The following is a 64,794-nucleotide window of genomic DNA, read 5'->3' as shown; positions in this document are numbered from 1 at the left end:
AGACCAACCAAAAACAGCAATTGCTGGATCAGGGGCAAGGATACAAGAATAAGCCTCAGAATAGAATCTGAAAATTTCGCTCCAAAACTCATAAAGTTTTGGGCATGACCAGAAAAGATGTCCCAAGGATCCCTCTGCAGATTCACATTTGTTACAGTTAGAGGAGATGGAGGGGTAGAATTTGTTAAGCTTAACCCGAGAATAATGAAGCCGATGTACTACTTTATATTGGATAAGTTGGTGTCTTGAGTTAATAGAGCATTTATTTATGACCTTGATAGACTTTTTCCAATCCTCATAGGTAATTTGAATACCTAAATCCTTTTCCCAGGAATCTTTCAAATACAGGGTAGATATGTCTAATCACCAATAAAAACATCCATAAAATGAGAAATCAAATTAGAGGCATCAGGGGAGGCAGAGAGTAATTTATATATATCATGTTCATCTGCTAATAGTTCAAAGTGGGAGATAGATGTACGAACATAGTTTCTCAGCTGTAGATATCTAAAAAAAATGTGATGGTGAAAGATCAAATTTCTGTTTCAGCTGAGGGAATGTGGCAAATTTACCATCCATGTACAAGTTTCTGACAGTGACCATTCCTTTACTGGACCAAATCGAAAATGTGGAGTCAATGAGTGCTGGCTTAAAGGCGTGGTTATAAGCAATAGGGGTGGACAATGAGGTTGATGGCAACTTAAATGCCTTCCGGACCTGACACCATATTTTGAGAGAGCTGCTTACTATAAAGTTTGTGTTGACCACTTTTATGGATGGTACAGGCGCCGCAAAAAGCAGGGAGGAAAGAGAGTAATTTGTAACACTTTGTTCGATGGCGAGCCAAGAAGGAATGTCATCTGAAGACCCCGTTGGATAAGATTTTTTCCAATATGATAAGGCTCTGCAGTTTGCAGCCCAGTAATAATACTGGAAGTTTGGCAGGCCCAGTCCACCCTGCGACCTTGGTTTACATACATGTAGTTTAGAGATACGGTGCGCTTTAAAGCCCCACACAAATGGTAACACGATTGAATCCAGAGTTTGAAAAAAATTTTTGGGCAAAAAGATTGGCAGGTTTTGGAAAAGATATAGAAATCTTGGCAATATCACCATCTTGATTGCATTCACGCGCCCTACCATAGACAGCGGAAAGGTCCTCCAACTTTCTATATTAAGCTTTAAGCTCTCTAACATAACTAAATAATTTAATTTATAGATATCCTTTGCATTTTTCGGAATGGTGACCCCCAAGTATTTCAAACTATCTGCTGCAATTTTAAAAGGTAGGTTATGTATAAAGCTTGGGTCAGTCTTGTTAGTCACGAGCATGAGTTCACTCTTTTGCCAATTTACAGAGTAACCAGAGAAATTTCCAAATGTCTTCAGTAAATCTAATAGGGGTGGGATGGATTGTTCTGGATCGAGTAGGTAGAGAATAACATCGTCGGCGTAGAGAGATATGTGATGGTCTAATTGGCCTATCTTGGGTGAAAAAATAAGTGGGTTATTTCTAATTGTCACATTTATGAACTTTTGTCTCCTTATTTGGTCCTCTTCCTTTTCTTGTTTTAGTTTATTGATTGATCCTCACCTGTCTCCTGTTTCCTCATTACCTTCTGTGTGCTTAAATACCCGTTCTGTTCAGTTCCTCCTCGTCCGTGATTGTTATTGTCGATGTTTAGCGTTGTTAATGTGTCAAAGCTATATCTGTATGTTAATGCTAAATGTAATCTTGTATATTGTCTGTATTCTCCGTCGTCTTCAGTAAACTCCTTATTTGTTCCAGATCCTCGTCCTTCCTTTTGTTTTACGTTTAGCACTACCTCAACCTGTAACAGAATCACGGACCAAACAGTATAGTTTATTTTTTAGCGGCGTTTTTTCTTTCATTTATTTTTTGCCTTTTTTTTTTCTCCTCTCCCGGAATGGCCATCCCAGCAGTCCATCTCCTGTGCCTGGAGCAACTGGACCATTCGCTGGAGGACCACACCAGGGACTTTTTAGATCTGGCGTGCCTTACTAACTTCCCCGACCGCTCGCTCTCTAACTTTTTCTACACCGGCCTGAGCGAGCGGAGTAAGGCACGCCTACCAGCGAATGGTCCCCGAGAGGTTTTCGCCGCTTTTGTGGAGTGGGTGCTGGAGAAAAATGGATCGTCATGGACCATCTGCACCGCCGAGGACGATATCTCCAGCCCCACTCCTGACCCAGAGACCAGCCAGCCACCATCTCGACACACGGAGCCAGAGCCCACCGCAGCCGCAGAGCCCGAGCCATCCTCTGACAGGAAGCAGGATCTCGTTTTCTGTTTCTCCACTGGTTCCGCCCAGCCCTGAATTTTCTGTTTCTCCGCTGGTTCCACCCAGCCCTGAATTTTCTGTTTCTCCGCTGGTTCCGCCCAGCTATGAATTTTCTGTCTCTCCGCTGGTTCCGCCCAGCTATGAATTTTCTGTCTCTCCGCTGGTTCCGTCCAGCTCTGAATTTTCTGTCTCTCCGCTGGTTCCGCCCAGCTCTGAATTTCCTGTGTCTCCGCTGGTTCCGCCCAGCTCTGAATTTCCTGTGTCTCCGCTGGTTCCGCCCAGCTCTGAATCTTCTGTGTCTCCGCTGGTTCCGCCCAGCTCTGAATCTTCTGTGTCTCCGCTGGTTCCGCCCAGCCCTGAATTTTCTGTTTCTCCGCTGGTTCCGCCCAGCTATGAATTTTCTGTCTCTCCGCTGGTTCCGCCCAGCTATGAATTTTCTGTCTCTCCGCTGGTTCCGTCCAGCTCTGAATTTTCTGTCTCTCCGCTGGTTCCGCCCAGCTCTGAATTTCCTGTGTCTCCGCTGGTTCCGCCCAGCTCTGAATTTCCTGTGTCTCCGCTGGTTCCGCCCAGCTCTGAATCTTCTGTGTCTCCGCTGGTTCCGCCCAGCGCTGAATCTTCTGTGTCTCCGCTGGTTCCACCCAGCTCTGAATCTTCTGTGTCTCCTGTATTCCCTCCCAGCCTCCCTCTCCCACCTCCTCCTAGACCTGCCAGCCCCTCTGCTCCACTTCCGCTGGTTCCATCCAGCCCTGATCCTCCTGTGTTTCCTCCCATCCTTCCTCTCTCTCCTCCTCCTAGACCAGCCAGTTCCTCGTCATCCCTGCTGGTGCCAGTCAGTCCCGCAGCTCACCCTCAGTCCGCGCCATCTGGGCACGATGGTTCGCCGCTGGACTGCCAGTCTCCAGCTCCGCCTTGGCATGTTAAGGCCCTGCCTCCGCCTCCAGCCTCCGAGCCCTGGACTCCTCCTCGGTCCTTCGACCCAGCGGCTCCGCCTTTGCTCTTAGCCCCCTCGTCTCCACCGTGGCCTGTCATCCCACCTGCTCCACCGGGCTCCCTCGTCCCTCCGGCTCCACCTTGGTCAGTCGTCGACCATCCGCCGCCTCGGGACTCCACTCCTCTGGTTCCACCTCGTCACTCCATCCCTCTGGCTCTGTCAGGCTCCTCCTTCCCTCTGGTTCCACCGTCATCCTCCGTCACTCCGGCTCCACAGCGGTCTTCCAGGACCCCGCCTCCGACTTGGTCGCCAGAGCCTTCTGCTCCACCTAGGCCCTCCGGATCCTCGACGTCACCCTGGCTCTGCGGCTGTGCTCCTCCATCTTGGGCTCCTCACCCACCGGTGCAGTCTCCTCCTGTCGGCCCCCTGGTGTCGTCGGCCGCTTCTCCACTGTGGCTCCTCCCGCCGTCGACTCCACCGTGGATCTCCGTCCTGGCTGGTCTCTGGTGGACCATCTGGCTCCTTCTGCTCCGGGCTCCTCCCTGGCTCCTCCCTCCATCCACTCCGCCCTGGTCCCTACCTCTATGCTCCCTCATCACCTGCTCCTGGCCTACTCCTCGCCCGGCTCCAGAACCCCCACCCTCCCTCCACTGGTATTTCTCTTGCGGTGCGAGGACGCACCATTTCCGGGAGGGGGCAAACTGTCACATTTATGAACTTTTGTCTCCTTATTTGGTCCTCTTCCTTTTCTTGTTTTAGTTTATTGATTGATCCTCACCTGTCTCCTGTTTCCTCATTACCTTCTGTGTGCTTAAATACCCGTTCTGTTCAGTTCCTCCTCGTCCGTGATTGTTATTGTCGATGTTTAGCGTTGTTAATGTGTCAAAGCTATGTCTGTATGTTAATGCTAAATGTAATCTTGTATATTGTCTGTATTCTCCGTCGTCTTCAGTAAACTCCTTATTTGTTCCAGATCCTCGTCCTTCCTTTTGTTTTACGTTTAGCACTACTTCAACCTGTAACACTAATGGCAGTCGCAAGTGGTTCTATAGCTATGGCAAAAAGCAGGGGTGAGAGTGGGCACCCCTGTCTAGTGCCTCCATGCAATGCGAATTGTGAAGACTTATCAAAATTGGTGAGCACCGAAGCCCTAGGTTTGGCATAAAGCATTTTCACCCAGCAGGAGAACGACTCTCCTAGATCAAATTCCTGGAGCACTGCAATAATATAACTCCATTCAATTTGGTCGAACGCCTTTTCGGCATCCAGAGATAAGATGGTGACATTTGAAGCAGAATCTTTTTAATCGTCTCACATTAAAGAAGGAAAAGCACCCAGGGATGAAACCGGTCTGATCAGGATGAATAATTTTTGCTATACATTTATTTAATCTGTTTGCAAGGATCTTAGTAAAAATTTTCAGATCTGAATTTAGAAGGGCTATGGGACGATATGATGCTGGATCTGTTTCATCTTTTCCTTTTTTAAGAATTAGGGAAATATTTGCGTCGCACATTGACTGTGGAAATTCCTGATCATCAATAGAATGATTAAATAATCTGAGCATCAGAGGAGCAAGTTTTTGAGCATATTTCTTTGCCTACCTTCCTTTGACCTGCGATTCCTCCTTCACCTAATTGCAGGTCGGGAAGGAGCGCAAGTTGTGACACTAGCCTAAAGTGCCCATCTCTGATCCTCAGACCGAGACAGACCAGGACAGCTGTGATGTTCGGCTCAAACCTGGACCTTCATGGAATGAAGGATTTGAAGGCAGCTGAGGACACCTTCATCTCCCTGAACTTCTGGACTACCATCTCGACAGAAGTACCAAAAAGTTCAGAGGGCGAAACCGGAGCATCAAGAAGAAAGCCCTTTTCTTTCTTCCCGATATCTGCCAGGTTCACCCACAAATGTCTCTCCGTTACTACCATAGCCACCATAGACCTGACCATGGTGGAAGCAGCCTGCTTAGTAGCATGGAGAGTGAGAGCTGTGGTGTGGCGCAATGTCTTTGGGATCATTAGAAAATCACAGGCAGGTGACTTTGATCAGGGTTGGAGCTATACTCTGCAGTGCATTGGAGAACTGTCAGTGAAGACGAAGAAGTGGATGACGTATTCTCCCGGGACCTTTTTATACTAGTCGCAACGGAAGTGACATCATGGGCTGTCGCCGGCCAACGTATTGTTGGTGTTTTTCAATGGCTGCATCCAAAAACTTAGGCAGATGACTTGCTGCCTTGCTGTCTAATCAGGCAATGACTTTGTAAGCAGCGTTTTTGCCTGATGGCACCTCATGAAACGGATTTCGGACAGGCTTCTGAGGCGGAGTAATGGTTTAATGATCTACGGCAAAATATAGAGAGCTATGGTGATAACTAAATGGATATTTCATTACTGCAATATTAATTTCTCGCTAGAAATTACATAAAAAGTGGAAAATGTTGTTCAGAAACATACATATACACACAAACTGACCACCGACCGCAAATTGCAGACGCCATCCAGCGAATGGTCCCCGAGAGGTTTTCGCCGCTTTTGTGGAGTGGGTGCTGGAGAAAAATGGATCGTCATGGACCATCTGCACCGCCGAGGACGATATCTCCAGCCCCACTCCTGACCCAGAGACCAGCCAGCCACCATCTCGACACACGGAGCCAGAGCCCACCGCAGCCGCAGAGCCCGAGCCATCCTCTGACAGGAAGCAGGATCTCGTTTTCTGTTTCTCCACTAGTTCCGCCCAGCCCTGAATTTTCTGTTTCTCCGCTGGTTCCGCCCAGCCCTGAATTTTCTGTTTCTCCGCTGGTTCCGCCCAGCTATGAATTTTCTGTCTCTCCGCTAGTTCCGCCCAGCTATGAATTTTCTGTCTCTCCGCTGGTTCCGTCCAGCTCTGAATTTTCTGTCTCTCCGCTGGTTCCGCCCAGCTCTGAATTTCCTGTGTCTCCGCTGGTTCCGCCCAGCTTTGAATTTCCTGTGTCTCCGCTGGTTCCGCCCAGCTCTGAATCTTCTGTGTCTCCGCTGGTTCCGCCCAGCTCTGAATCATCTGTGTCTCCGCTGGTTCCGCCCAGCCCTGAATTTTCTGTTTCTCCGCTGGTTCCGCCCAGCTATGAATTTTCTGTCTCTCCGCTGGTTCCGCCCATCTATGAATTTTCTGTCTCTCCGCTGGTTCCGTCCAGCTCTGAATTTTCTGTCTCTCCGCTGGTTCCTCCCAGCTCTGAATTTCCTGTGTCTCCACTGGTTCCGCCCAGCTCTGAATTTCCTGTGTCTCTGCTGGTTCCGCCCAGCTCTGAATCTTCTGTGTCTCCGCTGGTTCCGCCCAGCGCTGAATCTTCTGTGTCTCCGCTGGTTCCACCCAGCTCTGAATCTTCTGTGTCTCCTGTATTCCCTCCCAGCCTCCCTCTCCCACCTCCTCCTAGACCTGCCAGCCCCTCTGCTCCACTTCCGCTGGTTCCGTCCAGCCCTGATCCTCCTGTGTTTCCTCCCATCCTTCCTCTCTCTCCTCCTCCTAGACCAGCCAGTTCCTCGTCATCCCTGCTGGTGCCAGTCAGTCCCGCAGCTCACCCTCAGTCCGCGCCATCTGGGCACGATGGTTCGCCGCTGGACTGCCAGTCTCCAGCTCCGCCTTGGCATGTTAAGGCCCTGCCTCCGCCTCCAGCCTCCGAGCCCTGGACTCCTCCTCGGTCCTTTGACCCAGCGGCTCCGCCTTTGCTCTTAGCCCCCTCGTCTCCACCGTGGCCTGTCATCCCACCTGCTCCACCAGGCTCCCTCGTCCCTCCGGCTCCACCTTGGTCAGTCGTCGACCATCCGCCGCCTCGGGACTCCACTCCTCTGGTTCCACCTCGTCACTCCATCCCTCCGGCTCTGTCAGGCTCCTCCTTCCCTCTGGTTCCACCGTCATCCTCCGTCACTCCGGCTCCACAGCGGTCTTCCAGGACCCCGGCTCCGACTTGGTCGCCAGAGCCTTCTGCTCCACCTAGGCCCTCCGGATCCTCGACGTCACCCTGGCTCTGCGGCTGTGCTCCTCCATCTTGGGCTCCTCACCCACCGGTGCAGTCTCCTCCTGTCGGCCCCCTGGTGTCGTCGGCCGCTTCTCCACCGTGGCTCCTCCCGCCGTCGACTCCACCGTGGATCTCCGTCCTGGCTGGTCTCTGGTGGACCATCTGGCTCCTTCTGCTCCGGGCTCCTCCCTGGCTCCTCCCTCCATCCACTCCGCCCTGGTCCCTACCTCTATGCTCCCTCATCACCTGCTCCTAGCCTACTCCTCGCCCGCCTCCAGAACCCCCACCCTCCCTCCACTGGTATTCCTCTTGCGGTGCGAGGACGCACCGTTTCCGGGAGGGGGCAAACTGTCACATTTATGAACTTTTGTCTCCTTATTTGGTCCTCTTCCTTTTCTTGTTTTAGTTTATTGATTGATCCTCACCTGTCTCCTGTTTCCTCATTACCTTCTGTGTGCTTAAATACCCGTTCTGTTCAGTTCCTCCTCGTCCGTGATTGTTATTGTCGATGTTTAGCGTTGTTAATGTGTCAAAGCTATGTCTGTATGTTAATGCTAAATGTAATCTTGTATATTGTCTGTATTCTCCGTCGTCTTCAGTAAACTCCTTATTTGTTCCAGATCCTCGTCCTTCCTTTTGTTTTACATTTAGCACTACTTCAACCTGTAACACTAATGGCAGTCGCAAGTGGTTCTATAGCTATGGCAAAAAGCAGGGGTGAGAGTGGGCACCCCTGTCTAGTGCCTCTATGCAATGCGAATTGTGAAGACTTATCAAAATTGGTGAGCACCGAAGCCCTAGGTTTGGCATAAAGCATTTTCACCCAGCAGGAGAACGACTCTCCTAGATCAAATTCCTGGAGCACTGCAATAATATAACTCCATTCAATTTGGTCGAACGCCTTTTCGGCATCCAGAGATAAGATGGCGACATTTGAAGCAGAATCTTTTTAATCGTCTCACATTAAAGAAGGAAAAGCACCCAGGGATGAAACCGGTCTGATCAGGATGAATAATTTTTGCTATACATTTATTTAATCTGTTTGCAAGGATCTTAGTAAAAATTTTCAGATCTGAATTTAGAAGGGCTATGGGACGATATGATGCTGGATCTGTTTCATCTTTTCCTTTTTTAAGAATTAGGGAAATATTTGCGTCGCACATTGACTGTGGAAATTCCTGATCATCAATAGAATGATTAAATAATCTGAGCATCAGAGGAGCAAGTTTTTGAGCATATTTCTTTGCCTACCTTCCTTTGACCTGCGATTCCTCCTTCACCTAATTGCAGGTCGGGAAGGAGCGCAAGTTGTGACACTAGCCTAAAGTGCCCATCTCTGATCCTCAGACCGAGACAGACCAGGACAGCTGTGATGTTCGGCTCAAACCTGGACCTTCGTGGAATGAAGGATTTGAAGGCAGCTGAGGACACCTTCATCTCCCTGAACTTCTGGACTACCATCTCGACAGAAGTACCAAAAAGTTCAGAGGGCGAAACCGGAGCATCAAGAAGAAAGCCCTTTTCTTTCTTCCCGATATCTGCCAGGTTCACCCACAAATGTCTCTCCGTTACTACCATAGCCACCATAGACCTGACCATGGTGGAAGCAGCCTGCTTAGTAGCATGGAGAGTGAGAGCTGTGGTGTGGCGCAATGTCTTTGGGATCATTAGAAAATCACAGGCAGGTGACTTTGATCAGGGTTGGAGCTATACTCTGCAGTGCATTGGAGAACTGTCAGTGAAGACGAAGAAGTGGATGACGTGTTCTCCCGGCACCTTTTTATACTAGTCGCACCGGAAGTGACATCATGGGCTGTCGCCGGCCAACGTGTTGTTGGTGTTTTTCAATGGCTGCATCCAAAAACTTAGGCAGATGACTTGCTGCCTTGCTGTCTAATCAGGCAATGACTTTGTAAGCAGCGTTTTTGCCTGATGGCACCTCATGAAACGGATTTCGGACAGGCTTCTGAGGCGGAGTAATGGTTTAATGATCTACGGCAAAATATAGAGAGCTATGGTGATAACTAAATGGATATTTCATTACTGCAATATTAATTTCTCGCTAGAAATTACATAAAAAGTGGAAAATGTTGTTCAGAAACATACATATACACACAAACTGACCACCGACCGCAAATTGCAGACGCCATCTTTATTTTTTGGCTTAACTGTCACAGAATGGAATGCACAGGATTGTGGGAAATCAAATGCAGCGAAGGATACATCTATGCTGCCTTCAAAAACCGGCCAGATGAAGGCATCTCAGGAGACAATGAAATGAAGCTGACATTGATTTTGGACGTGCCTTGATGCCTTCCTAAAATAAATTTTTTCAGTGTTACATTCATGAGTCCGTCACTAGCATTCTGTGTATTGGCATTAAAGTGCCCCATTATCGGTAATGAAAGGTTCATACTTTGGTTTTGGGAGTACCCAACAACAGATTGACATGCATGCATGGTCAAAAAACACTTTCATTGTCTTAAAATATGCATTTATTTTGTCCTTTTTTGCTCAGTCATTCCCAAATGATTTGCCGATTTCCCAAACCCCTCCTTTGCGTGACGCTAAAATGCGCTGATTGGTCTGATGACCCTGTCTGTCGTGATTGGTCTACTGTTGTTCATGTTTATGTCTCCCTTTCTTCATTCACAAATAATTTATCAGCTGCAACTTATATAACGAAACGATCGGTCATTTTCTTAATAGAAATACATAAAAATTATACACTTTTTGCTCGTCTTTTCCAGTGTAGAGTTAGTTACTCAAAAAATTTAATTAGTTACTAGTTACTTCTGTAAATTTTAATGAGATTACTTTACTAGTTACTGCATTTGAAAAGTAACTTCACTACAAATTACTTTACTTTCCGTTTTTAGGGCCCTATGAAATCCGTTAAATTTTTTCCCAAATTCCATGTTTCCGTTTTAATTTTCTGGATTCCATTTTTTTCTGTTATATTTTTTTTCTCAACTCCTTTTTAATGGTTAAGTTTAATTGTATTAATCAAAAATAACACTTTTTCACAACAATTTATTAAAAGATTAACAAAAATTACATGTTTAGGGCCCTATGAAATGTTTTTTTTTTACAGTACGTCACCATATGTTTTATTGTTACCAAATTCTGTGTTTTCGCATGTCTAATTATTTAAATGCATAAAACAACTATATTTTTTATTTTCTTAAAATCTCTTTCTCTTAAAGGGGCACTTTAATTTACACAGTTTAGGAATAAGTTGTAGAAGTCCACTTCAAGACTACTCTGATATAACTATAATTTATAAGCACTGGTATGTTATATCACAATACTTGAGACTTACCGTATTTTAAAAAAAAAACACTTTATTTTTACTTTTATAAAAAAAAGACTTTATGCTTAAGATGTCTTGTGAAAGTTATTTTTTCCAGGCAGTTGCACAACCATCAGGTTTTAAATCATAATGATACAGTATTTTTTTCCACCCCCATGGAAAAAAAAGTGTTTTGGACTGTTCTTTAAGCTTCCTTAAATTAAATAGCAGAATATTCATAGATTCAGTTTTCTATAGAGTTAAAGTGAATGGTGCCAACAGCTGGTGCACAAACTCCACATCCACTTTCACTGTACAATTCACATAGCCTTGGAATGACATGAGGGTGAATAAATAATATAACAACTGAATGACCAAATGTTATACTTATTTTGAATATTAAAAATCATTGTTACTGGTGTGTCAGATTTGTTTTCATAGCAACAGTAGGTAACACTAAAGTAAGATGTGTCAAATGACAGCTCTCACAAGACTGCTTCACATGCCTGAATTAAAAATGTTGTGGCTTTACAAAATTTTTAGAAATCATGTTCCTTGTTTTGCTTCCCTTTTTCTTCATAAGCGAAGATGTGAAATATGCATTGTATGAAAAAAAAACTACCAATGCATTATATATTTCTAAATTGTATACATTTACTTTTACATTTATTCATTTAGCAGACGCTTTTATCCAAAGCGACATATAAGTGCTATAACAAGTCTCAGTTAGCTTAACACAGTACAAATAGCATGGGCTTTTAAGTAATATAATAAATAAAAACAAAACAGATAGAATAATAAAAGAATAGAGCAATCTAGTGTTAGAGGTCTTTACACACACACTCACACACACACACACACACACACACACACACACACACACACACACACACACACACACACACACACATATACATATATATATATATATATATATATATATTATATATGTGTGTGTGTGTGTGTGTGTGTGTGTGTGTGTGTGTATATAATATATCTACACACACACACACACACACACACACACACATTAACTATTAACTGAGGTCTTAATAATATTTCATAAAAACTCAACATAAAGTTAAAGGCATGACTTTTGTATTATCCAAGTCATAATTAATGATTTTGGTATGCTCATCAATATCTGGTTCAAAAAAATGAATGTGACATTGTAAATTCCCTCGTGGCCTAATTAAGTGTAGTGTAGTTTGTTCAGAGTCATTAAGTGTACTCTGATTCAACAAACACTAGTACAAAAAAAACAAACAAACAAAAATCAATATGGCTGCTCCAGAAGGGGAGTAAAGTCCAAACAACTAAAGGTATTGCAAAAGTGTATCATCCGAAAATGGCCTTCTGGCAACCTGATGAAGGCATGTTTAGGCCAATATGCATTTGGGTTTCTTAATATGTAGCTCTGCAAATAAACGATTTTAAAATACTAAAACTGATGCAAGTGCCTGAATGTGGAATTTTGCCTCTTCTATAGAATAGAGCAATCAAAGTCATGAACAATACATTGTGTGGCTGTAACTACAACATTGTTTGCATAAAACTAAAGCTATTAAAACATATTTGTTATCTGAAATAAAGCTAAAATTAAATCTACATATCGAAAGAAAAACTAATGCAAAATTAGAAACTGATTAAAAAACTAAACTAAAAAACTAAAACAAGCATATGTCAGGAAGCTAAAAAGAGGAAAAAGGGAATCTGAGCTCTGACCACTTACTTTGCATAGCACATATTGATGCTATAACACCTGTAAGCGTGACATATGTTTGCATATTTTTAACTCAATCTTCATCACTGCGGTTAGCACAGCTTGTTACTCTGTCGCTTACAAGCTGGGGCCTTTTTTCACTCTTTATTGAGTAACAAGACCTATTTTCTGCAAGTAATCATTGATTAAAATCGTTATATCAGCAATTTTCATTATCCATTTTTTTGTATGAAGATCTGCATCTTGGACAGAAGTATTTAGTATTTTCTTCAGGTCCAGACCTAAAGAAACCTCATTGCAATTTTAAAAGTTTTGAAGAACATAATTTTTTCATTTGCAAGTAATATGTACTTTTATACCCAAGCTTAATAACTCCTTTAAGAATAAACCCTTTTTAAGTTCTCTGAAACACATTCAGGATAATCTGTTGTAATCTGAAAAGTTCATGCAATTCACAAAAGCTGTTTCTCTATCATACTCCCATTGTCTGATGCATGTGAGAATGAAACTTTTAGAAACCCTCATAATATTAGCACAAAAGCATCAGTAATAAACAGACATTTGGACTTTTGTCAAAAAATAGCACAATCCCCCCTGGTGAGTATCACAGCCACTCACCCCAATCCTCCCTGACACTGTTTCCCAGTACTGGATAATGGACTGTTATTGTTTTTTTTTTTAGCTGAGCCAGGTCAAAGTTATGCAGTAAGTGATAAAGCTAGGTCAAGAATTTAATTAAATATTTTTCCAGTCCAAAATTACTCATTCTTTTGACTAAGGTAAGCAAATGGTGTCAAAAAGGAGTGTACTTTCCCTTCACTGGGAATTTCCAATAAATCAGTTTTCCAGTACCACGCAGGATATTCCCAATGTTTAGAGGGAATGTTAGGATCAGGACATCCTGTGGATTTCACCGATATAGAAAGGGAAATGTGTGAATATGTTCATGTTATGTCATATATTTAAACATACAGGACAATGTTTTGGAGCTACATGAAAACACAGCTAGCAGGAAGCATATCTGCCATTAAATCTCAGTTGCATTTACATTATATAAAGAGCAGAATAGTTGTTCATTTGCATTTAGCAGGCACTTTTTTCCTTACAAACAAGGAACATCACAAGCATTTAATCATAATCATCTGTATTTTCAGCACTGCAATCCTGTTTCAGAAGTAAACTGGAATAAAAGTAAAAGAGAACGTATAGAAGTTTTAAAATATAATAAATTTAAAGGAAATGTGGTTGTTGGTTCCAATAGAATCTCTGAGTGAGACATCACATGCAATATTTTATATGAACAATCTTTGTTACTTCTATGAAAATACATTTTATGTTATGTTTGTTGTCTATTTTTATTGAGGGATTACTATGAACACTGATTAATCATGTATATATTTCATGAGGCTGTAAAAAAAATGAAGGTGTAAATAAAGCAGATTAATAGAGTATGTTTTACAAGGAAATACTATTTCAGTTTCCTTATTCAAAAGATTTAAAATTTATTTCAGTATGTTACTTGCTGTCTCTTTGTTGATTTACTTGCAATTTCTAAGTGAAAATCATTTCTACACCAAATGTTTGGTGATTATCCTAAATGATAAGGTAAAAAACTGATGTTGTTAGTTCACATAGCTTAGTGTTGACATTATACTTATTTAACTTATTTATTTAATCAAATTTAATTAACATTATTTATCTAATTAAATATAAGGTTATAACAGGCACCAATGCGCCATACCATACCTGAGACAATCTCACAATGTCATTTAATTATTTATTTATTCATTTATTTTATTTAAATTTTTACAGTTAATTTTTTTTTTTTTTTTTTTTTTTGGCCGTGAATGTAACAGGGTATAGGCTATATATAGTCCTAAGATCATTTCCATGTTACTTTGTAAGCCGCTGTGATATCAAATAAATTACTCAAAACAAGACCTTCATGTTTATTTCTTGTCTCGTGTCTGTTTATGTTTCTTACTGCTATATAAATAAACGTGTTTTGCCCTCTACAAATTTCTGAAGTAGTCAAAGACAGATGGAGAAGGCTGTACAATATGAACTGTGATGTTGCCAGATATGCTCCGCCCAATTACACGCGCACGCTCTTGAAGCCTATAAAACCAGGTCCGTTATTACCTCACGTCGTTTCATTCATAGTGTTTGAAAGAAGATCGAACTGAAATTCATTTTTTTTTTCATCTTGCGCATCCGATATCACGATCAGATTTTTTTTTACCGTCCTCAGAAGAAATGACAAAAAAGGTCGGAAAGTCAAATATTTTTAAATGGCCTCACAAAAAGAACAATATTCCAGGTAGGAAGAGTTACTGCTTATTATATCTCCTTGTAACATTTTAGATTATGGAACATTAACTATTAAATAGTGACTTATTAGCATGCATATTACTAGCATATTGGCTGTTTATTAGCAATTATAAAGCACATATTAATGCATGACCATATTTTAACTCAATTTCTAAACATATTTCTACTACAGCAACTACTTTACTCACTATCAATAACAGAAAATTAGAAGTTTATTGAGGGAAAAGAATATGTGTTCTGTAATCTAGTAAATACTTTTAGGGTTTTCAGTGTATATATATATATATATATATATATATATATATATATATATATATATATACACACACACACACACACACACAACCACTGACAATGACAATGTTTTTACAATCATGTCATAACTAGGCTATACATGTAAACTCAATGGAAATCATACATTTTTCGATATACATTGCATCATACTGTATTTATAAATGTTTTTTTTTCAAATGGTAAGATCAGACTTTGCTGGCGCACGGTACAAAAAGCATATTTTTTTGTTTCCTCTTCTTTACAGCGGTCCTTACTTTTAAGCAGAATCTAGAAGCACTCCACTTTGTGGACGCAGGGAAACAGCTGATCACCCGAGAAGACCGTCTGTTTGAGTTGAAGCAGGATGGGATTGGATCCAAAATGAAGCTGATGGAGGAAGAGGAAGATTCAGAAGCTAGACTAGCAAAAGACTACGAGGACTGGATGGAGCTGGTGATGCAGACGCTGGAAAACTCCCTCGACCTCCAGAGTCCTGAGAAACAGGAGTTACTGAAAGAAGCAGTCCAAGCCATACTGCAGGAGGAGGAGCAGGACATGCGCTGGGAACGGTTTCAAGAAAAGGAACGGCCACCATGGAGACCAAGGAGGTGTAAACAGAACCACGAGGCTCTGTTGGAGCGACTAGTTCAGAGGAGGATGGAAGAAGCCCAGTTAGATTCAAGTGTTGAGAATGAGATCAAATCTTACTTGCAGCAATCGATCATTTGCAATGCAAAACGACTGAAAGAAGACTTGCTGAAAGTTGTGACATGGGTGAGCAGCTGCTACCCAGAACAGATGAATGTGTGCCAGTTTTATGCCACACTGTACCATAAGACCTTCAGTGCAAGACTGAGAGAAGTCGCAGATTACACATTGTGTGATGAGGACTGCATACTTTTATTGCAGTGGGTGAACCAGGAATACCCCAAGTAAGAGAAGCAAATGATACAATACTGTTTTATCTCATAGTATGTACATGTAATGACCCTGCATGCCTCATGTTCCTGTGAGTGTTATTTTACTCTATGCAAAACAAAATGCTTATTTAATTCTCTGAGAATATGTCCTAAAGCTCATAAGCCTTTTTGCAGTTACATTTAATTAGATTTCTCTTTGAACTACTTTGTTAAAAATTTGAATGGAAACAAATATTGATAATCTGGTTAATAAATTGGTTATTAGATATTAAAACATTTTAAAAGGATAGTTCACCCAAAACATTAATATTCTGTCTTCCTTTATACACCATCATGTCATTCCATGTCTTTATTTTTTTCCATCCATTTAATGAAAGTGAGTGTGGCCTAGTACTGTTTTGTACTCCATTAACTTTCATTGTATGCACAAAAACAGTTGAACATTCTTCAAGATTTCCTCTTTTGTATTGCACAGAAGAAAGTCAGTCAATACAACAGATTTTGAATGCCATGATGGTGTGTAAATGATGACAGCATTGTCATTTTTGGGTGAACTATTGATTCAAATGCTGATTTTTCTTTCCTATGGGTTGTGATACAGTGTTTTAGAGTAATATTTTGTCTTTCTTTGTTTACAGTATTCTGAACAGTGAAAAGATAAAAGATGTGATCGATCACACAAAGCTTGATCCACTGCTTCCTGAAGATATGATTGCACCACTGGAACAGCAGTTTTTGATCACAAAGGAGGTTTGATGCTTTATGACATCTTTACCTAACACATCTCTGTTTTATGTCACTTTAAGCCAAGAAACCATAAGTAAACATGGTAAAGTGAGTTTTCTTTCCATAGTTTGAGAGAAGCAAAATAGTCAAAAATCTCAACATTTTGAAAACACAATGTCTTGCCTTAGCTGTGCTTCCAGAAAAAAGCTTAAGTTTTAATATTCTCACATTATTGTTGAATAGATGGAGTTGAGCACATGCCTTCACAAAATTCTGGACAGAGAAGAAACAGCCTGGAAGGAGGGAGAACTTCCACAACTGAGAGACCAGGTGTACTGCTGTGATCAGGCCATTGATATTATCGAGGTAATTAAAAAGGGGAAAAACAATCCATTCTTTACCTTCATCAAATAATGGATTTCTGAAGGAAACATTTTTTCCCCGCCATTTTTCTTAGTGCTTTCATAAACATGTAGAGTGTGCTCAGAAGGTGCTAGGCAAAGAGGCAAAAGCACAGAGGATCATATGCCAGATGAGACATTTTCTGACAGAGTGAGTAACTCTGATACTTTTTCATTTTATGTTCATTTCCCAAAATGCCATCCTTTTTATCATTATTGATTTAAGTCTGTCCTTCAAAATATTTTGCACAGGTGATTATAATTAATTAATTTCCATCCCACAGTTACAAAACATTTCATGACAAGGTCATGAGGAGAAGGCAGACCAACACTGAGGCCGTTTTGATGGTCAACCTCTCATGCCTCATACAGTGCAGGTGCATATCCCTTTAATTCAGCTAAAATATCACATCATACTTTTAGAATTCTTTTTTTGATTTTTTATTTATTTTTCACAGGGACTATATTACAAAGAATGCACATCTGTTCTCTGAAGATATCAAAACTGATTGTCTCTCGCTATTGGCTACCATGACAAGAAGCAGCCACTGTTACTTTACTTCTGATATGCACAAGGAACTTAAGGTAAACTTTTCAAACTTTTAGAAAATGAATCTCAGCTTCAGCCAATGGGTGTTATTTGACCTAAAATGTGCTTTATGTACTGTACATCTTTTTAATTGATAATATATAATATTTTATTAGTAGTACTTTAATAAAGTATAAACATATACAATTACATTAAAAATATTATTTTATGAATAGGAAGTTCAGAACAGCATTTATTTGTTATAAATATATATATATATATATATTCAAGTTCAAATAGTAAACAGGGGTTTTCTACTATCAAGACACTCGTATTGATTTGTGGCTATAAATAAACCTGACTCTAATCTAGACCAGCACAATAGTTTTTATTGTTTTCAGAAACTCTCATTGGGGTTTGACTTGGCAGTGAATACACTAATGTGAGCAGTTGGCTGCCGTTTCCTAACTCTCCCACTGTATATAAAAAGACACTGTATTAACTTTTATGAACTGCTTGTCTAGTTCATATGAGAGAATCAGATAAACGGTTGCTTGAGCAGATCCAGATCATGACCAGATCCTGCATCTGAGTTTATATGCATTAAAATAAACATGTCAATGCTTGTATTCCTGCAGGACTTGTACAGGAAGGTGGGTTCCAGCAAGTGGCTCAAGGACGGTGAAGGTGTATGTGAAGAGCTGCTGGCAAAGCTGGACAGACATATTCAGAAATGCATCAACTGGGACAAAATGTGTTGCCAGGTATAAAACATACGTCAAACAAATAGATTGATTTGTTGAGTAATTAATTAGTCCATTTCAGATTGATTGATTGATTGATATCGATTGATTTGTTTAATGAATAGGAGCTACTGGGTGGGATGCATAAGGAGTTTCTAACTGAATATGTACGGAAAATGATGAAACAAAAGGTCAAACTTTCAAAGAAAGCACAGCAACAGATGGCAGCATCATTACTCTGCATAAACAGTGAACGCATACATACATACTTCACAGCAGCTGTAAGTACACATATCCTAGTTAAAAGTCATTGTTTTGTACAAATACTGTTTTTGCCCTGCTTTAATATACAAAAATTACACAAATAATGTCTTAGGAAACCAAATTTATGATTAATTTTTATAATAAGACACAAGTCTAATTTTCAAATCCTTATTAATTCATTATCACAGGGATCGAATTTGGATTGGTTGAAAGACATTCTTCCCAATTTAGCGGGACTGCTGAAACTACAGGATCCAGACAGCATAAAGTTAGAGTTGGTAACTCTGATGGATCTTTACCCTGATCTCAGGTATGGTATTTTCTGCTGTGCAAATATTTATGCAAAAAAAAAAAACCACTGCAATTTTCTCATGTTTGTGTTCTTGTTACAGGGAGCGTCATATTTCTGCTTGGCTGAGACTCAAAGGAAATCTTTCTCCATCAGACCTCAAGATGATCCTAAAGACCATCACTTGTAGCCAGAATCAGTTCAGTGAAAAGCAAGATTCACTTCAGTTTAGCAGGAGCTTCTTTTCCACAGTGAGGGTCAAATGAATTTTGCTTGATAATAATGCTTGTGTTCAGTTACCTGCTTTTGTAAAATTGTTTCTGCTCAGGCATTTTGCAGTCATTTTGTATATACTGAAATTCTTTGTAAATAAAATTGGAAATCACCATTTTTACTTTTTGTCAGTTTTTTACTCTCCAGTTTAATGTGGATGATAAAAAATATATAAACCTCAATGAATGTACAATTACTGTGTATTGTTATAAGCATCAAATAATTCCAGTACACACATTTTAATAGTTTCCTTGCCGCTTTGTGTGGTGATTACTGGATTACGAAAGTGCCTGTAACAGACGTCTACAAACAGGATATGGTGTGATAGGTTCAAGATACACTTCGGAAACACACCTGCTGTCACAATACATGTTTAGTTCCTGAAAGACTCTGTTAAGGAAGATTTCCCGACAAGCTGTATCCTCTGCAGGAACACAGGATGTAGTTGTAGTGTTCATGTTTATACCTTCTGCTTCCTCCTTGAAAAATAACTGTCAATCCGCCATACAGACGCTATACAGACGCACAGTGCAAATGTATTTGAAATGTAATGCTGTTGAAAAAAATAATTCATTATAAAACCAAAAACCACTTGTTATACATTTAAAGTTGCTTGTTTTACAGTACCACTGACCCTTGTATGATAAAATAATCATACATAAAAGAAACACTGTGTTCTATTAAATATGAATAAAATAAATTACAACCAAAATAAATATTAATAATACAACAGTATTTTTAAGTTCATAGCTGGAAATTTTGTCACAATTTTGGTATACACTTTATTTCAAGGTTTCCTTGTTACAGTGTAATTATACATGTGTAATGAGTAATATTAATTAACTACATGTACTAACTATGGTTAGGGGAAGGATTAGGGTTACTTGCATGTTATTATGCATAAATTATTGTCAATAAAATAGTAAATACATGTAATGTGTAAAAAAGACACCTTGAAATAAAGTGTTACCCAATGTCGAAATGAATAACTCTATGAAAATTATACTGTCATAGAAAAGATATACCAAAAAGTTAATTAATGTTTCTCAAGTAGTCCAGATTTTCATGTAAAATCAAAATGACATTTGATACAAATAAATATTGTATCTGATGAAAATATAAATATACCTGTATAAACAACTAACATTCATAACCAAATGTTACGAAACAGTCATGCCATTGAATTAAACTTGTAACCAAAATTTGTACAATTCTCGCTGATATTCATATCAAAGACAACAGAAAAGTCCCTTCAGAGGCTGACAGGTGACGAGTCTAGGCTTCAGATCGAGGCTGAACTCTCGGCTCACATCCAGCACTTCCCTCACCTGTCGCTCTGAAAACACACCCTTCCAGCGCAGCAGACCAGGTACATACTGCTCACTGCAAAACATTGAGAAGAAGAATTCACTGCACTGTCTGATGAAAACAACATCACTCTTATAAACATGAATACTCTCATAAATACTACTATAACACATATTTCCAGGCCTGTAATACAAAATATGTACTATATTAAGTGTTATTGGCTAAGTTTACCTCTCCTGAGGGAAATCTCTGAAGAAAGCACAACAAGTAATCTTCAGTGCATCTACATCACCGTGAAGCAAAACTTCACTGAGTCTCTGAAGGAGATGGTTCTGCTGGTCAGCACTGACATTCTGTAATAGAAATACATTGGATACATTGTCTGTGAAAATACTGCATTGCATTGATGTTGTGGCTAATGTTAAATGAGTCATACTCTTGGGAACTGATTGTAGCTGACAAAAGTTCTTTTTAATTCAGTGTCTTAAAGACACTGTATGGATAACTTAGTTGGCACTGCATTATTTTCATAAGCAATGGTATAAAAAAGTTCACCCTACACGTTGTTTTTATTTGTGACTGATGTAAATGGAAACCATGAAGGAACATACTTGAAGGAGCATATTTGTTTTTATGTATGTATGTATAAAACTAAGATTGAAATTAAATTTACTATAATGAAATTTCAATTTAAGAACTTTTAAAGGCCTAAATGCATCAGGAAAATAGGCCTCAAATCTACAGTTTTAAAGATAAATCTTTATCGGGATGTTTGGTTCTATGACAAACCTAACATCCATGGAACCTTTCAAGGTTCTTTATGGTAGAAAAAGATTATTTAGATTGTTTACCCACCCCGCCCACACACAAACACACACACACACACACACACACACACACACAAACACAAAATGCTTCTTTTAAAACTTATTCACTGAAAGGTTCTTTGAGGAGCCTAAAAAGGTTATTCTGGCATCGGTATGATAATCCCATTTTGTAACCTTTATGAGTATAATTCTATTAAATGCGTCAGGTTTTTTTCTTTTTTTTTTTTACCAGTTCAGTGAATTTGTTGTGTAAACTGAGAATGTCCTCGCTTATCCTTTCTCCAACATTTCCCCATCTCCTCTTTAGCCGGCTGAACTTGCTCTTTATCAGGCAATCCAGATACATGCGTGAAACACAGTCATAGGATACATTCACAAAGATCTGTCAGAAAGAAAGTGGGGCAGAGTAGCAGAGAATACGTGAGAAAGGTTATAAAAAGCTACAATTCTGTTCTTGAAGAACTGAATTCAACTGGGTATTTGAGCACAGAACCAACCTGCTGAATCTCTTTTCCCACATCAGTCTGAGGCAGAGATGCACATTGCTTTTGGATTGCCTCTATCAGCCCTTGAATTTGCTCACCTCCTTTTTTAAAATAATGTCTTAAAAAGGCCTATAAATGTACATTTACAAAGACACCACAGTTAATTTCAGGTTTTTATTTTACATCATAGTGTTTTTATTATATATCATGAACAATAAACAACAATTCTTCCATAATTATCACTTTAATCACTCAACGACCTGTTATTGGCTTTGGGTTCTGGAAAACGTTGTTTCTTTCATCTAAGTGCAGCCTTCAACACCAATGATCACTTTATTTTGTCTTGAGCAGTATGTTGGCATTAGGAGTACAATTTTAAACTGGTTTTTGTCCTATCTCAAGGAGAGAATGTTTTCTGTTGAAATTTAAAACTTTACTTCCTCCTCTGCTGCATGTACATGCGGTGTGCTGCAGGGATCCGTTTTAGGTCATTTTGTTTTCCCTCTATCTTCCCTCTATTCTTCCTCTAGCCAATATTTTTCGTAAGCATCAGATTTCGTATCATTGTTATGCAGATGACATACAACATTATCTACCAGTTAATCTGATGAGAATACATCTCTCCAGTCATTACTTGATTGTTTGGGTGAAGTTAAAAGTTGGATGGCGGATAACTTCCTTCAGTTAAATGACTGTTAGACTGAAATGTTAGTTTTTGGGAGTCTAGGTTTTGCCAATATCTTCTCAAAAATATTGGTTGCTATAACACTGTAGGTATTTAGGCAAGAAATTAGGGTTTTATTTTTGACCATGCACTTAAATTTGACAAACAAATAAACTCATTTGTCAAACCAGCATTTTTTTTTTCAGCTTAGGAGTCCAAAGTCAAAAATCCTGCGGCCAGACTTTTAACAAGGACTCGTCAGGGTTTTGCACTGACATTGTTTGTCTTGTGTTTTTCTTTCCTGTGCCTATGTCTTGTTTCAGCACATGGCCTTGTTTTCCTTGTCCATGTGTTTCCTTTAGCCCCTCCTTGTTGTTTCCTCTTTACCCCACCCTCTTGTTAGTCTAGTTGGTCTAATTGTATTCACCTGTCCCTCGTGTATTTTCCTCCCTATTTATAGTGCACCTTTCCCTCTTGTTTTTGCTGGTCCGTGGTCATTCTCACCCCCTCTGTCTCTATCTGTGGATGTGGCAGAATATGTGTATGTGTCTCACTGTCTGGTTGGTCTTGTGCCCTATAGTCCTAGTCCTTATAATTTCATGTTCTTGTCTTGCTCCTTGTTTTAGTAATTTGTTTGTTCTTGCCTTTTGCTTTTATCTGTAATATTTTAGTTTTTCTAGTCTTGATTCTTGGTTTTGTTTATTCTTAGTTGGTTAAATTGGTAATTTCTTATTTTGCTACTTAACCTTTTTATTAGTTCATTGGCTTATATTTTTCCCTTGTCTTGAGTTTTAATTTGTGTTTTTTGGAGCTTTGTCCTGTCTAGTCTTGTGTTTGAGTTCCTGACCTTTCCCTTATGTGTCCTGCCCTGGTTTTACCTGCCTGGCATTTGGTCTGTCTCAGAGTCTGTGGTCAAGTTTCTGAGCTCTGCTCTATGGTGCCTTGTGTGGTCTTCTCTATCAGCCTGGTCTCGCTGCCTCCTCTGTTTGCAAAGTATTCTGCCAGTTGTCTCCTGAAACCTTCCCAGTGGCCTTCCCTAGCTGTTCATGTTTATTGTGTTCATGTTGTGGTATCTTTTGTGCACTTCACTACCTCTTGTCAATAAAACCTTGTTATCTCACTGCAATTGGGTCCTCCTTCCCAGATCCCTGACATTATGGACCAGCCAAATTCAGGACCCAGCAGATGAGCTTGACTACTCCAGATATTTTTGTTTTGTCTAGTGAATTTTTGCCCTGATTTATTAATCATGTCTTGTCAATTTCAGATACCCCTGAGTTTGTTGTGATTGCTGCCAGCACCCCTGGGCTAGTCAAACCAGTCCCAGGCACCTTTGATTTGACCAAGTTTGCTGCAGCTGTCCCCAATCTAGTCAAGTTCGTATCAAATTCTCCTGAACTATGGTCATTTTTTAAATCCGTCGAATCAGTTTCAAACTCCTCTGAGGTTGCATCAGTCATCCTTGCTTCAAGTCTGTTCAAATCATTCCTGAGTGAATTAAAGTTATCCAAGCCAATCCAGCCCCAGAGCTCGCTCCAGTGTCGGCTCCAGCCCCAGAGCTCGCTCCAGTGTCGGCTCCAGCCCCAGAGCTCGCTCCAGTGTCGGCTCCAGCCCCAGAGCTCGCTCCAGTGTCGGCTCCAGCCCCAGAGCTCGCTCCAGTGTCGGCTCCAGCCCCAGAGCTCGCTCCAGTGTCGGCTCCAGCCCCAGAGCTCGCTCCAGTGTCGGCTCCAGCCCCAGAGCTCGCTCCAGTGTCGGCTCCAAGGGTTGTTGGGGATCGTTTCCTGCAGCCCTGGAGGGCAGTTCGTCAGCCCCAGAGGCTGTTCAAGAGTCAGTTCTTGAGCTTCTTCCTGTGGCCCAGGAGGGTTTTTCGGTGGCCCCAAGGGGTCGTCCTTGGTCAGTTTTGGATCCTGGTCTGGAGGTGTCTAGTTCTGTGGCCTTGTCAGAGCCTCGGGTCACAGTCACAAGGGTATTCTTCCAAACCTCCTGGCCTATTTGACTTTGTTACTGGAGTTATACCAGACACTATTCTAGACTTTCATTTCACCCCCTCAGATGTTTATCCTGTCAGTCATGTGTCCAGAGATCCCTCCTGTCATGTCCACAGAAAATGTTCCTGTGTGTCGAGTGTCCAGAGATCACTCCTGCCATGTCCACAGAAAATGTTCCTGTCAGTCATGTGTCAAGTCCCCCAGAGATCACCCCTGTCATGTCCACAGATGTTGTCAAGTCCCCCAGAAGATCACTCCTGTCATGTCCACAGAAAATGTTCCTGTCAGTCGTGTGTCAAGTTCCCCAGAGATCACTCCTGTCATGTCCACAGAAAATGTTCCTGTCAGTCGTGTGTCAAGTCCCCCAGAGATCACTCCTGTCATGTCCACAGATGTTGTCAAGTCCCCCAGAAGATCACTCCTGTCATGTCCACAGAAAATGTTCCTGTCAGTCGTGTGTAAAGTTCTCCAGCGATTACTCCTATCATGTCCATAGATCACACCTTCAGAGGTTGTTCCTACCTACTTTGTCTGTCTGGCCATACAAATGGTTCCTGCCTGTCTTGTCACACCTACAGAGGTTGTTCCCACCAGTTGGGTCATGGCCATAGAGATGGTTCCTGTCTTGTCAAGTCCTCAAGTGTTGTTTTTAACCTGTCATGTCTGGGCCATACAAAGTGTTCCTGCCTGTCCTGTCACTCCTACAAAGGTCGTTCGTGCCAGTTGGGTCATGGCCATAGGTGTTCCTACCTGTCAAGTTATGGCTATATAAAATGTTAGTTTCTGTCCTGTTATGTCCTCGGAGGTAGTCCATGCCAGTTGGGTCATGGCCATCATTGTTATATTGTCAATATATATCACATCTGGGCCATGCAAAGTGTTCATGCCTGTCCTGTCAGACCTACAGTGGTCATTCCTGCCTGTTGGGTCATGGCCTTAGACTGTATTCCTACCAGTCAGGTTATGGTCCTATAAATTGTTCCTGTTCCTGCCAGTTGGGTCATGGCCATGGAGATGCGTCCCCTTTTGTCTTGTCAAGCCCACAGCGGTTGTTCCTGCCAGAAGTTGCGCCCACTGAGATCATACCAGACCAGCTGTCTGCTGCCTTTGACGAGTCCCTCGGAGGATGTTCCTACTAGTTATCAGCAATCTGAGGAGGCTATCCTATACGTTTGTCACGTCCTTGAAGATTGTTCCTGTTTGTCTTGTTAAGCACACTGAGGTTGTTCCTGCTGGAAATTGCACTCACTGAGCTCATACCAGACCAACTATCTGCTGCTTCTGATGAGTCCCTCGGAGGATGTTTCTGCTAGTCATGTTTCACCTGTGGAGGCTGTCCCAAAGTATACTACTCCATGTCATGACCTCTGAAGATGTTCCTGTACGGTCTGCCCAAGCCCAGTGCTAATTGGCTTATATTTTTCCCTTGTCTTGAGTTTTAATTTGTGTTTTTGTGGAGCTTTGTCCTGTCTAGTCTTGTGTTTGAGTTCCTGACCTTTCCCTTATGTGTCCTGCCCTGGTTTTACCTGCCTGGCATTTGGTCTGTCTCAGAGTCTGTGGTCAAGTTTCTGAGCTCTGCTCTATGGTGCCTTGTGTGGTCTTCTCTATCAGCCTGGTCTCGCTGCCTCCTCTGTTTGCAAAGTATTCTGCCAGTTGTCTCCTGAAACCTTCCCAGTGGCCTTCCCTAGCTGTTCATGTTTATTGTGTTCATGTTGTGGTATCTTTTGTGCACTTCACTACGTCTTGTCAATAAAACCTTGTTATCTCACTGCAATTGGGTCCTCCTTCCCAGATCCCTGACATTATTGACCAGCCAAATTCAGGACCCAGCAGATGAGCTTGACTACTCCAGATATTTTTGTTTTGTCTAGTGAATTTTTGCCCTGATTTATTAATCATGTCTTGTCAATTTCAGATACCCCTGAGTTTGCTGTGATTGCTGCCAGCACCCCTGGGCTAGTCAAACCAGTCCCAGGCACCTTTGATTTGACCAAGTTTGCTGCAGCTGTCCCCAATCTAGTCAAGTTCGTATCAAATTCTCCTGAACTATGGTCATTTTTTAAATCCGTCAAATCAGTTTCAAACTCCTCTGAGGTTGCATCAGTCATCCTTGCTTCAAGTCTGTTCAAATCATTCCTGAGTGAATTAAAGTTATCCAAGCCAATCCAGCCCCAGAGCTCGCTCCAGTGTCGGCTCCAACCCCAGAGCTCAGAATCAGAATCAGAATGAGCTTTATTGCCAGGTATGTTCACACATACAAGGAATTTGTTTTCGTGACAGAGCTCCGCAGTGCAACATAACAGCGACAGAACAAAAAACACAATAAGGAATAAAAAATACAAAAAAAATACAAATAGGTGGGTAAGGATTGACAATATACAAATTGACAATGTATGGCAGGTATATTAAAAAGAGCATTTATGTATGTACATGTATATTATGTGGAAAAATTGTAACTGTACGCTAAGTATGTGTGTTTGGATAAATAAGTGTATGTGTATATAAATATAAATATAAGTAGTATAGTGTGTTCCATGTATGTACATGTATATTATGTGCAAAAGATTTACGTGTACGCTAAGTATGTGTGTTGGATAAAAAGTGTAGTGTATATAAATATAAATAGTGTAGTGTGTCCCACAGTTATTATCAGCTGTTCATAAGATGGATTGCCTGAGGGAAGAAACTGTTCCTGTTTCTGGTCGTTCTGGTGCTCAGTGCTCTGTAGCGTCGACCAGATGGCAACAGTTCAAAGAGGGAGTGTGCTGGATGTGAGGGGTCCAGAGTGATTTTAACAGCCCTTTTGCTCACTCTGGATAAGTACAGTTCTTGAATAGATGGGAGGGTTGTACCGATAATTCGCTCAGCAGTCCGGACTACCCTCTGTAGTCTTCTGAGGTCCGATTTAGAAGCTGAGCTGAACCAGACAGTTACTGAAGTGCAGAGGATGGATTCGATGATGGTGGAGTAGAACTGTTTCAGCAGATCCTGTGGCAGGTTAAACTTCCTCAGCTGGCGAAGGAAGTACAACCTCTGCTGGGCCTTTTTCACAATGGAGTCAATGTGAATGTCCCACTTCAGGTCCTGAGAGATAGTGGTGCCCAGGAACCTGAATGACTCCACTGCAGTCACAGTGCTGTTCATGATGGTGAGTGGGGGGAGTGCAGGGGGGTTTCTCCTGAAGTCCACGATCATCTCCACTGTTTTGAGCGTGTTAAGCTCCAGGTTGTTGAGACTGCACCAGATAGCCAGCTCTTTAACCTCCTGTCTGTAAGCAGACTCGTCACCGTCCTGAATGAGGCCGATGAGTGTTTGGTATCATCTGCAAACTTCAGGAGCTTGACAGAGGGGTCCTTAGATGTGCAGTCATTAGTGTACAGGGAGAAGAGCAGTGGGGAGAGAACACAGCCCTGGGGAGCTCCGGTGCTGATTGTACGGGTGCTGGATGTGTATTTTCCCAGCCTCACTAGCTGCTGCCTGTCTGTCAGGAAGCTGTTGATCCACTGACAGACGGAGGTGGGCACGGAGAGCTGAGTTAGTTTGGGCAGGAGGAGGTTTGGGATGATCGTGTTGAAGGCAGAGCTGAAGTCCACAAACAGGATCCTCACATAGGTCCCCGGTCTGTCTAGGTGTTGCAGAACATAATGCAGTCCGATGTTTACTGCATCGTCCACAGACCTGTTTGCTCTGTAGGCAAACTGAAGAGGATCCAGCAAGGGTCCAGTGATGTCCTTCAGGTGGGCCAGCACCAGTTTTTCAAATGACTTCATGACTACAGACGTTAGAGCCACAGGCCTGTAGTCATTTAGTCCTGTAATTTTGGATTTCTTTGGGATGGGGATGATGGTGGAGCGTTTGAAGCATGAAGGGACTTCGCACAGCTCCAGCGATCTGTTGAAGATCTTTGTGAAGATGGGGGCCAGCTGGTCAGCACAGGATTTCAGACAGGCTGGTGTAACACAATCTGGGCCTGGTGCTTTTTTCCTTTTCTGCTTCCTGAAGACCTGGCGCACCGCATCCTCGCTGATCTGTATTGCAGGTGTGGGGGAGAGGGGGGATGCAGGAGGTGTGAATGGTGAGAGCGCTTGATTGGAGAGGTGTTCAGGGTGGGTTGCAGGAGTTGTGAGTGGTGTGAACAGTTGTTTGGAGAGGCATTCAGGGTTGGTTGCAGGAGTTGTGAATGGTGAGAGCGGTTGATTGGAGAGGTGATCAGGATGGGTTGCAGGAGCTGTTAATGGTGTGAACGGTTGTGTGGAGAGGCATTCAGGGTTGGTTGCAGGAGCTGTGAATGGTGTGAACGTTTGTTTGGAGAGGCATTCAGGGTTGGTTGCAGGAGTTGTTATTGGTGTGAACGGTTGTGTGGAGAGGTGTTCAGGGCAGGTGATGGGTGTTCTTTCAAACCTGCAGTAAAACTCGTTCAGATCGTCTGCCAGTCGTTGATTTTCCACAGTGCTGGGGGGTGGTGTCTTGTAATTGGTGATCTTCTTTAGGCTTTTCCACACTGATGCGGAGTCGTTCGAAGTGAACTGAGTCCTTATTTTTTCAGAATAATTCCTCTTTGCCACTTTGATCTCCTTTTCCAGTGTGTATTTAGCCTGTTTATACAAGACATTGTCCCCCTTCACGTAAGCATCTTCTTTGGCCTGACGGAGCTGTCTGAGTTTTGCAGTGAACCACGGTTTGTCATTGTTGTAATTTAGTTGAGTCTTGGTAGGAATACACACATCCTCACAGAAACTGATATATGATGTTACGGTCTCTGTGAGTTCGTCCAGACCGGTGGCAGCAGCTTCAAAAACACTCCAATCAGTGAGGTCAAAACAAGATTGTAAATCCTGCTCTGCTTCATTAGTCCATCTTTTTACAGTCCTTAATACAGGTTTAGCTGATACAGGTTTAGCTTAATACAGGTTCAGCTAGTTTCTGCCTGTAGGTCGGTATAAGATGAACCAGAAGGTGATCAGAATGTCCCAAAGCTGCTCGTAGAACAGAGTGAAATGCATCCTTTATTGTTGTGTAACAGTGATCCAATATATTACTGTCTCTTGTGGGACAAGTAACATGCTGTCTGTATTTTGGCAGTTCACGGGAGAGATTGGCTTTATTAAAGTCCCCAAGAATGATTAAAACAGAGTCTGGGTGTTGTTGTTCTGTCTCTGTGATCTGCTCAGCGAGTTTCTGTAAAGCTGAGCTCACGTGCGCTTGAGGAGGGATGTAAACACTAACCAGAATGAACGAATGAAACTCCCGCGGCGAATAGAACGGCTTGCAGTTAATGAAGAGCGTTTCGAGATTTGAGCAGCACGTCTTCTTTAACACAGTTACATCTGTACACCACCGTTCATTGATGTAAAAGCATGTCCCGCCGCCACGCGATTTCCCCGTTGATTCTGCGTCGCGATCCGCTCTAAACAGCTGAAAGTCCGGCAGATGGAGCGCGCTGTCCGGTATGGTGTCATTCAGCCAAGTTTCCGTGAAACACAGAGCAGCAGAGTGGGAGAAATCTTTATTTGTCCGAGAGAGCAGAAGCAGTTTGTCCGTTTTGTTGGGCAGAGAGCGGAGATTTGCCAGATGGATGCTAGGCAACGGCGTTCGAAATCCGCGTTTTCTGAGTCTCACGAGCGCTCCCGCTCGCTTTCCCCGCCTGCGCGTCCTCTTGAAGCGTGTGATCAGGGCAGCCGCTCCGCCGACAAGAATGTCCAGCAAAACATCAGAATAGTCGAAAACCGGTGAAATATCGGGAGATGTGTGTTGCCGAATATCCAGCAATTCGTCCCTGGTGAAACTGATTGCAGGAATATAACTAAAGACAGGACAAACTAACAAAAACCCAAAAACAACTGCAGAGCACGTCACGGAGGCAGCCATCCTGTATCGGCGCCACTCAGAGTGGTCTGGAGGTGTCTAGTTCTGTGGCCTTGTCAGAGCCTCGGGTCACAGTCACAAGGGTATTCTTCCAAACCTCCTGGCCTATTTGACTTTGTTACTGGAGTTATACCAGACACTATTCTAGACTTTCATTTCACCCCCTCAGATGTTTATCCTGTCAGTCATGGGTCCAGAGATCCCTCCTGTCATGTCCACAGAAAATGTTCCTGTGTGTCGAGTGTCCAGAGATCGCTCCTGCCTAAAACAGAGTCTGGGTGTTGTTGTTCTGTCTCTGTGATCTGCTCAGCGAGTTTCTGTAAAGCTGAGCTCACGTGCGCTTGAGGAGGGATGTAAACACTAACCAGAATGAACGAATGAAACTCCCGCGGCGAATAGAACGGCTTGCAGTTAATGAAGAGCGTTTCGAGATTTGAGCAGCACGTCTTCTTTAACACAGTTACATCTGTACACCACCGTTCATTGATGTAAAAGCATGTCCCGCCGCCGCGCGATTTCCCCGTTGATTCTGCGTCGCGATCCGCTCTAAACAGCTGAAAGTCCGGCAGATGGAGCGCGCTGTCCGGTATGGTGTCATTCAGCCAAGTTTCCGTGAAACACAGAGCAGCAGAGTGGGAGAAATCTTTATTTGTCCGAGAGAGGTGTGTTTCAGAAGCAGTTTGTCCGTTTTGTTGGGCAGAGAGCGGAGATTTGCCAGATGGATGCTAGGCAACGGCGTTCGAAATCCGCGTTTTCTGAGTCTCACGAGCGCTCCCGCTCGCTTTCCCCGCCTGCGCGTCCTCTTGAAGCGTGTGATCAGGGCAGCCGCTCCGCCGACAAGAATGTCCAGCAAAACATCAGAATAGTCGAAAACCGGTGAAATATCGGGAGATGTGTGTTGCCGAATATCCAGCAATTCGTCCCTGGTGAAACTGATTGCAGGAATATAACTAAAGACAGGACAAACTAACAAAAACACAAAAACAACTGCAGAGCACGTCACGGAGCCAGCCATCCTGTATCGGCGCCACTCAGAGTGGTCTGGAGGTGTCTAGTTCTGTGGCCTTGTCAGAGCCTCGGGTCACAGTCACAAGGGTATTCTTCCAAACCTCCTGGCCTATTTGACTTTGTTACTGGAGTTATACCAGACACTATTCTAGACTTTCATTTCACCCCCTCAGATGTTTATCCTGTCAGTCATGGGTCCAGAGATCCCTCCTGTCATGTCCACAGAAAATGTTCCTGTGTGTCGAGTGTCCAGAGATCACTCCTGCCATGTCCACAGAAAATGTTCCTGTCAGTCATGTGTCAAGTCCCCCAGAGATCACCCCTGTCATGTCCACAGATGTTGTCAAGTCCCCCAGAAGATCACTCCTGTCATGTCCACAGAAAATGTTCCTGTCAGTCGTGTGTCAAGTTCCCCAGAGATCACTCCTGTCATGTCCACAGAAAATGTTCCTGTCAGTCGTGTGTCAAGTCCCCCAGAGATCACTCCTGTCATGTCCACAGATGTTGTCAAGTCCCCCAGAAGATCACTCCTGTCATGTCCACAGAAAATGTTCCTGTCAGTCGTGTGTAAAGTTCTCCAGCGATTACTCCTATCATGTCCATAGATCACACCTTCAGAGGTTGTTCCTACCTACTTTGTCTGTCTGGCCATACAAATGGTTCCTGCCTGTCTTGTCACACCTACAGAGGTTGTTCCCACCAGTTGGGTCATGGAAAGATCACTCCTGTCATGTCCACAGAAAATGTTCCTGTCAGTCGTGTGTCAAGTTCCCCAGAGATCACTCCTGTCATGTCCACAGAAAATGTTCCTGTCAGTCGTGTGTCAAGTCCCCCAGAGATCACTCCTGTCATGTCCACAGATGTTGTCAAGTCCCCCAGAAGATCACTCCTGTCATGTCCACAGAAAATGTTCCTGTCAGTCGTGTGTAAAGTTCTCCAGCGATTACTCCTATCATGTCCATAGATCACACCTTCAGAGGTTGTTCCTACCTACTTTGACTGTCTGGCCATACAAATGGTTCCTGCCTGTCTTGTCACACCTACAGAGGTTGTTCCCACCAGTTCCCACTCTGTTTAACCTCTTATGACGCTGACTTTCATCCCACCATCTGAGTTTCTTTCTTGTGCCTATGTCTTGTTTCAGCACATGGCCTTGTTTTCCTTGTCCATGTGCTTCCTTTTAGCCCCTCCTTGTTTCCTCTTTACCCCACCCTCTTGTTAGCCTAGTTGGTCTAATTGTGTTCACCTGTCCCTCGTGTATTTTCCTCCCTATTTATGGTGCACCTTTTCCCTCTTGTTTTTGCTGGTCCTTGGTCATTCTCACCCACTCTGTCTCTATCTGTGGATGTGGCAGAATATGTGTCTGTGTCTCCCTGTCAGGCTGTTCTTGTGCCCTTGTTTTTGTCTAGTCCTTGTAATTTCATGTTCTTGTCTTGCTCATTCTTTTAGTAATTTGTTTGTTTTTGCCTTTTGCTTTTATTTGTAATATTTAGTTTTTCTAGTCTCGATTCTTGGTTTTGTTTATTTTTAATTGGTTAAATTGGTAATTTCTCATTCTGCTACTTAACCTTTTATTAGTTCATTGTTCATTCATTATTTGTGTTTTTGTGGAGCTTTGTCCTCCCATTATCAGATCAACAGGCCTTTTTGGTCATCAAACACTCTGTTGCCGTCTATACCTAGGAAAAGCTTAAAACGTAAGGGGGATAGTGCATTTTCTGTGGCAGCACTACAGTTGTGGAATAACTTGCCTTATTGCTTGAGATTGCCCACTTCTTTTCAGATTTACACATCTTTACTTAAGACATATCTTTTTAAAAGGTCTTTATGGACTGGAGTAACTGCTGTATACAGCTTTATTTTGTGGGTATTTAGTGTTGTGTACTTTTTGTATTTTCTTTTATTCTTTTTGTTTTATTGTTATTAGTTTAATTCTATTTTCTTTCTAGCACTTTGGTCGGCTCTGTCATTATTAAATGTGCTATATAAATTAAACTGAAACTGAACAGTTTAAAAGATATTGTTCATAATAATGGAGTTACTACGTAACAAACCCAACCTTACTACAAAAGGTTACCACCTTATTGTTGAAAATCCTAATAGGCAGGTATGTAAGCAAACAAATATTAACCTCTATTGATGACTGAGACATTCCCTTTTTGGAATTTGGGAAAGTCCCCAACTTTCCTTCTGTACATAAGCTATATATTATGAAATAATGTTACCTGTGCAGCATGTTTTATCATCTTCTGTACAATAGACAGAACGTGATCCTCCATCTCCTCTAACATGTGGATAATGTTTGAGAAGTCATCGTTGTTGTTTATATCTGGATTGTTGAGTTGAGGAGCAAGAAATCTACATCAAAATAAATAAATGCATAAAACTGTTTTTATGACAAAAAGAACCTATGAATCTAATGTAGGATGACTCAGAACATTATGCACAGGAAAATGCCAGTAAAATATACTGTTAACTGACAGGTTTTATAGATGTATAATTATGTTAATCTTTAAAAGTAGAAATCACCTGAGTTGCCTACAGGTGCTGATGAGCCGAAACAGATGCACAGAATTTTTCTTCAGGGGTTGTTGTTTTTCCAGGCGTTTTTTCTCTGCCTGCACATACCTAGAAAAAAAAATAGAATAGAAGAATTGAAGAAAAAGTTTGTATTGTTATTCATAATACTTTGGTATGTTTTTCTAAAGAAAAAAAATGCATAACAATAAATACATTGATAATGTGAAGACTTAAGACACTTACACCTGAACAAAATGATGAAGCTCTTGAAGGCAGAGCGTTTGTACCGCACACATCAGCGTGTGACTAAATTCCTGAAAACTCTGAATAACATAATTCAGACACTGTAAAGACATAACAACATGAAATAAGTGTGCAATACAATACATTTAAACACCTTTAAAAATCCTCTTTTTAAAACCAAGTGTTTTACTCACTTTAGTGACATCTAAGTGAACTCTGATGAACGTTTCTTCATCCATTGACTCTCCATTATGTCTATGTTGCTCATCATAGTCCAGGATGTTCTGAAGAGTCGTGCGGATGTAATTCTGTTACAGTTCAAGCAGGACAGAGTTTTATGTCATTCCTAAGTGTTTTGCTAATTTGGGGTACTCTTTTTAGCCTATTACAATGCATATACATTTAACAAATACAGATGGTGCATATCATGACCTGCAGATTCGGCAGCAGTTTCTCTGTTGCTTTCTGAAACCATCCAGTCAACAGCAGAGGGTCGTGCACTCTGAAGAAATACTGTGAGTCTGAACTGTAACATAAATTAATTTGTCAATAGTTCATGCTTCATTTGTTTATTACATTTACAAAAAATAAAAGACAATCATTTTTATACCTGAAGAAAACATCTTTTCCCCACAGTAGAAGGCAGAAGATCTCGTTTTCAGACAGATCTCTGTTTAGCAGCAGGTCCAGGTTGGTAAAGATTTGGCGGCTGTAACTGTCCTTCAGGTGATCTAGCAGGCCAGCATCTTTCAGTGCAGGTGTTAATCGAAGCACCTCATCATATATCTTGCTATGTGTTCTCTTTTGAAAGTCTTTTAACTTCTCCAACTGAGATCCTTGTGGTCCCTCTGCTGGCAGCATGGGAAAGTGGTTCTCCACAAACTGATCAATTTCCTGAAAGTACTTACAAATCCAACCTTGAGAGAAGTTGTTATTCAGTTTGCTCAATGTTTTCAACACCTCAACTGCAGCGTCAAAGTCCTCAGGGGTTGATTCATCACTCAAAATCTTTCTGAGAGTATGAAGCACTCTCTTGTTATGTGCTTCAACATCTAGAGCAATGAGATCAGGAACTCCGGACTGCTGTGAACTGCATTCAGATGCCTGTTCCCCTGATGAAAGGTTCACTGACAAATAAAAGTGTGCATGACAAAGAAAAGGGAGGTAGAAAATGTACATGCTTCAGTGAACGTGATTTCACAAAGTACAGCATGCTCCTGGATCAACATCCTTGTTGATCCTGGAGCAACATTCCAACCATCCAATCAGAATAGAGATTTAACTTTTCAGGAAATATCTGTTTTAGGCTTACAATCAGGGTAAGGTGCGTCTACACTCTTGTTAATCAGCTATCATTTCCCACTGATTTTAGGAATACATTATTGGTAGGGTTAGGTTTAGGGGTAGGAATTAGGTTATTTATATATTCTTGGACATTAATGTTGATCCAGGATCATCGAAAGATGTTGATCCAGGAACATGTCTTACTTGGCAAAATCATGGCGAGTGCTAAATCCATAGAAATTAAATTTATGCATTAATTTATTCATGCATTCATGTTTTGAGACCATGTAAGTGGAAGTGTTAATTCAATGTCAAATGGTGTAACAAATAAAAAGTAACACATCTTCCTTACACTCTCAGTCATGAATTATTCACTCATGAGTATAGTGTTTTGAAAAATTTTACAAACTGAACCGAAAAGTTAAATAAACAGACAAAAAATGAGTATCACATGACTCTACAGTTAACCACTAAGATGTGATTAATCAAACCATGACACCAAACAAACTGCTGCAAAACATTAAGCAATATGTTTGCATTTGTATACTAGTGGAAAGATGTTGGCTTTTTCGATAAATGCAAAGATGCTTACTTTCTAGAAAAATATCAAGAGAGTGTCTTACCATCTGTCTGCTCTATGTTTTTCATTAATGGTTTGTCTTCATTCCCATTCTTTGTTTTCCGCCTGAACATGCTTGGCATTTTTGTTTCCATAAACTTCATACTTGACTGAAGCAAATAAAAAGCTTGCTTGTCCCACAGAATACACACAAGTAAAGTGAATGCAGTGCAATGTTCAGAGCAGGTACATTTATGGGAGTTATCCCCCATGAATGAATAGTCCAGCCAATGGGGATCCAGCTGGCCGGCTGCTTGGTACTTTCCTCATACCTCATTGATTCCATGGCCTTGGAGCTAAAAGGCTGTCTGAAATCTGTGACATCATGTAAGTGAAAACGAAAGTGAAACCTAGCCCTCTTTGTGTGCCATACAAATATTCACTGTACTGTGTTACAAACTAATATAATCATATTGTACAAAAGACCATGCAAGAAGTTACATCTTATAACAGGGAAAGAGAAAATGAAAGTGAGAAACAGCCCTTAGAAATGCCAGTTGGAGTGGCTTGTGCTTTTATTGAACTGAAACACAAACATAGTAGATCAAGTGGCAGCACTGGTAAAACAGAATCCATCTGTTTCCCGTCAGTGTGAAGTTAAGGCATGCTGACAAACCAGCAGATTACATCGCAGTGCTTTAATGCGGCTTAAACCCTACATAAGTAATAAAGGCTTCTAAATGGTATCAAAACTTTACTCTACTACATACCCTCTGCCTATTTTTTATAAAGTAAACGTAGGGATAACTTTTATGTTAGTATTTAAGATGGACACTTACTGAACTTAAGCAGTTTAGGATTAAATATTTATCCATAGATCTTTTTTTTATTATTATTATTCATCTAAAATATTACACATCAGATTTTTGAGAAATGTTAACCTGTTTATTTTCCAACAATCACTGTATTGCATTATATAGACACATTGGAAGATACAGAATGGCAACTGATATTTAGATAATATACATTTTATGTTAATGTTTCAAAATTGTCCAATTTAAAATAATAATAATAATAATGGACTATTATTTCAAATGTCAGGCTTTACAGGGGTAATTGTTTCCAATTCCACCAGTATTTTCACTTTGATCAGGTCACCAAATATTTGGTGTGAACAGGTGTTAAAAAACAAAGATTTAGGATATAGTAAATAAACATCAGATTTAAATGCTTAAAGACATAAATGGCAAAATGTTAGAACATTCTCCATAACTTACTTTTACTAACTGACCTCAAGCAACTAACTAACTAACCTAACAACAAAATAGTCCCTTCAGAGGATGACGGGTGAGATGTGTAGGATCTGGATTTGAGAAGAAGACTTCACTGCACTGTCTGATGAAAACAACATCACACATTCTATGCTTGCATACTCACACACAATGAAAACGTACTCGGTTACTAACGTAACCTCAGTTCTCTCTAGAAGAGGGAACGAGTACTGCGTCTTACTAAGACGCTACGGGGAAAAGTATCTTTTCACAAAATACTGAAGCAAAAAATTATCCTTAATTTTGAATTATTGTAAAGCGCATTTGCAGCAGCACACAGCCATAGGCGAGACGGCTCGCTCGCTCATTGGCTGCTCTGCGGCAACTGCACAAGCCTATCGAGCGCAGGCTGATGCAACATCAGACCAATGAACGCCGAAACGGGTGTGGCCTAGCCCTATAAAGGGAGCTCGAAAAGGCTGACTCACCTGATTTATTTCATCGCCGAAGCGAACCAGAGTGAATCGTACGCACGGCAGAGAACGCAGTACTCGTTCCCTCTTCTAGAGAGAACCGAGGTTACGTTAGTAACCGAGTACGTTCTCTTACGAGAGTTCTCTCGTACTGCGTCTTAGCTAAGACGCTACGGGAACCCCATGTAAAGCGCCGTGCGCGCAGGGATCACACACCAATAAATCTGGAAGCAACGCCCAGGATTTACAGTGCACAGTCACCAGAGGGACTCACAGAGAGTCCAGGACAGGAGGGGGGAGGGACCCTCCGTCCCATATCTAGCAGCGTCCGTAGACGCGGCAATATGACATCACACAGTCGAGGCAAGGCCTGACCAATGTGGTAATGCGGGTCTTATGCAATACTGCCCATATAACAGTCTGCAGCGCATAACGCTTGCGATCTCAGAGTTCTGATTCGACTATACCGACCGCAGCCGTGCTTGCAGGGCGGGAACCTCCAGGTTATAGAACCTGATAAATGCAGACGGCGAGGCCCAACCTGCCGCCATACATATATACTGCAAGGAGATCCCAGTAGACCACGCCCACGATGAGGCGACGCCTCTTGTGGAGTGTGCTCTGACGCCCAGTGGGCACTGAAGGCCCCTGGAAGCGTAAGCTAATGCTATGGCGTCAACTATCCATCTGGATAGGCTCCTGTCTCGAAACAGCCATTCCTTTGGAACGTCCACTGAACGAGACAAACAGCTGCTCAGTCTGTCTAAAGACAGCGGAGCGAGACACATAAGCTCTCAAAGCCCTAACGGGGCAAAGACGGGGTGTCTCCTGACACCGACAGGGCAGACAGGGCAATAACCTGAGCCCAAAACGGCGTGTTGAGGGATTTCGGCACATAACCATGCCTAGGTTTGAGTATGACCCTTGAGTCATTAGGCCCAAACTCCAAGCACGTCGGCTCACCGAGAGCGCGTGCAGGTCACCCACACGCTTCACTGAAGCGAGAGCCAACAAGAACACTGTCTTGAACGACAGATGCTTGAGGCTAATCGTTCGGATAGGCTCGAAAGGGGAACCTTTCATGGCCTCCAAAAACCGTCGCGAGGCCCCATACAGGGACTGACGGAGGTCTGGGAGGATTCAGCCTCCTAGCTCCTCTAAGGAAGCGGATGACCAAATCATTCCTTCCTATTGACTGACCGAGCGCTGTCTCAGAAAACGCTGCGATAGCCGCCACGTAAACTTTGAGCGTGGAGGGGGCTCTGCCCTTATCCAACAGCTCCCGTAGGAAGGAGAGAACCTCCGTGAAGGGGTGAACATCCCCGAGCTGTGCACAAGCTGGAGAACACCGACCACCGAACTCCGTCGTGTCGACGGAGCTCTACCCTGAGTGATGGTATTTAGCACTCCCACTGAGAGATCAGCGGGTAACCGTTGAGCACCCACACATGGAGGGACCACAACTCCGGTTGAGGGTGCCAAATCGAGCCACTGGCCTGCGAGAGGAGATCCCTCCTCAACGGCACTGGCAGTGTCTGCTAACTGCATCAAATCTGGAAACCATGGTTGGTTTTTCCAAAATGGTGCTACAAGCAGCGTTGAGCATCTCGTTTCCCTCACCCGTTCCATCACCTGCGGAAGGAGGGAGACGGGGGGGAAAGCATAGCGCGGGCAGTGCGGGCAGCACGGCCATCTCCGTGACAGCGCGCTTTCGTTCTTGGAAAAGAACGAGGGGCAGTGAGCGTTTTCGTGGGACGCGTAGAGGTCCACTTCAGCCCTGCCAAATCTCTGCCACAACAGCTGGACTGTCTGCGGGTGTAGAGACCATTCGCCCGTGGGAATGTTGTTTCTGGACAGCCTGTCTGGACCCAGATTCTGTAGCCCAGGCACGTGAACTGCTCTCAGCGAGCGCAAGTTGCGCTGAGCCCAAACCAGGAGGTGTTCTGCCAACCTGTACAGGTTTCGGGACCTGAGACCGCCCTGGCGATTAATGTAGGACACCACAGACGTGTTGTCCGAACGGACTAAGACGTGGTGGCCTTTGATTCGGGGACAAAAGCGCGTCAGCGCGCTCTCCACTGCCAGCATTTCCAGACAGTTGATATGTTGGAGCTTTTCCCGTTCTGACCACAGGCCAAAGGACGGTCTGCCCTCGAGCAGCGCTCCCCATCCCGAAGTGGAGGCGTCTGTCGACACCATCTTCACTTTCGAGGAAGTCCCCAGGCTTACACCTGATTGGTACCAGTCGTTCGCTGTCCAGGGTTTCAGGGCTGTAACACAGCTCTGATTGACCCTGAGACACAGCCGACCGGATATCCACGCTCCGTGCGGTACTCGCGCTCTCAGCCAGAACTGCAGGGGGCACATGTGGAGCAGGCCCCACCGAAGAACTGGAGATGCTGAGGCCATGAGACCTAGCATCTTCTGAAATTCTCTGAGCGAGAAGGTCCGGGTCCAACTTTTGAAATAATACACGGGTCCGGGTCGGTTCGGTGTAGTACATCACAGGTCTCTTTCGGGTTCGGGTACAAATTTTTGGACCCGTGAAGACCTCTATTTTCAGCAACACCATAGAATAATTTGTCCAGCCATTCTCCACAGTAAAGAAGCAGACTTAGGCAATTAAAAACCCAAATCCTACCACTACTTTTATGGATCAGGTGGTAACCCCACAGGAGGGGTATCCTGACCTGTCTCTGTTGTGCCCAGTCCATTTATCAGACTGTTTCTGGATCAGGATACATATCAGGCCAGAGGTTTATCCTGCCCACTGGGAGGGAGGGCTCACTTGAGCAGTGGTGTTGCTGCTTCATTAGCTCTAATGAATGGGACCTCTCTAGCATCTTTGGAGCTGGAGGATGTGCTATTCCGAAAGGCCAATTCACACTGCGCAGACAAATGCCATCAAACACTAGCAAACGAGTTGGCCACTGGATTTAGAATTTTATGAAAAATAAATGTTATATTCACACTGCCCCAACAGACACCAACACCAACAGATGTAGACAGAGGTAACACAATGGTCCAACAAAACCAAACAAACATGTTTCTTGCCGTTGGTCTGTGCAGTGTGAATTGTCCTTAACAAATTTGCCAGATTGGATGGAACCAGTCTCATCCTGATTTCTGAATACTAGTTCTTAACTCAGGTGTCTGGTAGGGGTAGAGCTTGCACACAGCACCTCCCTGTCTCAGGTGGCATATGTGCTCATTGAGACCAATTCAGTTCAGTTCAGTTCAGTTCCTTCTTTAAACCCTGTACTACCTTTCCATCACTTTAGCACTTTATTCACATGGCTTAGTTCGGTGGAGAAACACACTGTTTAAAATCTATTACTTCCTGTATTCCATCTCTCATAATGGGTTTGTGCTCCTTATGTAGCTCCCAAATATGTATCACTCCACTGACTTGTCCTTATGATTCAGTGTCTTCCCTAAACCCAATCTATCACTGGGTTCTGTGTTTGGAAGTCCTTCCCTTATGCGGTGTCCAACACAGAATCTTCTATATGTGATAAATCCTTCAGTAAGTCCATAGGTTGATCTTCACTTTTTACCTCCCTTTTGGGTAGGATGTGATCTCTGTAGTGTGCTTTCCCATGGGGGAACTACCAGGCCTCTCCCTTATTCCTGTTGCTTAACAAGATGATGAAAAAGCTCCGGCTGTGGTGTCCTCTCCCCTTTAGAGGGCTTTTCCGTAATGTTGAAGAATGAAGTCATTCAAGATAAGATAATGTAAAAGTAATGAAAATAAGGTTATGTGCTGTCACGGGGTGAAGAATCACTCAACAAGGTTTCGTGAAAGTAAAGCTCCGGAGGGTGTATTTATTTAAAAGTGCCTGGTGAAGTGAGGTGAGCCGCTTCCTGATGGCTGGTGCTTCCCGTGCAATCCTGTGCTCTTCGGTGCAAATCCAAAACGAAACTGGGTGTCCAGACGTGCTCCAAGGTGAGTGGGCTGTCGATCACTTGCTGCTTTCTGAGGAGAAACGAGAGAAGGATTAGACCAGCGTTTCATTCGGCTCGAGACCGTCTTGTGAGTGCAGCGTGTGCTGCTTAAAAGTGCGCAGGCTGATGGGGAGGTGCTGTAGCTCCGTCTTCTGGGCCGCGGAGAGATGGGGGTTAATGTCCACCACGACGGGTTCAGTGAGGCTTAAGGCTGCCACTTGGTCCCGGGTTCCCACCCACTTCTTCAGGAGGTTAATATGGTACAGCTACTCCGTCTGCCGTCGTCCCGGCTGCCTCAGCCGGTAGGTGACCGGTCCCATCCTCTCCACTATCGTGTAGGGCCCTTTCCAGGAGGCCCGGAACTTGCAGGCGGAGCTGGGGACCAGGACCATGACACGGTCGCCGGCTTGGAACTCACGTGGCTGTGCCCTCCGGTCGTAGTGGCGCTGTTGGGCCTGCTGAGCCTTGGAGATGTGTTCCCGGACTAATGGCATCACTCGGTCGATCCGCTCCCTCATCTGTCGGACGTGCTTGATGACGGTGCGATGAGGGGCAGGCTGCTGCTCCCATGCTTCCCTGGCTATGTCAAGGAGCCCCCGTGGTTGAAGCCCGAACTGGAGCTCGAAGGGGGTGAAACCAGTTGAGGCCTGAGGGACTTCGCGTATCCTGAAGAGGATGTAGGGAATCATGAGGTCCCAATCCCGCTTGTCCTCCGCCGCCACACGTCTGAGCATTTGTTTGAGGGTCTGGTTGAATCTATCTACGAGTCCATCTGTCTGCGGGTGGTAGACCGTGGTCCTCAACTGTTTCACCCGCAGCAGCCTGCAGAGATCCGCCATCAGCCGGGAAATGAATGGAGTTCCCTGGTCAGTCAGGATCCCGGTGGGGAGGCCGACTCGGCTGGCCAGCAGAAACAGCTCCTGGGCGATGGACTTTGCCGTGGCCTTCTGCAGGGGGACTGCTTCTGGGTAGCGGGTGGCATAGTCGCCGATCACCAGGATGTGCTCATGTCCACGGGCAGACTTTGGCAACGGCCCCACTATGTCTATTCCAATCCCCTCTAAGGGCACCTCGATGATAGGCAGCGGGATGAGCGGGCTGGGGGGAGGAGTCCGAGGCGATGTGGCCTGGAAGGTCAGGCAGGTTTGGCAGAAGCCCTTCACTTCAGCCTCCAGGCCCGGCCAGTGGAAACTGCCTTGGATGCGTTGCGTGGTATTGGCTGCCCCGAGGTGACCTGCCATAGGATGGGAATGGGCCAGTTCCAGGACGGTTTCGGTCTTGGACCGGGGTACCACCAATAACTTCTTCTCCTCCCCCCTCCGCTGGGCGACACAGTACAACAGGCCGTTCTTGACGACAAAATGTGGGAGAGGGTGGGGCCGTGGGAGAACGTCATTCCCATCGACGACTCGCACCTGAGTCCAACAGTGCTTGAGTCGGTCGTCCTCCCGCTGTTCCTTGGTAAAAGAGCCCCCTCCAGCGGCCTGTTGGAACACATCATAGAACAGATTAGTGGTTTGGGAGGGGGACTCACCTTCTCTCACGCTGTTGGAGACAAGCAGGGCTGGTCGGCGGCGGGGTCCAGGCGGCCGCTTCGGCCTTAGACGGTTCCCCTTGGGGCTGGCAGGCTGAGTAGAGGCGGTGAGCAGCTTGTCGAAGCCGGGCCAATCCCTCCCGAGCAGTACGGCCACCCGCAGGTCCTTCACCAGGCCTACCTCCACCAGCCAGGTTCCTTGGGGGGACGAGATGACCATTTCACGGGCAGGTACTTGGCGAGTGTCTCCGTGCATGCAGGTAATCGGTAGGAAGCTTTTCTGGCCGCTTCGGGGGGCGCACAACCGTGACTGGATGAGGGTGACTGCACTGCCTGAGTCCAGCAGGGCCCGGAATCGTCTCCCATCCACCGTCACCTCTGCTTCGGGGGCTCCCGCTGGTACATGCTGGTGGACGATGCAGCCTGCAAGCCAGGCTCGCGGGGGTGATGGTGGTTCAGCGCTAGGCATGGGCTCCTCTCACGGTGGGGGAACCATCGGCCTGCTGACCGGTAGCGGGGTGCCTTCGAGCGAGCGTCGCTCCTGGACCACCCTCCGGGTGCATGGCAGCAGCCGGTCCCCGGCCTCACGGTATAGGACAGCATCCGCCAGCTTGATCGCCTCCGCAAGTTCCAGGATGTTGGTCGGGTTCCTCATCCTCATCTCGAGGAGCCCGCGCCACCTACCATCAGGCAAGCTCCTACCTCTGCCCGTTCCCAACTGACCATGATCACACCTAGGAGTGGATTTCATCACAGACCTCCCTTCCTCAAAGGGATGTACTTGTATCCTTGTGGTAGTTGATAGATTCTTTAAATCCTGTTGGCTGATTCCTTTAAAGGGGATACTTACTGCCATGGAAACCGCAGAGCTCATGTTCAACCACATATTCCGGTACTTTGGCACCCCCGAAGACATCGTGTCAGACAGAGGACCTCAGTTCATCTCGCGAGTCTGGAAGGCCTTCTTCTCACTCCTAGGTGTGGCTGTCAGCCTATCATCAGGGTACCATCCGCAGTCTAATGGGCAGACGGAGAGGAAGATCCAAGAGATCGGTTGCTTCCTCCGTACCTTCTGTCATGGCCACCAGGACTCTTGGAACCAGTACCTGGGATGGGCCGAGTAAGCTCAAACCTCCCATGCGCCAGCCATGCACTGGACTCACACCATTCCAGTGCATACTCGGCTACCAACCACCTATATTCCCCTGGTCAGGGGAACCCTCTGACGTACCAGCTGTCTACTACTGGTTCCGATAGAGCAAGAGGGTCTGGGACTCTGCCCACCACCAGCTACAACGGGACCTTCTTAGACACAGGATGACAGCAGACCTCCACCGTTCCGAAGCCCCAGTCTATCAACCAGGACAGAAGGTCTGGCTGTCAACTAGGGACATTCGCCTGCATCTACCGTGCTGTAAGCTGAGTCCCAGGTTCATGGGTCCCACGCAACGACATACTCGACCCTAACCTACTGGAAAGCTTCCACACCACTCATCCCAACAGACCTGCCCCTCGAGGAAGAGGTAGACCACCATGACGTCAGGGTCCTTGGCCCTCAGGAGCGGGCGCTGGAGGGGGGGGTTCTGTCACAGACACGCCAGGCTCCAACACCACCCAATCACAGCGCACTCCCTCACCGGAATACTGATCACACACACCTGCCGCTCATCTGCACACCATCGTCCAACACATAAAAGGCACTCACACACACTTCACCACTGTCCGGTCTTGTTTGCACATAGGACTCTCCTACCTGCTGACCTCAAGGACTCAACATGTTATACTTACCTGTCTCCAAGTTCCCTCCTCTCTCCACCGTGAGTGTGTGTGTCTCCCTTGTCCTCATCTCCATCTCCACTATCACCATTCGGATCTCAACAGAGGTGGGTAGTAACGAGTTACATTTACTTCGTTACATTTACTTTAGTAATTATTTGGGGTAACTAATACTTTTCTGAGTATATTTAAAGATAGATGGGTAATTTATACTCTTACTTGAGTAAATTTTTGGGGAAAAATCTGTACTTTTACTTCGTTACTATGGGCGACGCTCCTCTCGTTACTTTATCTTAATGCAATAAATGTTATAAATGCTTCAGTTTATTCCAAACGCGCCGTCTACTTTTCTCTGGGCAATGAGCAATGCCCATTCGTGAATGATTCATTCTTTTGAGTCAATTCTGTTCAAAGGCGTGATCAAACCAATTGGCAAACGAGTGAATTGGTTCATGAATCAGTTTGAATGAGTCGTTCAGTTCCCTGCTGCACGCGCTGAGCGTCTGAAGTGGTTCACTCGGAGTTGTAACGTTTAAGAACATCAGCAGCGTTGAAAACGTGGCTGGAACTGCACTGAATTGAAAGCAAATCTGCAAAGGCTATTATTTGCTAGTGATGGAGATCCTTATTAGATGAACACCGCGTGTGCTGTCTACTGTTTAACAGGTAATAAGGCTACATTCGATTACAGTACACAATACCTCTGACATTTGTTTGTTGTACGTGTGTGGCTTATAACAGAGGGGAGTCAAGTTGAATGCAGCTTCCAAAAGACAAAAAATAGCCGATTAAGATTTTAATTAATTTTAATACAATAATACCGGTGCGAGTACGTTCAGCAAGTCATATCCTCAGCTGCTAAATTCAGATCTGTGATTGCTTGCTGGCGCTGAGCCAGAGACAGATGCGTTTTTACAGCACTGCGCATTATAACCAATCACACATGATTCTTTTGAGCTTATTAAAGCATTGGCCAATCAGAGGTGTTCCGATGAGTCATCGCTAAAATGCCGGTGCTTCCTTCACTCGCTCGCTGACGGAATACCTCTTTCTGGAGAATTCTCTCGTCAGAAACAACAAAGTGCAGATGTGTGTACGAATCTTTAATTAAGATATTGATTTCACAGTGTTAACAGTTTCAGTGATTTTAATGGGAGTTTCTGAGTGTGATTGAAACCTAGACTGTCAGTGAAAATGATCTTTGATAATGTAAATGTTATTTGCTCTCTTTCTGAACAATGAAAGATTAGTAGCAATATTTATATCACATTAACTTTCAATGTTAAATTCACATTTAATATAAAGTCAGTCGTATTAAAAATATGTTATGGCATGACCCCTATATCTGTTACTTAAGTAAACAGACAGGGTTTTTAGAAAATACGGGATTAGTTTCCACTGTTATGCTGATGATACTCAACTATATATCTCAACGAGACCAGATGAAACTTCTAAATTATCTAAGCTAACAGAGGGGGTAATAATTTAAAAGACTGGATGACCAATAATTTTCTCCTATTAAATTCAGATAAGACAGAGATATTACTTACTGGACCAAAAAACAGTACACAGAATCTCGTAGACTACAGTTTGCAACTAGACGAATCTATTACTTCCTCAACATTCAAAAATCTGGGTGTTATATTAGACAGCAACTTGTCTTTTGAAAACCATATTTCCCATGTTACAAAAACTGCATTCTTCCATCATAGAAACATTGCCAAGCTACGAAACATGTTACTTGTTTCTGATGCAGAAAAGCTAGTTCATGCATTCATGACCTCTAGACTGGACTATTGTAATGCACTGCTTGGTGGTTGTCCTGCATCTTCAATAAACAAGCTACAGGGTGTCCAAAATGCAGCTGTTAGAGTCCTCACCAGGTCAAGAAAATATGATCATATTACACCAATTTTACATTCTCTGCACTGGCTACCTATTAAGTTCCGTATCAGTTACAAATTATTATTACTTACCTATAAGGCCCTAAATGGTTTGGCTCCTGCATACCTATGTAACCCAAGAAGGTCTGGCTGCAGACTTGCACTTGGACTCTCAGACCTGCATTTTCAGACTTGCACTCTCAGACACTTGCACTTCCGCTAGTGACATCACTTGCGGTCTTTATCTTTTATTTTGTTGAATTTTTTATTACGTTTTTTTTTTAATTAACCAACATTTTATAACAGTAGCCAGGTGGTGAAGACAAGAAAAAATAAACTAAATTACAATGTCACTTGCAATCGCTACTTGCACTCTCCGATACCTGTGACGTCTCTTGCAATCAACTCAAATCGTGCGTGTTAGTGGAAGTCTGAGAATGCAAGTCTGAGAGTGCAAGTGCAAGTCTGCAGCCAGACCCTTCTCATGTAACTAGCCTTATACCACGTTACAACCCATCACGCTCCCTAAGGTCACAAAACGCTGGACTTTTGGTAGTTCCTAGGATAGCAAAGTCCACTAAAGGAGGTAGAGCTTTTTCGCATTTGGCTCCCAAACTCTGGAATAGCCTTCCTAATAATGTTCGGGGTTCAGACACACTCTCTCTGTTTAAATTTAGATTAAAAACACATCTCTTTCACCAAGCATTCAAATAATGCATCTCATAATTTGTGACTGCAGTTGTATCTTATGCACATTCTTATTCTTTAGTTTGGGTTAAACGAATTAATTTTACTTTGTTGGAACAGCAGCTACGCTAATGATGTCTCTATTTGTTTCTCTGTTTTGCAATCTCGTGGTAACAAGGATTTACACAAGCTCCAGTCTGGATACAGAACACCTGAGAAGAGATCATGCCAACCCCTCGGAGGACCTCAGATGATACTAACCCTGAAACAACAAACAGAACTAACAAATATTGCTACAAGTGTGACTGCATCATATAGTAATTACTGTTAATAGTGTTCTTCATCTGGTTGACTACGTCTTGTATTAATTTTTCAGAAGATTTCTGTCATATGCACATAAACTGACAGTAACCACTTATAAGCTACTACTAAATATTGTAGAAACTTAATTTTCTGTAAAGTTGCTTTGCAATGATTTGTATCGTAAAAAGCGCTGTACAGATAAACTTGAAATGAATTCAATTGAACTGAAGATAGATAAACCTACTTCTGAACAAAATCATGCAGCTCTCCACTACAGAGTATTTGTACTGGATGCATCAAAGTCAGACCAACCTTCTGAGCATCTAAAATAGCACAGTTCATATCCAAAAATAGCACCTATTTACATGAGAAAATAAAAATAGCTTAGTCTATAGCTAATAGCTAAGTCTAGCTTCACTTTCTCTCTTTACAAGAGTTACCTGAGTGACATCTAAGAATGTTCTGTAGATATGTTGAGATGTCGTTTTGTGACAGTAAAGTGGGGTAGAGATACATGTGTTACACCTCTCATTTTAGGCCCTCTCGTGCATTAAATAAGATGCTCATAAAAAAGTTAGAAATCGAATAATAAGAAATATCAACATTAAGAAATTTTATTCTAATTTAAAAATACTATTTGAATATACATTTAAAATACAATTTTATTTCTGTGACAGCAAAGCTGAATCTTCAGCACTTATAATTTTATTAAGCAGTGTACATTTCAAAGTTAACTTCTTTGTTATATGTACATGCTTAATACATGTACAACAAATGTGCAGTATACCTGAAGAAAACATATTTTCCCCACAGTAGAAGGCAGAAGATCTCTTTTTCAGACAGATCTCTGTTTAGCAGCAGGTCCAGGTTGGTAAAGATTTGGCGGCTGTAACTGTCCTTCAGATGATCTAGCAGCCCAGCATCTTTCAGAGCAGGTGTTAATCGAAGCACCTCATCATATATCTTGCTATGTGTTCTCTTTTGAAAGTCATTTAACTGCTTCACCTGAGCTCTCTCTGCTGGCAGCATGGAAAAGTGGTTCACCACAAACTGATCTGATCTATATCATGAAGGTATGGTGCCATTCTTGAGAGAATTTATTTTCAGCATTGCAGCTGCAGTGAAAGCGTCCTCGAGAATGATTCTGAGAATAGTGAGCTCTTTCTCGCCACTCACTTCAACAGCTAAACCAGATGGCATCACAGGGTCGACTGTGGTTTCCTTTTCTCCTGCTCAAACTACTCAAAAACGCATGTAAATTTCTGTGCATGAATTGCTTTTGAAATGTTCAACTCAAAATACTTTTTATCACTTAATTACTCAATTAACATAATGGTACCACTTTTCAGTAAGGTTCTATGTGTTACCATTAGTTAGCTGCATTAGATAACAACACTAACAAAGATTAATAAATAACGTGACAAATATATTTGCTCATTGTTAGCTCATGTTAGTTAATGCATTAATGATAACAAATATTGTAAAGTGTTACAAAAATAAAAAATTTCCTAAAATAAAATTACCATCGGAGGTCTCTGTATAGTGTGTTTGCATGTCTTTCACCGGAGGATACCACTCATATTTATTCTTGGCTGTTTTTATTTTACTCCAAAATGTAATATCACTTTATTTAATAAGGGCTTTTAGATTTTGAGGCCTGTCTGATTTGGATCTATGAAAATGTAAGCTTTTGTACAGGTGCATTAAATGGTGAAATTTAACTCAACCATGATTGTTTTTGTTCTTCTCTTATGCACAGGATATGACTGTGGTTCATTTGAAGTATCAGAAATAGTTGCAGCAGGTTTAAGAAAAAAGGTTGGGCAGTGTTCCATATTAAATGATAAATGCAACAATTGAGGTAAATCAGAGGTTAGATTTGATTTCCCAGTACTTTTATTCTTAATTATTCTCTATTGGGTTCAGTCACTATTATTATTTTCCATCCATTCATTCTCTATACCTTATCCTCTGCTTTTCACTGTAAGGTCGAATGAGGACTGGAAGCTTTTATTATCACTATTATTATTTTTATTAATATCATAGCAGCATGATTTGGTAAGACACAAAAAAGTCAACATGAAAATGTTATCTGTAAAGAATATAATAGAATCATTCACCAAATACCATATCCAATACATTCAAAAAGGTTCAAAATAAACAGCACAAACAATCACTATGAGATCACACCCTGATCTTAGATTTGGTGGTTTCTGCTGTTTAATTATTCAGGAAAACAAAAATGACTGCTGCACTTTTCTCCTGTCTGTGTTCTTGTTACAGTGAGCATCATATTTCTGCTGGGCTGAGACTCAAGCGAAATCTTTTTCCATCAGACTACATTAGTATCCTGAAGAGTTTCACTTGTAGCCAAAATCAGTTCAGTGAAAATCAAGACTCACTCCAGTTTAGCAGGAGCTTCTTTTCCATAGTGAGGATCATATGAATTTTGCTTTCAAAACATTGCTTATGTGTATTTGCTTGCTTTTTTAGATTTGCTCTGGCTCAGGCCTTTTGCAATCAGTTAGTACATACTGAAATTATTTGTGAAATAAAATTGTAATTTTGTAAAAAAAATAAAATAAAATAAAATAACAATAATAACATATTTCTAAAACAACAAAAATAACTAACTCCTCATAAACCAACTATAACTAAACTAAAACAGGCAGAAAACAAAAGTACAGCTAAATAAGTTAACTCCCTAACTAACATAAACGGGGAAACTCCACTTCAGAACAAATGGCACCCACTTCTCTACAAACCCCACAAAAACAAATGAATCATTAAACTTGTGAACCAAAAAATTAATTACAAAAATCAAACCGACTCCGAAGGTAACACTTCTCCCATTTCTGTCAATCATGCAGTGCAATCAGATAAACAAAGAAAAGAAACTCTTCTTCATGAAGTTCAACACAAATGAGGTAAAAGATACACAAAGCTACCCACTGGTTACAACAAAAAAAAAAACACACACACATTTTTAATTGTCAAAGGAATTAATTCTGCATAGGGCATTGGCAATGATTTTTGTCAATTCTTTTATTGTAGTCTGAGTGACGAATGGAGCTCAAACATATGTTCAGGCAGACCATGGCGTGACAGCCAGCATCAGCTGATGCTCAGTTGATTGTAACGCCTTCCAGTTAAATAAGATATATAAGTTCATTCAAACTCACACTTGCCTTGATCTGTCGTTCACCCTCCAGGCGCATGAAATCATCTATCAGCTAATTGTTTAATCTTGTCAAGTCTCATTTACAGACTTGTATCACTTCTGGATAGAATTTTATATCTGGTAATTGCATTAGGCTTCGGGGGTTTCACACCTCAGTGAGGTTTGCTTGTGGACAGCTCAGAATCTGAACCCTTGAGAGTTAAGTCTGTCACCAAAATAATGTTCAGGAAGTTTTTAAATTCTGGCTGATGGTGTTATTCCCATCAAAGAAAACAGAAAAGTCCCTTCAGAGGCTGACAGGTGACGAGTCTAGGCTTCAGATCGAGGCTGAACTCTCGGCTCACATCCAGCACTTCCCACACCTGTCGCTCTGAAAACACACCCTTCCAGCGCAGCAGACCAGGTACATACTGCTCACTGTAAAACATTGAGAAGAAGAATTCACTGCACTGTCTGATGAAAACAACATCACTCTTATAAACATGAATACTCTCATAAATAACACATATTTCCAGGCCTGTAATACAAAATATGTACTAATTTAAGTGTTATTGGCTAAGTTTACCTCTCCTGAGGGAAATCTCTGAACAAAGCACAACAAGTAATCTTCAGTGCATCTACATCACCGTGAAGCAAAACTTCACTGAGTCTCTGAAGGAGATGGTTCTTCTGGTCAGCACTGACATTCTGTAAAATAAAACAGATACATAATGTTTCTTCACACTTAGAACAAAAAAAAACTGTGCTTTTAAAACTTGTTCACTGAAAGTAGTTCTTCTATGGCATCGGGGTGAACATCCCCTTTTGTAACCATTTTTAAGAGTGTAATAAAATGAAATGTTTTAGAGTTCTTCTTACCAGTTCAGTGAATGTGTTGTGTAAACTGAGAACGTCCTTGCTTATCCTTTCTCCAACATTTCCCCATCTCATCTCTAGCTGGCTGAACTTGCTCTTCATCAGGCAATCCAGATACACGCGTGAAACACAGTCATCAGATACATTCAGAAAGATCTGTCAGAAAGAAAGTGGGGCAGAGGAGCAGTGGATGTGTAAAAAAAAATTTATATATATTTTTTTATTTGAGTTAGACTGTGTATCTGAGCACCAACCTCCTGAATCTCTTTTCCCACATCAGTCTGAGTTAGAGATGCACATTGCTGTTGGATTGCCTCTGTAAGTGCTTGGATTTGCTCACCTCCTTCTTTAAAATGTTTTTTTAAAAGGGCCTAGAAATGTACATTTACAAAGAAACTAGAGTTTTTTTGTATGCTTTTCCTGAATTTGGCCTATTGCAAAAAATGAATGCAACCACAAAATCCTGCCCTCTAGAATGCCTTTCGGTATCATGAACAATAACAACCATTTTTCCATAATTAACACTCCAGGTATTGTTCATTGTTAGTTCATAATGCATTAACTTCATTAAAGTAAACACCTTATTACAAAAGGTTACAACTTCATTGTTGAAAAAATGTTAGGCAGGTATGTAAGCTAACTAATATAAACCTCTATCGATGACTGAGACATTCATTTTTTGGGAATTTGGAAAATCCCTCAACTTTCCTTCTGTACATAAACTATTCATGATGAAATGATGTTACCTCTGCTATGTGTTTCATCATCTTCTGTACAATAGACAGAACGTGATCCTCCATCTCCTTTAACATGTGGATAATGTTTGAGAAGTCTTCATTGTTGTTTATATCTGGATTGTTGAGTTGAGGAGCAAGAAATCTACAAAATAAATAAATGCATAAAACTGTTTTTATGACAAAATGAACCTCAGAACATTATGCACAGGAAAATGCCAGTTAAATATACTGTTAACTGACAGGTTTTATTGATGTATAATTATGTTAATCTTTAAAAATAGAAATCACCTGAGTTGCCTACAGGTGCTGATGAGCCGAAACAGATGCACAGAATTTTTCTTCAGGGGTTGTTGTTTTTCCAGGCGTTTTTTCTCTGCCTGCACATACCTAGAAAAAAAAAATAGAATAGAAGAATTGAAGAAAAAGTTTGTATTATTATTCATAATACTTTGGTATGTTTTTCTAAAGAAAAAAAATGCATAAAAATAAATACATTGATAATGTGAAGACTTAAGACACTTACACCTGAACAAAATGATGAAGCTCTTGAAGGCAGAGCGTTTGTACCGCACACATCAGCGTGTGACTGAATTCCTGAAAACTCTGAATAACATAATTCAGACACTGTAAAGACATAACAACATGAAATAAGTGTGCAATACAATACATTTAAAAACTTTTAAAAATCCTCTTTTTAAAACCAAGTGTTTTACTCACTTTAGTGACATCTAAGTGAACTCTGATGAACGTTTCTTCATCCATTGACTCTCCATTATGTCTATGTTGCTCATCATAGTCCAGGATGTTCTGAAGAGTCGTGCGGATGTAATTCTGTTACAGTTCAAGCAGGACAGAGTTTTATGTCATTCCTAAGTGTTTTGCTAATTTGGGGTACTCTTTTTAGCCTATTACAATGCAAATACATTTAACAAATACAGATGGTGCATATCATGACCTGCAGATTCGGCAGCAGTTTCTCTGTTGCTTTCTGAAACCATCCAGTCAACAGCAGAGGGTCGTGCACTCTGAAGAAATACTGTGAGTCTGAACTGTAACATAAATTAATTTGTCAATAGTTCATGCTTCATTTGTTTATTACATTTACAAAAAATAAAAGACAATCATTTTTATACCTGAAGAAAACATCTTTTCCCCACAGTAGAAGGCAGAAGATCTCTTTTTCAGACAGATCTCTGTTTAGCAGCAGGTCCAGATTGGTAAAGATTTGGCGGCTGTAACTGTCCTTCAGGTGATCTAGCAGCCCAGCATCTTTCAGTGCAGGTGTTAATCGAAGCACCTCATCATATATCTTGCTATGTGTTCTCTTAAGAAAGTCCTTTAACTGCTCCAACTGAGATCCTTGTGGTCCCTCTGCTGGCAGCATGGGAAAGTGGTTCTCCACAAACTGATCAATTTCCTGAAGGTACTTACAAATCCAATCTTGAGAGAAGTTGTTATTCAGTTTGCTCAGTGTTTTCAACACCTCAACTGCAGCGTCAAAGTCCTCAGGGGTTGATTCATCACTCAAAATCTTTCTGAGAGTATGAAGCACTTTCTTGTTATGTGCTTCAACATCTAGAGCAATGAGTTCAGGAACACCGGACTGCTGTGAACTGAATTCAGATGCCTGTTCCCCTGATGAAAGATTCACTGACAAATAAAAGTGTGCATGATTAATGAAAAAAAGGTATGGGTTGCACTTTGATAGATGTGAACGTACACATCTTCAGCATTAAACATTATTTAAAAAAATCTTTAATTATTAATTCATAAATATCATGTTTTGGGAAAATGTAATTTGAATGTATTTTATAATAAATTACTAAACCACTCATGTAATTCATCAAACCATTCCAACAAACAAAATGCTGAAAAACTTTAAACAATATGCTTGCATTTTATAATGATGGAAAGATGTGAGGCTTTCCAACGAGAGCAAAAACACTTACTTTCATAAATGATTTAGATCAGAGACAGAGAAATAACATGATAGTATCTTACCATCTGTCTGCTCAATTTTTTCTTTCCCTTTTTTAGTTTTCCTCCTGAACAAAAAGCTTGTCTTTCTCTTGTGCTCAAACTCCATACTTGACTGACACAAATAAAAAGCTTCCTTGTCACACAGAATACACCGGGGTAACTAATGAGCTTGCAGGGAAGCAGGTACTGTTATATTACTGGAAGATTACCTTAATGAATAGACATTCCATCCATTGTGTTGGCAGCTTAATAACTGACGGTTTAAGGCGTTATGACAGCATTTAAGAGAAGACTGCAGGCAAGCCTAGCCCTTGGGTGTGTCATACAAATATTTTAGAAATAGCACATTTTACTATACTTTGATACTATAACATTTACATTTAGTCATTTAGCAGACGCTTTTATCCAAAGCTCAGTACTTTCCTCACACCTCACTGATTCAATGGTCTTGGAGCTAAAAGGCTGTCTGAAAGCTGTGACACCATGTAGGTGAAAACGAAAGTGAAACTGTGACCTCTTGGTGTGCCATACCAAACCAAATATTCACTGTACTGTGTTACAAACTATAATCATCATATTGTACCAAAGACCATGCACAGTGGCAAGAAGTTACATCTTATAACAGGGAAAGGGAAAATGAAAGTTACAAAACGGCCCTTAAAAATGCCAGTGGCAGTGACTTGTGCTTTTATTGAACTGAAACAAAAACAGTAGATCAAGTGGCAGCACTGGTAAAACAGAATCCATCTGTTTCCCATCAGTGTGAAGTTAAGGCATGCTGACAAACCAGAATATTACCTTACAGTGCTTTAATGCTGCTTAAACCTTACTGCTTAAAGAATACTCTATTATATTTGATATAAAAATTCTTCTAAGGCTTCAAAATCAAAACTTTGCCTAAAAACCTGTTGTACTCAATATACTACATCTTCTACCATCTAATTGATAGTTTATACCTTTTTAAGTGAGTAAAAGACTTTTTATATTGTTAGTAATATTTCAATATTAACACTTAATGGACCAAAAAATTTAGTGTTTAAAAATCATCTTATTAAGAATATGATTGGGAGATATAGAGTGGCAGCTGGTTTATATGCATTTTATGCAAGTAGGTATATAACGTTTCAATAAACAGTTCCACTTAAAAAAATAAAATGAATTGTTCAGACTATTATTTCAAGTTTTAGGCTTTACATGGTTAATTGTTTCCAATTCCACCTTTATTTTCAACTGATCAGATCACCAAAAACACATCTTAATATCAGGAGGAGAAAGTAACAGCATGAACATAATAAGTGGGCTACGTTAATGAATGGTTAGACACATTTTAAAAAGTATTTTTTATTTCAGACAGACTGAGAAAATAAAGTTACTGGAGTAGCTCTGCAGCTTTGATGCCTGCATTCAGTGTAGACAGTTGTTAAAGAAAAGATTTAGGACCTTGTTAAAAAATACACCTTTACCAAATGAACTACATAAAAGAGGATTATACAATTAAATAACACACATTCTTCAAATACAATATTCTTTGTTTATTTTCACTTCTATTGTAATATATATACGGTATATATATATATATATATATATATATATATATATATATATATATATATATATATATATATATATATATATATATATATATATATATATATATATATATATATATATATATATATATATATATATATATATATATATATATATATATATATATATATATATATATATATATATATATATACATGTATTTGTACTTTATACTATTTACAACAAAAAAGTCCCTTCAGAGGACAGCGAGTGACACTTGTAGGAACTGGACACAGGCCAAATTCCTGGATCATATCCCGGGTCACATCCAGCACTTCCCTCACCTGTCGCTCCGATAAATCCCCCTTCCAGCGCAGCAGACCAGGTACATACTGCTCACTGCAAAACAATCAGAAGAAGAATTATTGCACTGGATGATGAAAACAACATCACACATTCTCTGTTTGAATACTCTCACTCCATTTGAAACAACTGTAAATACATGTTTGCATTTGTAGTGAAGTGTTAATGGTGATCTGAGTTCACCTGTCCTGAGGGAAATCTCTGAACAAATTGCAACAGGTAATCTTTAGTGCTTCTACATCACTGCAATGTAAAACTTCACTCATTCTCTGAAGGAGCTGGTTTTGCTGGGGAACAATGCCATTCTGCAAGCAAAATTCAATTTACTCAAACCAAATATGGGGAACAATTATGCTGAATGTTGCTGTTTTCTGGATCAGGAAATCAGCACTTAAAAACAACAGTTATTTGAGGAATAAAAAAAGGTATTTTTTTCACCAGTTCAGAGAATGTTTCATGAAAATATTGAACATCCTCTTTTATCTTTTCCTCAGCATTTCCCCAACACTGCTCTAGGTTTCTGAACTTTGTCTTCATCAGGCAATCCAGGTACACTTTGGAAACACTGTCAAAAGCTATTTTCACAACGACCTGTCAGGAATAAAAAAGATTGTTAGAGAGACTGAAGCTGAGACATGGAGCTTGAATCTTTTTGCTTGGTTTTAAGGTCATACACTGTGCGTACCGTTTTGATCTCTGAGGCCGCCTCAGGCAGAGATGCACACTGCGTTTTAATTGCCTCCATTAGGATATAAATATGTCCATTCCTTTTCTTGAAATAACTTTCTAAATTGGCCTACAAATGAACATTTAAAGAGAAACAGAACTGTAAGTTTGATATATAAATGTGTTAGGAAAGGTTTCATTATCCTTCATCAGTAACTTAACCCAGAGAGATAGTCTGATATGAATGGATGCTGCCAAAATAATCCTAAATGATATGGATACTTAATTTTTAATGCTCAACAGTGGGAGAAAAAAAATCAAAACATACCTGTGCTGAGCAGCTCATGATCTTCTGTACAATGGATGAAGATTTATCTTCCAGTTTCTGTAGCATGCATAAAGTACTTGAGTAGATATCACTGTTGCTAACATCTGGACTGATTTGTGCAGCATAGCATCTATAGGTACAAATAACACTGGTTTTATGATAAAACTGCAAAAAAAGTTAAAGGTTAACTGTAATGAAAGGCCAATTTAGAGAACATCCAATAAGAGGTGCAATAAAAAGTGCAGTAAAAAAATATATATATATATACTTTTAGTACAAATATTTAAAAAAAAATAACACAATCACAAGATATAATGACACTAATTATAACAATGAGGCAAGGTTTCAAGGTAGATATGATATTTTAGCCAATTATGGAAGTCAAATATTAGTCACTTTAACTTAATATCCCCACAATTATACTGCCACTTTGAAAAAATGAAGGGTGACAAATATATCTTCACCTGTTTTCCAGTTTAAAGGGATATTTCACCCAAAAATTAAGGAATGCACATGTATGTGTCTTGCGGTACTCTCGTGAACACAGCTAAGACTAAAGAAGAAACATTTAAATAAGGTTTAAATTGTAATTTTTTTTTTTTGCCTTTGCACACAAAAAGTATTCTAGTAATGTCATAACATTATGGGTAACCACTGATATTACATGGACTATTTTGTTAGGTAAATTTCTTATTTTGTGTTTCAAAGATGAACGAAGGTCTTACGGGTTTGGAACGACACGAGGGTAATTAATTACAGAATTTAATTTTTTGGGGTGAACTATCCATTTAATTATACACTGTTACAGGTCCTGAGCCACATATTAGTTCATTATTGAATCATCATTAGTAAATACCTGAGTTGCATGCACGTGTTGATTATCCGAAACAGATTCACAGAGTTTTTCTCTGTAAATGTTAGTTTTTTAAGACGTTCATTCTCAGCATCCACATACCTAAGAAAACACATTTATAGCTATTAAGTACAGGATTACAAACCTCACCTCTCCAACAACCAAACACTATAAAGATCATAATAATTAGATACTCATTAAATGAGAATAATGTATTGCGGGAATGTTAAACTCAGTTCCTGGAGGGCCACAGCCCTGCAGAGTTTATGGTGCGTTCAAGTCATGTCGGATAGATTGTCTTTATGAGTTGAATGCACATGAATGCCATATGCTTACTATTTTCTATCAGATTAGATGTAAGGATGAACTCGTGAAGCAGCATCTGTACTGATAGTAAATTAGTTTAAATAAAATTTGTCGTAAGATTTGTCAACTCATAAGTTCCACACCTGCTCCACACAAACCGTGCAGTTTTCAAATAAGCCAGAAGGACTAGATTAGCTTAATCAGTTGTGTTTAATTAGGGTTGAAGCTAACTCTGTAACTCTGAGTTTGGCATCCGTGCTTTAATGTGTGAACTTTAAAGGTGTAAAACAATATAGAAAAACCTACTTCTGAACAAAATCCTGCAGCTCTTCACTACAGAGTATTTGTACGGCATGCATCAAAGTCAGACCAACCTTTTCAGCTTCTAAAATAGTACAATTCAGGACCTGTAAAAACAAAACAGGAAACAGATTAGCAATATATCATATTCAAATCCCCTCTGATACCTTTTTATATGAGTAAACAAAAATAAGTCTTGCTTCACTTTCTGTCTCTCTCTCAGAGCTACCTTAATGACATCTAAGTGAATACTGATGAAAGTTTCATTATCCATTGAGTTCTCATTATGACCATGTTCCTCATCATAGCACAGGATGTTCTGTAGAAGCTTGGAGATCTCATCCTATTTAAGTGGGGCAGAAATACATGTTTGTTACACCTCTCATGTTTTGGGTCCTTCCATGCATTATTGCTACAGTACATGAGTCAGTAAAGTCAAAGAATTTAAATAAAATGAAGACCATCCACCTTATTTTGCCATGTGGAGTTTGCGCTACGACCAATGTGTTTATGATTACTATAATAGCTGATACTTAATGAATGCTGATAGTTAATGAAATAAAAAAGAAATAGCAGTTAGCACCCCAGACAGCAAGCAGTTTCTGCCCAGATCCGGCCCACATCTGGCCCACATGAATCTCACGCGGGCCAGATCTGGGCCGAAACTGCTTGCTGTCTGGGACTATAAAGCAGCATATCGGACTGTTTTGGTAATGCTAAATAACTGGAAGTGAATTACAGCGGAAGCCTCACACATTTAAGTTACAAAGGGCCTGCTCTTGTGTTAAAAATAAAGTGGATACTATGAAGTCTCACCTTATGTACTTGCAGTAGTTTCTGCTTTGCTCTCTCAAACCCTCTTGTCAACAGCAGAGGATCGTACACTCTCAGTTTTGATTCTGAACTGAAACAGTAATTTACATTTATTCATTTATTTAGTAGACGCTTTTATCCAAAGCAACTTACAAATGAGGAAAGTGGAAGCAATCAAAAACAACAAAAAGAGCAATGAAATATAAGTGCTATAAGTGAAGTGACATTCAGCCAAGTATGGTGACCCATACTCAGAATTCATGCTCTGCATTTAACCCATCCGAAGTGAACACACAGAGCAGTGAACACACACACACCATGAACACACACCCAGAGCAGTGGGCAGCCATTTATGGTGCGGCACCCAGGGAGCAGTTGGGGGTTTGATGCCTTGCTCAAGGGCACCTAGGTCGTGGTATTGAGAGCACTGTACATGCACTCCCCCCACCCACAATTCCTGCCGGCCCGAGACTCGAACTCACAACTCTTCGATTGAGAGTCTGACTCTCTAACCATTAGGCCACGACTTCCCCACAAGTCTCAGTTAGGTCACGTAGCATGGGCTTTTAAATAATATAATAAATATAAAGAAAACAGATAGAACAAAAAAAGACTAGAGCAAGCTAGTGTTAGAGGTCTTTACACACACACACAATTGCATAATAAATGAAAAGAAAATAGAATACAAAAAGATAAAAAAGGTAGTTAGATTTTTTTTTTTAAGAATTGAATTAGAATAGTGAGTGTTAAAGTTAGAGGGTCAAATAATGATGGAAGAGATGGGTTTTAAGTCGATTCTTGAAGATGGCTAAGGACTCAGCTGCTCGGATTGAGTTGGGGAGGTCATTCCACCAGGAGGGAACATTTAATTTAAAAGTCCGTAAAAGTGACTTTATGCTTCTTTGGGATGGCACAATCAAGCGATGTTCACTTGAAATGAGCACTTATACTGTTCAAAAGCATGAGGTTGGTAAGATTTTTAATGTTTATGAAAGAATTCTCTAATGCTCACCAAAGCTGCTTATTTGACTGAAAATGAAACCAAAATGTTTACATTTTAAGAGATCTAAAAACGATTAGAAAAAACTAAAAAGAATGTGACGTGTGGTCTCACTTATTGAGGATAGAATACCTAATAGAGAAAAGAGTGCTGTGCATTCACTCCCTCACCTACAATTCCTGCTGGTACTGAAACTCAAACCAGCAGCATCTCTAACCATTAGGCAACAACTGAGTTAGCAACTAAAATTAAAATGTTCCGTATATACAGTATAGGCCTAGCTAAATTCTTTCAGATATCATTCTGATATGCTGATTTGCTACTCAATAAATATTTCTTATTGCTATCATAGTTAACAAATGTGCTGCTTAATATTTTAGAGATTCTGTGATACTTTGAAAAACAAGGTTAGAAAAAAACAGCTTTATTTGAAATTTAATTAATGTCTTTAGTGTCATTTTTGGTTGGTATAGTGCATCCTTGCTCTTCATCATCATCTTCCAAAAATAACTAAAAACAAACAATCATCCCAAACTTTTAAACGTAATGTTCATTTCAAAATTAACTTGTGTTGTATGTATACGGATATTACAATTTTAACAAATGTGCAGTACATACCTGAAGAAAGCATCTTTTCCCCACAGTAGAAGGCAGAAGATCTCTTTTACAGACAGATCTCTGTTTAGCAGCAGGTCCAGGTTGGTAAAGATGTGACGGCTGTAGCAATCCATCAGATGATCTAGCAGCCCAGCATCTTTCAGTGCAGGTGTTAATCGAAGCACACCATTGCATATCATAGTCTCTGTGCTCTTTAGAAAGTCCTGTATCTCCTTCAGCTGAGATCCTTGAGGTCTCTCTGCTGGCAGTGTGGGAAAGTGGTTCTCCACAATCTGATCTATTTCCTGAAGGTACTTATCTTGCCATTCTTGAGTGATGCTGATTTTTGGCAATTCAGCTGCAGTGTCAGTGTCCTCAGGGTTTGATTGTTTACTCAGAATTGTTCTGAGAATGTGAAGCCCTGCCTCACCACTAACTTCAACACCTGAACCAGATGGCATCTCATCGACTGTGCTTTTCTGTTCTCCTGCTTAATGCATGTGCATGAATTACTTTTGACATTTTAAACTTAAATGTAAAACAAAACTTTTTATTTTACTTTTTTTTTTGCTAATAAGATTTTAATTTTACCCCCTCAAAATGTCTTATTTTACTCAATTATTGTAACATAATGCTAACACTCTAAGGTTCCATTTGTTAACATTATCAACTACATTAGTTAACATAAACTAACAGCAAAGTTGTATCTGTTAATATTATTTCATGGACCTGAACTAACATGAACTAACTAATGAATGAACTAATGTTAACAAAGATTCATAAATATTGCACAAATGTATCATTCATTGTTAGGTCATGTTAGCTAACATTAACGTTTACAATTGCTTTCTGCAAAGTGCTATCAAAATGAAAAATTATTGTCTTACCATCTGCAGTCTCTGTGTGGTCTTTTGGTATGTCTTTAATCAGACGATACTGCTCATCTGTATTTCTGGCTGTTTTTTTCTTCTTCCCAAAGATCTTTTTAAAAATATTTGCTTTTTGCATTTGCATTCTGCAATCTGTCTGATTTAGATCTATGAAAAAGTCAGCTGTTGTACAAGCGCACTATAGTTAATGTGAAAATTCAACCATGATGCTGTTGTTCTTATATTCGCACAGGATATGTTTGTGGTTCTTTTGAAGTGTCGGAAGTAGTTACAGCAAGTTTAAGCAATGTATCATATGAAATAAAAATGCCACAATAACAGTGCTGTGAAAATGTCTTTGCCGCATTCTGATTTCTTCTGGTTTTGTGTATATATCATTCTAAATAGTTTTAGATTTTTAAAGCAAAATACAACAAAACAAATGCCACATGAGTAATTTTATTTTATCAACACCAATCATCCATGTAAAAAACTAATTGCCAACTTTAGCAGCAATATTTGCAATTGAATGCTTTAGTTCACATTAGCTACATTAGAGGGATTGAGCATAAACTGTACGTTAAAGTTTAAATTTTATGGGGGTTTGGATGCTTTCACTTTTGCTTTAGAATTCTTCATCTAGGTGAAAAGATAATTTCCTGTTGCGGTTACATCTTTATACCTTTCACTTTCTAAGACTAAAACGAATGCTTCAAAGATAGATTCATTATTATTCTTATTGGAAAGCACAACAACAATAAAACAGTACAATGACAGAGTAGCTTTTAACAAAATAGTTATTAACAAAAACGTAAAAGTAAGACAATAGGCTATCGACTAATAATTTACAGAAAGTTTACTAAACACTGTGGAACAGCGCTGGACTGGGGCAAAAATTTTGACTGGGAGTAAATTAATTAATAATGATAAATATTATTGAATGTACTGCAATTTTTGTCATATAAGAATGCACTTGACAGTAAAGCACTGATTTTGAGCTAGTAAATTTACTGCCATTATATACTCTGTTCTGTGAAAGAAATTTTGAAGATTTTTGGGCAACCAAACCATTCTGGTTATCATTGACTCCTATAATAATAAAAAAAAAAGCCCTTGGTAACATAGCTTAATGTCAGGTAAATAGCTCAGAAAACAGGCTTTTCAAAATTAAAAAAAAGAACATTATAACTAAATTGGCTGTGGGGGACAGTGCTAGAATGTTTTTGCCCAGAAAACTGACTCCTGCTGCACTGTGCTTCAGCTCTGCAGCATACGCTGTATGAAGCGGAGCAGGGCAAATGTTGTCCAACTGAACTAAATGGTTTTTATTCCAAGTTGAAAAACAAGTGCACTTCCATGATGTAGGCTACTTAAAGTGCACTATTTCCACACACTAATATTGTACTTAATATACTAAAAAATATTTTTTAGTATCATTATTTTTTAAGATAATCTTAAGAACATCTTAAATACATCTTAAATTTCCCAAAATAGCACAGTTAAGTACACATACTATCTCTGTATTAAAAATTTATTTAGTTACTGTAATGAATTAAAACTTCGTATTCATCCGGAAGAAGGAGGCGGGAACCGGCAGACAATCAAACAACAACTTTAATTACAAAATAAACACAAAACAGCGCACCAGCCCCTCACGGACGACTGATTCGCACAAATAAAAATCAAAACACAACTAAAATCCCAGGCCTGGTCCTCTCTCGTCCTTCACTGTCGTCGCTCCAGTTTTATATCCTTCCATCTCCTACGTGGGACTCGAGATCGGCAGTGGGCCGCAGGTGCCACTGATTTCCCAACCATTGCCGGCCTCCCTCCTTGTTCCCACGTCCCTCGGCCCCGCCCCACTCGCCACATACCCCCATCGCCCCACGCAGGCCGGGGGGTACCCACGAGACTGCGCTCTACTCCCCCCCCCTCCCTCCGGGGGGGACCGCTCACGGGGACCTGCGGGAACCTGGGGGTAGGACAGATGAGGCGAGAGAAAAGGAGATGGAAGGAGGAGCGACAGAGACGAGAGGGGAGAGAAAAAAAAAAAAAAATTCCGGTTCCCAGACGCACTGCTGCTCGGCCCTCCACCGGCTGGGCGATCTCCTCCGCGGTGCCTGGCGGTGGCACTGGACGGCCCTCGGCGGACGGCACGACACTCCTCCGCCGCCCGGTGGACGGCGACGGCTCCTCCGGTTTTGGGCAGCCGGCAGGAGTCCCCCGTTCCCTGCTCCTCCCCGTTCCGGCGGATGGCAGCAGGCTCCGGCCACCTGGCGAATGGCTCGCCCGTCCCCGGCAACTCGCTCCAGCCCACCGCCTCGAGCGTCCATGGCGGCACACTCCTCGCCTGATTGTTGGCACCGCGGATTCACCACAGCGGCAAGGGATCTTCAGCAGCGCGTCCCTCCTTCTCCCGGGCTTCGGCACCACTGTAATGAATTATCAACTCCGTAATCATCGGGAAGAAGGAGGCGGGAACCGGCGGACAATCAAATTACATTTTAATAATTTAAAATAAACACAAAACAGCGCACCAGCCCCTCACGGACGACTGGTGCACTCAAATAAAAATCAAAACACAACTAAAAGCCCAGGCCTGGTCCTCTCTCGTCCTTCACTGTCGTCGCTCCAGTTTTATATCCTTCCATCTCCTACGTGGGACTCGAGACCGGCGGTGGGCCGCAGGTGCCACTGATTTGCCCAATCATTGCCGGCCTCACTCCTTGTTCCCACGTCCCTCGGCCCCACCCCACTCGCCACAGTTACCATTTGTAGTACACTTGAACTCATCTTTC

At 41.6% G+C, this 64,794-nt stretch overlaps 4 protein-coding genes across 5 annotated transcripts; 1 reads left to right on the top strand and 3 right to left on the bottom strand.

Moving 5' to 3' along the window:
- The first annotated feature begins 14,390 nt into the window (after window positions 1–14,390).
- Window positions 14,391–19,110, top strand: tnfaip2b (tumor necrosis factor, alpha-induced protein 2b). Its single transcript, XM_059565551.1, has 11 exons — window positions 14,391–14,566; window positions 15,116–15,782; window positions 16,409–16,520; window positions 16,740–16,862; window positions 16,954–17,048; window positions 17,182–17,274; window positions 17,356–17,482; window positions 18,065–18,190; window positions 18,295–18,450; window positions 18,622–18,743; window positions 18,826–19,110. Exons 1-11 carry the CDS (start codon window positions 14,503–14,505, stop codon window positions 18,986–18,988), a joined length of 1,848 nt encoding a protein of 615 aa, XP_059421534.1. The 5' UTR covers window positions 14,391–14,502; the 3' UTR covers window positions 18,989–19,110.
- Window positions 19,111–20,122: 1,012 nt separating this feature from the next.
- On the bottom strand, window positions 20,123–35,390 carry LOC132157605 (uncharacterized). The gene is made up of 10 exons (XM_059566956.1): window positions 34,514–35,390; window positions 34,336–34,429; window positions 34,098–34,211; window positions 33,904–34,004; window positions 33,670–33,768; window positions 33,366–33,498; window positions 21,628–21,744; window positions 21,360–21,512; window positions 20,535–20,656; window positions 20,123–20,378 (listed from the first exon to the last, which is right to left on the bottom strand). The coding sequence occupies exons 1-10, from the start codon at window positions 35,080–35,082 to the stop codon at window positions 20,225–20,227; spliced, it is 1,656 nt and encodes a 551-aa protein (XP_059422939.1). The 5' UTR covers window positions 35,083–35,390; the 3' UTR covers window positions 20,123–20,224.
- Window positions 35,391–51,033: 15,643 nt separating this feature from the next.
- On the bottom strand, window positions 51,034–55,270 carry LOC132156604 (uncharacterized). Its single transcript, XM_059565550.1, has 10 exons — window positions 53,525–55,270; window positions 53,347–53,440; window positions 53,109–53,222; window positions 52,915–53,015; window positions 52,680–52,778; window positions 52,401–52,533; window positions 51,909–52,025; window positions 51,658–51,810; window positions 51,365–51,486; window positions 51,034–51,216 (listed from the first exon to the last, which is right to left on the bottom strand). The coding sequence occupies exons 1-10, from the start codon at window positions 53,773–53,775 to the stop codon at window positions 51,063–51,065; spliced, it is 1,338 nt and encodes a 445-aa protein (XP_059421533.1). The 5' UTR covers window positions 53,776–55,270; the 3' UTR covers window positions 51,034–51,062.
- Window positions 55,271–56,122: 852 nt separating this feature from the next.
- On the bottom strand, window positions 56,123–62,244 carry LOC132156602 (uncharacterized). Of its 2 annotated transcripts, none has more exons than XM_059565547.1 (11): window positions 62,015–62,244; window positions 61,149–61,617; window positions 59,534–59,621; window positions 58,947–59,060; window positions 58,724–58,824; window positions 58,115–58,213; window positions 57,259–57,388; window positions 56,950–57,060; window positions 56,703–56,855; window positions 56,448–56,569; window positions 56,123–56,300 (listed from the first exon to the last, which is right to left on the bottom strand). In XM_059565547.1, exons 1-11 carry the CDS (start codon window positions 62,139–62,141, stop codon window positions 56,135–56,137), a joined length of 1,680 nt encoding a protein of 559 aa, XP_059421530.1. In that variant the 5' UTR covers window positions 62,142–62,244; the 3' UTR covers window positions 56,123–56,134. The 2 variants fall into 2 exon arrangements, with proteins under 2 accessions (XP_059421530.1, XP_059421531.1); XM_059565548.1 differs by having other exon boundaries at window positions 61,149–61,614.
- Between the last annotated feature and the right edge of the window lie 2,550 nt (window positions 62,245–64,794).

This window comes from Carassius carassius, chromosome 14, assembly GCF_963082965.1.
Source record: "Carassius carassius chromosome 14, fCarCar2.1, whole genome shotgun sequence".
In the NCBI taxonomy this organism is placed as follows: Eukaryota; Metazoa; Chordata; class Actinopteri; order Cypriniformes; family Cyprinidae; genus Carassius; species Carassius carassius.
The sequence above is the reverse complement of the archived record's forward strand: the minus strand, read 5'-3'. Positions and strand labels throughout refer to the sequence as shown.

Excerpts from the sequence above, each read along its gene's own strand:
- tnfaip2b (XM_059565551.1), top strand. The coding sequence starts at position 14,503 with ATGACAAAAAAGGTCGGAAAGTCAAATATTTTTAAATGGCCTCACAAA. Across the intron at positions 15,783-16,408 it reads GTGAACCAGGAATACCCCAA|TATTCTGAACAGTGAAAAGA; the intron begins GTAAGAGAAGCA and ends CTTTGTTTACAG. Across the intron at positions 16,863-16,953 it reads AGGCCATTGATATTATCGAG|TGCTTTCATAAACATGTAGA; the intron begins GTAATTAAAAAG and ends CATTTTTCTTAG.
- LOC132157605 (XM_059566956.1), bottom strand. The coding sequence starts at position 35,082 with ATGTACATTTTCTACCTCCCTTTTCTTTGTCATGCACACTTTTATTTG. Across the intron at positions 34,005-34,097 it reads TTCACTTAGATGTCACTAAA|TGTCTGAATTATGTTATTCA; the intron begins GTGAGTAAAACA and ends ATGTCTTTACAG. Across the intron at positions 20,379-20,534 it reads AGAGATTTCCCTCAGGAGAG|TGAGCAGTATGTACCTGGTC; the intron begins GTAAACTTAGCC and ends AATGTTTTGCAG.
- LOC132156604 (XM_059565550.1), bottom strand. The coding sequence starts at position 53,775 with ATGCTGCCAGCAGAGGGACCACAAGGATCTCAGTTGGAGCAGTTAAAG. Across the intron at positions 53,441-53,524 it reads GGAAAAGATGTTTTCTTCAG|TTCAGACTCACAGTATTTCT; the intron begins GTATAAAAATGA and ends TTTATGTTACAG. Across the intron at positions 52,026-52,400 it reads TGATGAAACACATAGCAGAG|GCCCTTTTAAAAAAACATTT; the intron begins GTAACATCATTT and ends GTACATTTCTAG.
- LOC132156602 (XM_059565547.1), bottom strand. The coding sequence starts at position 62,141 with ATGCAAATGCAAAAAGCAAATATTTTTAAAAAGATCTTTGGGAAGAAG. Across the intron at positions 56,856-56,949 it reads CGGCCTCAGAGATCAAAACG|GTCGTTGTGAAAATAGCTTT; the intron begins GTACGCACAGTG and ends TATTCCTGACAG. Across the intron at positions 56,301-56,447 it reads AGAGATTTCCCTCAGGACAG|TGAGCAGTATGTACCTGGTC; the intron begins GTGAACTCAGAT and ends ATTGTTTTGCAG.